General features: G+C 54.5%; 2 protein-coding genes across 2 annotated transcripts; one reads left to right on the top strand and one right to left on the bottom strand.

The window, feature by feature from the left end:
• Positions 1-356: 356 nt before the first annotated feature.
• On the bottom strand, positions 357-12645 carry MRPL21 (mitochondrial ribosomal protein L21). The gene is made up of 7 exons (XM_060103217.1): positions 12504-12645; positions 9154-9211; positions 6372-6457; positions 5065-5228; positions 3064-3116; positions 2588-2691; positions 357-472 (listed from the first exon to the last, which is right to left on the bottom strand). The coding sequence occupies exons 1-7, from the start codon at positions 12601-12603 to the stop codon at positions 408-410; spliced, it is 630 nt and encodes a 209-aa protein (XP_059959200.1). The 5' UTR covers positions 12604-12645; the 3' UTR covers positions 357-407.
• Positions 12646-12687: 42 nt separating this feature from the next.
• On the top strand, positions 12688-39770 carry IGHMBP2 (immunoglobulin mu DNA binding protein 2). Its single transcript, XM_060103216.1, has 16 exons — positions 12688-12841; positions 14550-14716; positions 17751-17934; positions 18144-18241; positions 19978-20141; positions 21635-21835; positions 23895-24042; positions 29284-29458; positions 32196-32378; positions 32640-32758; positions 33317-33411; positions 34386-34509; positions 35189-36019; positions 37577-37749; positions 38663-38913; positions 39487-39770. Exons 1-15 carry the CDS (start codon positions 12756-12758, stop codon positions 38858-38860), a joined length of 2946 nt encoding a protein of 981 aa, XP_059959199.1. The 5' UTR covers positions 12688-12755; the 3' UTR covers positions 38861-38913; positions 39487-39770.
• Positions 39771-60948: the final 21178 nt, after the last annotated feature.

Raw genomic sequence — 60948 nt, 5'->3', positions numbered from 1 at the left:
CCAAGGGATGGGAATTTGCTCATGTTTTTGTACATCTTGCCCAGGAGTGGAATCCAGATCGTGTCTCTCCTGGCGTCAGCTCCTGGGCCCCAGCCGTGTCCCCCACATCACGCCCCTGTGGTGCCCGGAGGAGGGCAGCCAGTAATATCAGTGTGTCTCTTACACAAGCATCCAGGCTCCAGCCCTGGGAGGGCCGCGCCTGTAACTCTCCCCGGATGCCTGTCTCTCCAGCTATAAGGGAGGCTATCCCTTACTGAGAGTGAGCTCCCAGTCAGGGTGCTCAGCCTCAAACAATCCACAACAGGACTGGGCTTTTTACAGCACAGCTATCTGCACCAGAACACAGAAACCCGGTCTCCTCGGAAAATGGATTTATTTTTATATTTCTAGAAACATTAGCTGGACGATCAGCACAGACATGGAGCAATCTTGATGGTGTTTATCCGGAGGACGGTCTGAGGACTCACGATAACTGCAAGACAGAGCAGGGCCCGGGCATGAACACAGATCTGGATGCTGTCAACCAGCTACCGCGAGACCCAGCCGCTGCCCGCTCTTTCCTCAAGGGTCTGCCTTGCACCAGCACCACCCCGCAGCTGGGCGGAACTGTCCACCCAGTGATGTCCCACAGGCCGTGGTTTTTGGTCATCGCTGACCACCTGCCTCACCACTCACTCCGTGAGCGCCGTCAGACCCCACGGGGGCTGCAACGCCCCGGGGCCTGGAGGCAAGGGGCGCCCTTGCTGCGGCCCCCAGCCTGGCCTCCCCACGTGCCCAGAGACCCCTGCCCTGCATGGGTAGGGGGGGAACCCCTTCTGGCTACGCTGAGGCTACTGGAGGTGGCGGAGGGTACAGGAGAGGCTCCCTACTGACCCAACTCTAGTAAAGCTGAAGCTACCACCTCTGGTACGTTTCACCGTTTGTAACCGAGGATTGTGGGAGACATACATCATCCCTTGTTATCTGCAGGGGAAGGGTTCCAGGACCCCCGAGGACACCGGCATCCAAGGATGCTCAAGCCCCTTAATAAGATGGCCTAGTGTCTGCATGTAACCTACACACACCCTCCCGTATACTCTAAACCATCTCTAGGTCACATGTGAGGCCTAAAACACTGTAAACGCCATATGAACAGGTGTAAATACAATGTATAATATAGATCCTATGTAAGTACTTGGTGAAGCAAATTCAAGTTTTGCTTTTTGGAACTCTCTGGAATTTTTTTTCCTGCAAATTTTCTTTTCTTTTTTTTTTTTTTTGGCCCTGCGGCATGCGGGCTCTTAGTTCCCTGGCACGTGGGATCTTAGTTCCCTGGCCAGGGATCAAACCTGTGCCCCCTGCATTGGAAGAGCGGAGTCAACCACTGGACCGCCGGGGAAGTCCCTCCTGCAAATGTTCAATCCGTGGCTGGCTGACTCTGCGAGTGTGGCAGATGGGGATACAGGGGGCCAACTGCACACTTCCTGAGACAAGATGCTGGCAGCCTGGGGGTCCCGCCCCAAGGGGCTGTGACCTCCAGTGGAGGCCTCTGCAGGGACCTTTCTGTTCCCGCTTGTGGGTTTACTGGGCAATGGCAGGGGGCTCTGGATGGGAACAAAAGGTTGCGTGGGGTCAGGGAGACGGGGGAGACAGAGCCCAGGCCACGGAAAGCGGGCAGCAACGGCTGGGTGAGGGCCGAGGGGGACCCCTCCGTGAACTCTCATCTCAGCCCTGCTCTGTGAGGCCGGGCAGGGAGAGGGGGTCTCCTGCCCCCACTCAGGGCACAGGCTCCCCTCCTGTCCCTACGCTGAGCCGCCAACTCCCACAAGTCACCACAAGGCCGCTGGGTGCGGCGGCCTCTCCACTCCCGCTCACCAGGCCCTGCCTGCGCCCCTGGGGGAGGCCCCTGCTGTGAAGTACCCCCCTCGGGTGCCGGCCCTTCCCGCCGCCGCTTCCTCCCTTCCTGCCGCCGCTTCCTCCCTTCCTGGCTGAGGTGCTGTCCACCCCAACACACGCTCACTCTGCATTTGTGACTCCTTCCTTCCCCGCCCCACGCCCCTCCGGAGGCAGCCACACCCGTGATTCTGCACATACCATTCTTCCTTTAAAAAGGTGCCATCGTTATGTGTGTGCATAACGTGTGCGGGCGCGAGCGTGTGCCCCGCAGCACGAGGCTGAGCTCTGCGCCCACCTCCGGGCTTCACAACTCGGCCTCACCCTCACATAGTCTAAGATCGTCCCTGCCGTGTGGAGGTGGGCCGTCCACTGCACTGGACAACATCCCACTGAGGGAATCTCCGTTTGCTCGTCCATTCCCCATGGTGGACACGTGACCTGCTTCTGGGTTTTCCGGCAGGAACCCAGCTGCCCCTGACGTCTCCCAGGGCCGCGCCCTCCACAAGGCCCGGAGTGGTTAGCGACTGCTACCCGCCCCTCCCCGCAGAGCCAGGATGCGGGCAGAGCTCTCACTGGTCTCACTGGTCTCTGGGCCACTGCACCCCTAAGAGCGCCCGGCAGAGGGCAGGGCCTCGTCCAACGTGGCCCAGTGCAGGACACGGGGCAACACCCAGAGGACGGGAACGCAGCAGCCACGCTTTCTCCAACTTACTTCTTTTCCTTTTGTAGTTTTTCCTTTTCTTGAATCTCATATTGATTTTTGGCCACGATTCTGTCTTTTCAATGACTGTGGCTTCTACTTGAACAAGATCCTTTCTGGAAGAGAGGAAAACAAACAGTAATGTCCCTTCCTGATTATTTTTCAGTTTTACTAGCGCTTTACATGAGAACATCTAAATAAAGTTTAACTTCCTTTTCTGCCAGTTATCAATGTCATACGCCCTCCCTGCAGGCACTGTGAAAACTACCAAAAAGCACAACAAAGAACAGTGTCGTCCCACAGCAAATCTTAAAAGGGCCAAACTGCAATGAATGAGTAACAGGTCAACGATTTGTCCTGGATGCTCTGTACGCGGGATGCTACACTCCCACGGTGACAAGCGTGCGCGTGTTGAGCTTGGTGGTTGCAGCGGGTGTGACGGGAGCCCCTCTGCCCAGCCTCCCCGCCGGCACCTGAGAGCACGTTACCCGAGGAGGGGTCTGCCGAGCAGCGTGAAGTCATCGGCCCCAACCAGCAGGACCTGGAATCAAACAGGCGTGTTACCAGCAAATAACACAAAGCCCCTAGAACAGGCAGTGACCCGAGCACGCTGGAAAGGAAGCAAGGTGTCGGTTCCCCGAAACCAAAACGTAGGCTTCCTCTGCTATCTAACTAGCGACTCCCTCAACCTGGGACAGAGGGGGCGCCAGCTGGTGCGTGGCTGTGTGTGCAGGGGCGCCGGGCTGCCTGCGGACATGCCCGCGCCGTCAGACCCGGACACGTGGAACTCGGTCATCCGGGTGAGCGGGTAACCTCCTATGGCAACAGTGGCTTTTAAAAAAATAACAACTTTTTATTGAAGTATAATACATACGGGGAAAAAATGCACAAACCAGACCGTGGTGTCTTTTATACAGTTCACAGTCCTGCTGATACTGCAAAGGTTGAGGTTCAAGGTATTCTTTTTTTTAATTTTTTTTTTTTGCGGTACGCGGGCCTCTCACTGTTGTGGCCTCTCCCGTTGCGGAACACAGGCTCCGGACGCACAGGCTCAGCGGCCATGGCTCACGGGCCCAGCCACTCCGCGGCATGTGGGATCTTCCTGGACTGGGGCACGAATCCGTGTCCCCTGCATCGGCAGGCGGACTCTCAACCACTGCGCCACCAGGGAAGCCCCAAGGTATTCTTTTAATGACTGCAAAATCCTGCACGGCCAGGCAGCCTCTCTCACTGGAGGGAAACTGTGACGCTAAGTGTGGCCTCAGATGAAGACAGTTCTGCGACCCAAGTGCAGTGGGGTTCTCATTAGACATTGGGAGACTGTCTGAAATTCTCCTGATAAGAAAAAACCTTGACCGCATTAAGCTTAAATGTCTAAAGACAAAGCCTATTTTACAATAACATCAGTGGGCTATGTATGTTAGGTGATGACAAATAATGAAACCTTGCTTGACTCACTCTCAGCCCGACACATTCTCTATTGCTGGGTTTCCTACGTTATGAAAAACCACCTGCATTAGGTGGAGCTTCCCATGTTTTTGTTAATGTGAAATGTTTCAAAATAATGGCTTTTTAGAAATCCTCACAAACACACTCCAGAAGTCTCTTGTTTTAGATGTGAAAGGTAAATGTACTCTTGTTCATGAGCTCATGACAGAGCCACGGGGGTGACCGAGGAGAAGGACTGTGCTGGCTGCTGGCGTCCACACAGCGCCCTGGTTCAGCCTGAGCCGTGGTCCTGCTCGCATCACAGGCTGTGGGAAGACTGTCTGAGAAAGGAGAGTTTAATGCTCCCCTGGGTGTAAATATGCAAAGAATCTACAATCACAAAGGAAGGCGGAGTTTTAAATTATAAAGAAAACCGTATTTTATATCACATCATACCAACAGTTAACCACGTCCTAAAAAAATGATCCGGGACAGAAATCTCATTTTTTATCTACAGTTTTATGAACAGAAGTAGAATAGGCAAAAACCAAATAGGCCCCCGAACACAGCAAACAGAATCATAAGCGGAGGGCCGAAGCACTTGGCTAAACATGCAGGACACACCACGCAGCAGTTCAGGACGGTCGGAAGATGACCAGCGCCCTGCGAGATGCCTCTAAACCAGTGCTCACTGTTCAGCACAGCGGCAGCTGTCATGCCTAACGTCAGGGGTGTGTTAGAGCCGAAACGGAACATTTTCTCTTTATAAATCTGGGCCTGAGAACTCTTTACATCCCTAACTGGGATTTTCACTGTACCTGTGATCAGATATTCTCCTCTAAGAATACACTAAGGAGACGTGAGACAAACCCTTCTCTGTCTGACGTGAGACAGACACACGCTTCTCCTTAGAGAAACGTGCTGATCGTCTCCCTGTAAGGAGGGGCCCTACCGAGTTGCGCCGTCCTCAGGGAGCAGCTCTGCTCACACTCCCCTGACCCCACCGTGCCCACCGGCCAGCCTGCCGCGTCCCCAGAGCTGAAGCTGACCCACAGTCTCACCTTCTCCAACCGGATCCTCTCTCCACACGCCACGTCTAACTTGTTTTCAATTAGAATCAGGTCTTCAGAGGTCACCTTCCACTGGTGGCTGGCAAAGTGCACCACGGCGAAGAGCCTGCCATAGTGGCCCCGGGCGATCAGCTCATTCACCTTCTCCACGACCTCTGTGGGGAGAAGGGCGCTCAGGGTCACAGCTTCACCCTCACCCGGGTGCCCGCCGCCCCGCCGCAGCCGCGACCCTGAGCACCCCTGGAGCGGCGGCGGCAGGGCGCGTGCCAGCAGCTCCTCTGTGCTCTCCCCACCGCGGGCCAGGGTGAGCCGCTGCTCCCAGGACCTGGCACTGGGGCGCACGGGGCACACGGGGCTCTTACAGACGATTGTGCCCTGACGGCACAGAAGCCCCCATCCCCCTGCCATCCTCCGGCCTGAGCGCTCGGCGCGCCTGGCTTGGTTTCTCTGACCCTGCGGTGGAGAAACCCTCACCTGGTTTCATTCCCAGTCGTTATTAACAACGAGCCAGCGGCCTCGCCAAGTGAGAAGAGAGGCCTTCTTGTGGACAAGGAAAACCTAGAATTATCCCTCATGGCGCTGGATGCTTCCTGCTCGCGTCCGCCCACACCCACTGCCCGCTCCCACGGTCACCACCTCGCCTTAGGCCCGGCCATTCTCTCCCGTCCCAACCCTCCCGGCCTCGCCTGGGGCTGGGCGCACAGCACGGTGTCTGCCCTGGAAACCGAGTCAAGCCCTCGGCTGCACCTGGCCAAGAGGCCGGAACCTCGCCTGCAGTTTTACTTTTCGGGCACAGCATCCGAAATAGTGTTTAAAAACTGGAAGATTCCACGCATTACTATGGACTTCCAGCTTTTGGAAACTGAGGATCTTGCACTCCCTCCCGGTGCTGGGCGTGGTGGCCACACTGCCCTCCTGGCGACACGCATTCTGTCTGACATGCCTCCCGACACCCTGATGGCCTCTCGAACACCTGGGCTGGGGCCGGCTTCCACCGATGACCGGGCACGTTGTTCCTCTTCCCTGAACTCCCGTTTCTACCAACAGCGGGGAGACAGAGCTGGGCCCCGGCCCTTGCGCCACCCGCATTACCTGCCTGCAACTCGGCTGGTGCCTTGGTGCCCTAGGAGGATTGGCTCAACGAATGAGGGTTTTGAACTCTGGTGTTGAGCGAACCTGAGCTTTCACGCTGCGCCGTGTCTCGGGCACCTGGAAACGTGAAGTCCTTGTTCCGTGGCCAGGAGGCCCCCTCTGTGGTGGAAGCAGGGGCGCCACCCCCTAGCTTCTGCCTCTCTTACCTGCGTGGTGTCTGGCCTCCTCGATGGGGTCTGGCACAACAACTTCTGGCCAAGGTGGTGAACTCAGTGACGTTTTAGGGACGTATCTGTAAAAATATTTTACAGACGTGGGTCACACACACGTGAAAAGACAGTTCAAGATGTGTGAGAAATGACTGCGCTCAGCACACGAGGAAGGGCAAGGATCCAGCACATCTCTGATGCTTGTGTGGCTGGCGGGACAGCTGACCCCGCAGCTGTAGGTGAGCAAAACCTGCCCGCCCCAAAATGTCTCTCAGGCGTGCAGATTACTTCAAGCCGAAAACAATCAAGGCCCAAAAGACGCAGGAAGAAACTTTGGCAGGAGGCAGGCAGGCCTGGGTCTGCGCGCAGCTTCCTGAAAGACTCGAGATGGAGGGCCTGTCCTGGGACGCAGCATCACCAGAGATGGCTGCGAGGAACACGGGGGCCCAGAGATCCGAGGCCGCTCCTGTCCCACTGTCTCTGCAGGCCCAGCAAACATTTATTCACCAAACATCTGCTTTTCCATCTCCACGTGAATTGCCTTCATCCCCTTTGAAGTCTCAAACCCCTGCCCTCAACATCGTCTTTTGTCTTTAGCTGAAGGTGCTACTTAAGGTGAGGGGTTCGGCCATCTGGGCGAATGGCTCATTTCTCCTGGGTCTCTCCTGTGTGTACAGGTTATTAAACTTTGGTTTGACTTTTCTCCCATTAACCTGTTTCATGTCAATTTAACTCTCAGACCAGCCGGAAGACCCCAGAAAACTGGGGACCCTGCCGCTTCCAGAGCAGGGCCCAGGGCCCCCGTCACTGTCACAGAAGGTGCTGAACAGACCTGTGAAGTGAGCGAACGCCCTCCCTGCCGGAGTCCACTGGCCCCCAAATGAAGCTGTGCACCCCAGTTGCGCATCGTGTCTGAGCTGCCCCGGGCGGCCCGGCAGCAGCCAGCCGAGGACCGAGGGACAAACCTGGGAAGGGACTGGGGGCAGCAGTGGCCAGTCACGGCGGTCACAGAAGTCAGCCGAGTTCACGCCCCTTAGAGTTTCTGCTTCCACCCTCACCCAGGGTGCCCACTGCTCCTTTAGGGAAACACCAGGTCCTGCGTCCCCCCTGCTGAGAAGCTCCGCTGCAGGAGCGCAGGCGGCTGCACTGAGAGCTTACTACGTGCCAGGCGCTCTTCTAAGCTCTTTTTTTTTCTAATTTTTGTATTGAAGTACAGTTGATTTACAAGGTTGTGTTAATTTCTGCTGTACAGCATAGTGATAGTTATACACATACAGACATTCTTTTTTATATTCTTTTCTGTCATGGTTTATCTCAGGAGATTGAATATAGTTCCCTATGCTCTACAGTAGGACCCTGTCGTTTATCCATTCTGTGTATAATACTTTGTATCTGTTAATCCCAAATTCCCAATCCATCCCTCCCCCACGGCAACCACAAGTCTTTCTAAGATTTTTTTTTTTTTTTTTGCGGTACACGGGCCTCTCACTGCTGTGGCCTCTCCCGTTGCGGAGCACAGGCTCTGGACGCGCAAGCTCAGCGGCCATGGCTCACGGGCCCAGCCGCTCCGCGGCATGTGGGATCTTCCCGGACTGGGACTGGGGCACAAACCCGTGTCCCCTGCATCAGCAGGCGGACTCTCAACCACTGCGCCACCAGGGAAGCCCTAAGCTCTTTTTTTTTTTTTTGCCGTACGCGGGCCTCTCACTGTTGTGGCCTCTCCCGTTGCGGAGCACAGGCTCCGGACGCGCAGGCCCAGCGGCCATGGCTCACGGGCCCAGCCGCTCCGCGGCATATGGGATCTTCCCAGACCGGGGCACGAACCCGTATCCCCTGCATCGGCAGGCGGACTCTCAACCACTGCGCCACCAGGGAGGCCCCCTAAGCTCTTTTTTTAAAAAAAATTTATTTTATTTTTGGCTGCATTGGGTCTTCGTTGCTATGCGTGGGCTTTCTCTAGTTGCGGCGAGCGGGGGCTACTCTTCGTTGCCGTGCACAGGCTTCTCATCGCGGGGGCTTCTCTTGTTGAGGAGCACGGGGTCTAGGAATGCGGGCTTCAGTAGTTATGGCTCGCGGGCTCTAGAGCACAGGTTCAGCAGTTGTGGCGCACGGGCTTAGTTGCTCCACGGCATGTGTGACCTTCCCGGACCAGGGATTGAACCCGTGTCCCCTACATTGGCAGGCGGATTCTTAACCACCGCGCCAGCAGGGAAGCTCCCTTCTAAGTTCTTTAAATGCATAAATTCACTCGACTCTCATGAAAACCCACTAAGACGGAGATTAATATTGCTTCCATTTTGCCGAAGAGGAATGAAGCTCAGAGTGCGTGACCCTGCTCAGCGACCCGGGCTGACAGGGCGGGGCAGGGACGGGACCCTGTGTATTCGTACCTGAGTATGATTTTGTCAAATTTACCTTCTGTAGTTTATATTAATTTTATGTTTTTTCTTTAACACTGAACATGCTCTTTCAAATTACGTAAGGTCCTCCTAGAGATTCTGATACAACCATCCTGTGATTCGACCTTCCCAGTTGGAAATAAATCCCCAATTAGGAGTTAAAAGCTTTTGCCTAGAAAGACACAGCTGTGCAAGGCCCAGAACACCTTTGTCTTTGGGTGCTTGAGGTTCTGTCTGTATTTCTTTATGTCAAGGGTCTGAGAAAAATACTGTCAAAAAAGGTAAAAGAAAACTAAATATTCTTGAAAACCCAAATGTTTGAAGTTTTGACTTTAGAAAGGAAAGGAAGAGAGTCACCAAAACCCACATTTTGATATTACCCTTGTGGAAATGAAGCGCTCTGCGAACTGAACCTTCGAGAAGCAGACCACAGGGAAGCTGAGGGAATAAGAGAAACACACGTAGTTACTAATACGAAACACAAACTGCCCTTTACGATGCTCAGTGTGCAAGTGCCGCTATTGTGACTGGCACCCGATTTAAACCACATCACGACATGTCTACAGAAAAATCTAGGCCAACAAAACTAAAAGAACATCACTTATGGTTATTGGTTATTACCATAAGCATCAGGATGTGTTTATCACACCATTGAAAAGGGCCTAAAACCAAATCACCTACCTGCTAACCTTGACCACAAGTGCCCACTAAGTTCAGGCCCTGTTCGGTGCCCCAGTGTGGGAGCGGCCTCCAGGACGCCCCGATGAGCCCACCTCCTGGCGTTCTCACCCGTGTGTTGTCCCCCGACAGGGCGCTGGTTTCTGTGACCAACAGCATGTGGCAGAAGTGACAGGACGGCACTTCCGAGACTAAGTTATAAAAGGGCAGCTGCTGTCCTGGGCGTCCTCTCTCATCTCTGCTGCGGGGCTGCTGTGCTGTGAGCAGTCCCTGGAGGGGCCTCCTGCCAGCAGCCCAGGGAGGGAGCTGGAAAGCAGATTCTGCAGCCCCAGCTGACAGCCTGACTTGAATCTAATGAGAAACTGGGAGCCAGAAGCACCTGCTAAGCTGCTGCTGGATCCTGACTGTCAGCGATGGTGTGACATCATACCATAATACACGTTAGGTGTCTTAAGCTGCTGGATTTGGGGGTAATCTGGGACACAGCAGTAGATAACTAATACACCGACAAAGGTACCCACAGCCTACTGAGAAGGACTCAGAAATAAAATGCCTGGTGCTTAAGTGCAAAAAGCAGAGGACAGGTTTCTCAATAACTACTGTTGGTTTTATTTTTTCAATTGAGCTATAATTTATAAACCATAAAATTCACACTTTTAAGGCTCACTCATTAGCGGTTGTTCCCAATTCTTGGTCTTCTGGGCTGGTTTCTCTTCCCCTCTGCCATCTTGGTGTGCTTGTGGTTTAGACATTGGATCTTACCTCTTCTTTACCTATGACCGTTCCTCTGGTGACTGTATGAATTTAAGTGTCACCTATACACTGGTGACTCCCAAGTTTACACCTGCAGCCTGGCGGACACGACAAACACCTGTCTCTTTGTCATCGTCACCTGCATGTCTAACAGGCGTCTCAGAACCTAACAAAGGCTCCTGATCTGCCCCTCATGCCTGCTTCTCCCGCACCCCTCCCCATCTCACGTAATGGCGACTCCATCTTTCTAGTTGCTAGGCCCCAAATCTCAGTCATTTATGACCCTTCTCTCTCACACCCCTCAGCCAACCTATCAGCAAATCCCCTTGCCTCTCTTTGAGAGATCCAGGCTCTGACCAGTTCAGTCACCCAAGCCTGGATTATTACTAACACCCTGCTCTCGCCCTAGCCTCCTTCTCTGCACAGCAGCTAGAGGGATCCTGTTAAAACTGAGGTCAGATCACGTCACTACTTTGCGAAACTCTACAAGAACACCCCATTTCACTCAGAGAAAAAGCTGAAGTCCTTATAGTGGCCGACAGGGCAGTGGGCAGTGCGATTCCATCTGTCTCTCTGAGCCCATGCCTCACGAGCTTCCCCTTGTTCACTGCACACCTGCCATTCTGGCCTCCTGGCTATTCCTGGAAGATGCCAAGTACAAGGGCCTATGCCTTGACTGCTCTTGCCCCGGACGCTCCCCCACCCCACGTGGCCCCCAGGCTAATTCCCTATTTCCTTTGGGTCTCCACTCAAATACCGTCTCAGTAGAGAGGACTTCCCCACCCATCCTATTTAAAATTGAACCCTTTCTTCCCAACTCGTGCTTTATTTTTCTCCATGAGTCTTAACAGCTTCGAACATACTATGTAATTTGCTTCTTCTTAAAAAATTGCCTCTCTGCACAACCCTTCCCCCTGCGTCAGAATGCTAGCTCCATAAAAGCAGGGATTATTGTTTTATGTTTATAACTGATGTATTCGCTATCCTGGACCAGTGTTTGACCTGTAATAGGTGCTCGATAAATGGTGAATATACAAATAAATGAATGAAATCTACTCTGCTAAGCCATCAAATGAAGCCCCTGTGGAATACTCCATGATTGGGAACTTGTGATTGGCCTCTCTTGAGAGCCATCCCACCGTTGAAAGCTCACAAAGTTTCTGCACCTGATCTGCTTCCCTTGCCTATGGTCTTAGCTTAGCAGTGACCCCACTGGGAACAAATGGTGCCCCAGGATCATCCTTTAGTTCCCTAAGGACCGTGCCAGTGTCCATCCTGTTTCCTTCACTCACGCTTCAAGGTCCTGCCTTACCATTTTGGTCACCCTCTCTTTACTCAGTTCACTTCATCTGTGCTTCTCTCTGAAAACAGTGGGTCTGGAATTGAACACAGCATTCTAGAGGTGGTTTTATGTTGGTAGAATGCAGTAAGTCCCACTGCTTTTGTAAAAACTTCCCTGCCTGCTTAAACCCAAGTTTTATTATGGAAAATGACAAGCATACAAAAGTAAAGAGAAGAGCGAGTCCTCCTGTATCTCTCCCTAGACTCAAAAGTTATCGACTCTTGGCCAAGCTTGATTCATTCACAGTGCCTCTGGCCCAACTCTGTGATTAAAGCAACTGTCAATATATTGCTATGAAAGATAAAGATTCTTTACAAAGACACAACCACAACATCATTATCACACCTAAAAAAGGGAACAATTATTTATTATCATCAAATAGACATTCAGACCCAATTCTAAAACACACATAAACATTCCCTCACACAGATACACACTCCAACCGTTTCAGACAGAGGTTTATAGTGTTTCTGACAAACATAATCTTTTTGAGCCTCATGACAACCCAGCGCCTAAAATACAGCTGTTGCTTTTGCTGGATTGGTTACCATTAGGCAAGGACATTCATCACCATTTTCCAGATGAGGAAAATGAGGCTCAAAGAGTGGCTCGCAGCCTGCGGGTGATGGTTAAAGCACAGGCCTTGGAGCCGGACCGAGTTGTCTGATTCAGTCCACTTCCCTGCTGTGTGACCATAAGCAAGTTACCTAACCACTCTGAGCCTCAGTTTGTTCCCCCAGTTAAATACAGCCTATATGGAAGTTGGGGAGCTTTCATCAGCATTTAAGCTACTAACTAAAGGAACCAGGATCTGAACCCAGGTTTCCCCAACTCTAAAGTCCGCGTTGTAATCACCGAATCAAAAAAAGCGATTAACATCGGTCGGACACAGATACACTTGTGGCGGGACGGCGGGGCGCCCCGCTTCCTCCCTTCACCCCGCGGCGAAGGTCTCACCCTCTCCGGACCCCGACGCTCTCAGGACACTGCGGCTGCATGCAGACACCAGCCGCCCGAAGGTGACCGGCAGTGCCGAGGCCACCACAGCCGCTGCCATCTTCCCGCGGCCTAGACCGACACCGGAAGCGGAAGTGGCGCGAACCTGGTGCGTCGACGCACCGGGCCCGGCAGAGAGCACCGCCCCTCGCGGCAGCCGGAACTCGGCGGCTCGGGACGTCGGGTGCTCCGGACCCAGGCCCGACTGCGGCCATGGCGTCGGCGGCTGTGGAGAGCTTCGTGACCAAGCAGTTGGACCTGCTGGAGCTCGAGAGGGACGCGGAGGTCGAGGAGCGCAGGTACGGCCGCCGGCCTGGGCCTCGGGGTCGGTCCGGCGGTTCCCCCAGGCCCCCCTACTCTCCCAGCTCAGACCTCGGGCGGACCTCCCTCCTGGGGGCTCGGCCTGACCAGCCTGGGGGTCGGGATTTGTTCTCCTGACTCCTCGAGTCCGGACCGCCGCTGTGAAGGGGCTCGGCCTCCCGCAGAGATGGAAGCCTCTTCACCTCCCGGGACAGCCCGTTCCGTTTGGGGGACCCTTAGGAAGGGTCTGTTCTCCCCCTGAAGTCCCCCTCTGAACTTTGCCTCGTAGGTCCTGCCTCTCTCCCCAGCTCCATCCCCAGAGTGTTCTCAGCCCTCTTCCGTCATCGTCCCCTCTGTCAGTATTTGCGCCTGTTCCGTGCCAGGCCCCGAGTGAGATAGAGTCACTGATGGTCCCCTGGCGGCTGGGTTTGAGCGGAAGGGGCAGGTGGGAGCGGAAACAGTTCCCTTCCAGCGTGATAGATGCTGCCCCGTGTGTGCAGGCAAAGTGCTGTGGGAGCAAGAGGGTGAACAGCTGACCCTGGGGAGCCTTAGGTTGAGGCTGGCTTCGTGGAGGAGGTGGTGCCTGAGCACAGCTTGCAGAAAAATAGGGGTTCAGGTGGATGCGGGGGAGGATATTCCTGGAAGAGATGTGGGGAGGAAGGGCATCCCTGCAGGCGAGGGTGTAGCCCTGAGAAAGCCAGGCTTGTTTCCCTAGGGCTGAAACTTTGAGGGATGACGCTGAGGGCTGTAAAAGCACCCCACATACATCAGTCCCTTTAAACCTCACGTCAACTCTGCGAAGTTGGTTACTGTCATTCTCGTTTTATGTCTAAGGAGGCTGAGACACAGGTTAAGTCACGCGCCCCAGGTAACACAGGTCGAGCCAGGATTTGAGTTCAGGCAGGCTGATCCCAGAGTTTGCACTCAACCGTTGTGCTACCCAAGCGGAGAGGGTTTGTTTTAGAGGTTTTCGATCGTGATGGTTAAGAGCGTTTGCAGTCCCGTCGACATCAGTGGGATCCCAGCTCCATGTTTTATGGCTGGGTGACTTTGCAGTCTTAGTTACCTCATCTGTAAAATGAGATCATTCTCACAGCAAACCAGTGAGGTGGGAACACAATGATCTCTTAAGTCAAGTGCTCAGCACGGTTCAGAGTAAGCACAGAGTAAGCACCCATGGGAAGATAGGCGGGGGCCAGATTGGGAAGGGCCTTGTGGAGAAGATTGTATTATATTCTTGTGCAGGGGATGGGCCTCGGCGCAGTTAAGCAGGTCAGGGAGGTGAATAGATTTGCATCTTAGGGGGATCTCTTGGATGTTGCTGCTGGGATTGGCTGGGGAGAACCCAGAGATAAGGAAGTTAGGAAGCTCAGTTTAGTCCAGAGATGGCCAGTGATGTGGGCTTGAACCAAAGCTGGGGCGGTGAGGATGAGGCAGGGGTGGGTTCTGGGTACAAATGGGAGGGGCCTGGTGGGACTCAGTGACACACAGGACCCAGGACAGAAGGTGAAGATGAGCGAAGGCTCTGTCTTAGGAAACTGGGAGGGGGGCACAGACCGTGCTGGGGCTATAGCGGGGGCAGGTTTGGAGTTTCCCTGGTTCACCCTTAGTGCCTGTGCAGAGATCTCCATCTGTTCTTCCTGCACGGTTGGAAGTAAAAACTGGTAAAATACAAATACTGAAGTCTCAGCATTGGGTGTCTCCCAGGTCCTGGCAGGAAAATGTCTCTCTGAAAGAACTCCAGAGCCGCGGCGTCTGCTTGCTGAAGCTGCAGTTATCCAGCCAGCGGACCGGGCTGTACGGACGGTTGCTGGTCACCTTTGAGCCCAGGAGATGCATGTCTGCAGTGCTTCCCAGTAACAGCTTTATTTCCGGTCTGTGCATTTTTGACATAGGTGGACGTTGAGTATTGCTGTCTTCAGATGTAGGTTGTAAAGACCAGGTCACACACGACCAGTTGGGGAATAAAGCATTGTAATGGAAAAGTCTCACTTAGAAATTCAGCAATTACGAGGCTTTTTGGTAGTTTAGATCAGCACTGTCCAGACTGGCAGCCACCAGCCACGTGGGGTTATTGAACAATCGAAATATGGCTAGTGATTGCTGCTTGTGTAAAATACACGAGATTTAGAAGATTTAGTACAAGAAATTTAGAATATCAAGAGTAATTTCTTTGAATACTGATTATGTCTTGAAATGATAATATTTTTCATATATTGGGTTAAGTAAAACATTAAATTTACCTGTTTCTTTTGATTTTTTAATATGGCTACTAGAAAATGTAAAATTACACATGACTCTCACATATCTCTTGAATAGCCCTGGTCCAGTTGGTTCAACGTGTGTAGTTGTGTATTCCCAGACCTTGCTTGTGCCAAGGATACTTTGGCTAAACTTGTGGCGGCTCTGCTGGAAAGGAGGGGCAGTTAGAAGAAGCTTCTTAAGCTCACACCTGGGATGCTTGTTTTATTAAGTTTTTATTTTTATTTTTTCCTTTGGCCACGCCGCACGGCATGCGGGATCTTAGTTCCCTGACCAGGGATCAAACCTGTGCCCCCTGCAGTGGAAGCGCGGAGTCCTAACCACTGGACCGCCAGGGAAATCCCTGGGACGCTTGTTTTTGATCAGACCCGGAAACTGGGAGAGAGCAACACTGCCGAGCACTGCACTTCCACTAGAAAAGTCTCTCTGCCTTGTTTTGGTGGTGACAGAGTTTGTTGGTTTCATATTTCGATTTTCTAGACTCTTGCCCCACAGTTGTTGGAATACGGGCTGGGTTTGGAGACAGATAGGAGGAGGGGAAGCTGCTGGTTTGGAGTCAGATCTTACACTTTGCTGTTAAGTGGCCGAGAGTCAGTCACGTGTCCTCTGAAGAACAGAACCAAGGGAATTATAGTTGAGCTTTTGGCCTCACCATCAGGATGAGTGGGTGGGACTGAATGTACATGCAGGGCGTTTGTAAACTCTGAAAACCAAAGGAATACTATGTGTTCAGTTAGTAAGTGTTGTGGAGTGACTGACCTGAGAGGTTGATGAATAGCTGATAAACAGGGAGTCGGCTGTTTATGTGAAAAAGTATGGAGCTGAAAATCTGATGTGTTGCTTCGGCTCCGGATCAAACGTACGTGGGGTTGTTAGGTTTTCGTCTCCTGAAGAGCAGTTTTAAGGCTCTGTAGCTGAGAGGTGTGAATTCTGCAACGTGGGGCCCTACTCAGGGCGGCCGGTGGGGAAGTCACAGTCGGGACGGGGTCACCTGCCCTCAGCCTCACGGAGGTCCCCGTGCGCAGAACCAGACCTCGGGCCCAGGGGCACTGGTGCAACCTGCTCTTTGTCTTTAAAAGTTGGGGCGGGAGACAGAAACAATGCAAGGTGCAGATGAAACTCATTGCCTAGAAGGAAAACAGCTACGACTAAGAATACGCCTCATGCTTGGTTGACGTGTGGCACGTACTCCGACTCGGAATAAATGGGGTGTGAGTATGTGGGTGGCCCTGGCTGCATCTCAGCGTGGATTCTTGTTTGGTCAGAACTGTCTGTGTTCAAGTGACAGAAACCCCGAGCCAGATGGCCTGGAACAGGAGGGGGACGCATGGGTGGTGAGAGCTGGAAGGTGGCTGCACGGCTCAGAGGAGGTCACCTGGGCTTAGTTCCGCTCCGTGTCTCGGCTCCATTCTCTCCTGGGTTGACTTCCTTCTCAGGTGCCAAGTGGTAGCAGCTCCAGCCCTCACGTCCTCTCCCATTTTCTGGTCCAGCTGGGAAGGGTGAGGGCATCCTTCCAGCTGTCCACCCAGAAGTCTCACCACATTTCAGGGGCTCTGATTTGGTCCCTTGTCCATCCCCAAGCCAGTCACTGGCCAGGGGGCACATGAAGCCCTGATTGGCTCGGGTGTGGGTTGTGTGCTCCGTCCCAGCATCAAGGGTAGCCTCTCAGACTCGCCTGGTGATGGGTGAATCACCAAATAGCTGTCGCAGGAGTGGGGAGGCCCAGCTGAGTGGGCAACAAACCACCCTGTCCCTCCTTCATCAGTGTTCCCTTTCCACCTGGAATGTTCTCCCCCAGGTGAGCTCATGGCCCCCACTCTTTCCAGGGCCCACCCTGCTTACGGGTCACCCCTCAGAGAGGCCCTTCCCACACATCCTGCAATGGCACCCTCGTCCCTCTCCACCCTCTGCTGCACTTCATCGTTTTTTTCTTTTTTAATACATTTATTTATTTTATTTGTTTTTGGCTGCATTGGGTCTTTGTTGCTGTGCATGGGCTTTCTCTAGTTGCGGCGAGTGGGAGCTACTCTTTGTTGCGGTACGCGGGCTTCTCGTTGCGGTGGCTTCTCTTGTGGAGCACGGGCTCTAGGCGTGCGGGCTTCAGTAGTTGTGGAACGCAGGCTCAGTAGTTGTGGCTCGTGGGCTCTAGAGCACAGGCTCAGTAGTTGTGGCACCCGGGCTTAGTTGCTCCGCGGCATGTGGCATCTTTCTGGACCAGGGCTTGAACCCGTGTCCCCTGCATTGGCAGGCGGATTCTTAACCACTGCGCCACCAGGTAGGTCCCTGCACTTCATTTTAACTAAAGCCCTTGGCTCTGACCCCTGAAAGGTTTTCGTATTTGTTCCTCTCCTCCCTAATGTGAGCTCAGGGACCGTGTTTTATTCCTAAGGTAGACCAGCACCCAGAATAGTGCCAGCCACAGAGGAAGACTTTAAATATTTTATTGACTGTCATGTTTGTTTTAAACAGTTCATTGAGCTCCAGTAAATTTTCACATATGATGTTAGTTAAAAGTATTTTTTTTACTGACTTCATTTCTAATGAAAGTAGCAGATACAATGTTTGAAATATGCTGGAATTTGTTATATGAAGTCATTCACATTTAACTTTGTTCAGAGTTTATGTAACTGGTCTTTGCTTCTGTAGGTGACATAGTGGGTCTGTATGAGGAAGACAGTCAGCTGGCCACTGGGATCCTGACCCGGATCACCCAGAAATTGGTCACCGTGGCCTTTGACGAGTCCCATGATTTCCAGTTGAGTTTGGACCGAGAGCATTCCTACAGGCTGTTAAAACTTGCCAACGACATCACTTATAAGCGACTGAAAAGGTAAGTGTATGTGACTGGAAGTCACATGTGACATTTTCCTTAAACACACCTCCCTCCTGCTGGGCAGAAGAGGGCAGGCACATCGAGTCTGGGGTCGGTCGTGTGTCCCTCGTGGGAGACGGCAGGCGGCAGCGTTGCGTGGAGCCTCGGGCGCTGGGTTAATTGCTGGTTTTCACTAAGCTCCTAATTTTCATTTTCTCCTTTGGTAGAACTCTGATTGCCCTAAAGAAGTATCATTCTGGCCCCGCGTGCTCACTCACAGAGGTCCTCTTCGGCGGATCAGACCCCAGCCCTGCCAGTGAGATATGTAAGAGCTTGTGGTTTTCCTTTCCTGGTTGAAATCACCATGGACAGGATCTCGAACAGTGAGACCCTGGGCCGTTTTAGCAAGAGTTTGAGAATGTACAGTGTGAAGAAATCTACCTTAGTGTCTTTTTATAAGTTTCTTTGTGTGACTTGCTCAACCTAAGTCTCTTTCCTGTACACGGTGTCAAAGAAGTAGTTCATTCCATTTTTTTTATGATGTTCTTTCTAATGTATCTAAATATTGAATATTTTTGTTTTGAAATGTGAGGGTATTTATTCTAGCCCAGTGCCCTGTGAGAACAGAGGATGACTGATAATGCTTCATGCTCAATAGCATTTTTTAATAGTTTGAAAAGTCTCAGTTCTAAGTGCATTTGATTATTTTCTCAGTATCCTTTAAATTGAAGACAGTTTATTTATAATTGTAAGAGTGCCGTGTATTAGTCATAGAACATTTGGAAGTAAAGAAGCATATAAACAAGGGAAAGAAATCACTTGAAAGCCTGCCACTTTGAGGGAGCCTCACTGAAACGTGTGTGTATTCTCCTAGTTGTTTTTCCACCTCCACATAGAACAGTCTGACTTAGATACAGACAAACGGATGTGTCCATGTACACCTCCCCCCACCGCCTACTGTTCTCACGGTGGTCTGTGCAATTCCTCATCTCCTTCAGTGTCTTGGAGAAGCTCATTTTGAGAGGAGTTTATCATCTCATCAAGCAGCTGCCCGTCACTGAACCACCCTGTAGATGTTGGACTTGGCCAGTTTTTACAGTGTAGCTTCAGTCATTCTCACACAAGGGCCACCCCACACCCTTTTCCTGTCAATCCGGTGCTCATACCCTGGCGGTGTGTTGGCTCTTAGCTCAGGGCTGCTTTGTACCTTCTCAGATTCCAAAAGCACTCCCATTTCAATAAGATTTTATTTCTGCCAACTATTTACCGAGAGGCTACTATGAACTGGGAAGGGAACTAGCATTGTATTTGCTGTGTTTCAAGGAACACGATGTGCCCTGGTTGTAGCCAGCGTCCAGGGGAGAAGGGAGCACGCAGGAGCTCTGGGTCTGATGCTCCGTTGCCCTCTCCGAGTCTGTTTCTGTCTTACCTCCGGGTCAGCACCCTATGCCCGTGGGGGTCAGCGCGCTTGTCTCTGCTGCGGGCACCGTGGGGCAGAGGCTGCGGGTGCGAGACTGGATGCAGCGGTACCTGCTCTCAGAGCACGGAGCTTACGAAGCAGGTCAATAGAATCGGCCATGGAAGATTCAGAACAGAAACATGGTCCTGGATCTACTCATAATTCTTTTTTGTTGTTTGTTTTCATCGTTTTATGGGCGCTTAAAAAGGGACACTATGGTAGAAATGAATCTGTTCCCAGAAACATTTACTTTACAAGAAGCTGTTATTCTGGAGCATGAGTTGGCAGACTTTTTCAATAAAGGGACAGATGGTAAACATTGTAGGCTGTGCGGCCAATGCGGCGGCGAGCTGCTGGAGACAGTGTCCTGGGAAACCTGACTCACCGAGCAGGCGGCCGGCTGGGCTTGGCCTGCGGGCCACAGTCTGCAGATTCCTGGTCCAGGAAAACAAAGCAGGTTGATTTTGCGTTGACTGGCTGACCCCTGGGGAGGGCCGGCTTTCTCCCCGTTACAGCCCGTATTTCTGCCGGCACACGCGGGGTCAGGGGTGGGGAGCGCCATGTGACGGGGAGCTGGGTCCTCACTGTCGCTTGTTCTGCAGCCCCCCTGACTTTCTACAACACCACTCTGGACGCCTCCCAGCAGGAAGCGGTCTGGTTCGCGCTGTCCCAGAAGGAACTCGCCATCATCCATGGGCCTCCTGGCACCGGGAAGACCACCACTGTGGTTGAAATCATTCTCCAAGCTGTGAAACAGGGCTCAAAGGTGGGCAGTGGGCACCGTGTCCCCACCGGCACCCCTCACTCCGGTCTGCCGTGCTTGCAGGTGCCCAGCAGGGCCCTAGCCTGGGCTCTGGGGCACTCGGTTGGCAATGTTCCTGAGTGTTTACTGACTGAGCACTGGGCTGGACCCTTTTCAGTCTCTGACAGCGCCTGGGGTGTGGGGTCGTGCTTGGGACTGTTGGTCTGGGGTGGTGAGGTCTGGGTTACTGTCGACCAGGCCACAGTCCAGGAGCCGTCTGCTCAGCACCCATGCTCTGTGCTCAGGCCCCTGCTGGGCATGCCGGGCATGCAGGTGCCCAGGGACTGTCTGTGCCATTCAGGAGAAGACCCTGCAGCCAGTTGCTAGAGACAGAAGTGTTTTGGTTGATCAGGTGGTCTGGTGAATTGTGCAGAGTGCAGGTTACCGGTTTCCGAGATGTGGAATGTGATACCGTGTATTATTGTTCACTTAGATTTTTAATGGTTGAGAAAGGATCTTTCATCCTCATCTGTATCAACACAAGTCATTGTGGATTCTGAGCACATGGAAAGCTTTTTAGAAAACCTTTCTGGGTCGTAAACATTGGATAAGGATAAGAATTAGAGCAATATGGTCCACATTTGTAGGTTGACATTTCCTGGGTGCTTCTTATGAACGAGGCACGTTTCTCAGTCTTTCCAGAGTTCGCCCCTTTAATCCTCACAGAAGCCCCGGGCGCGGGGACTCTGTGGTCTCGGGCCCCGTCCTTCCACAGTGGGTGGCAGAGCCAGGACTCAGACTCGGGCGACACTCTTCCCAGAGCTCCTGCTCCTGCAGGGAGATCCATGTTGGTTACAAGGCCATGTCCAGTGGTCTCCTGCAAATGACTGTCTTAGCAAGACGTTTACCAAGAAAAGCTGGTGAAAGATGACTTACTGGCAGGGAGCAGATTTGATGGTTTAATTGGGTGCCTCTGTTTCAGGAAACAGTGAAACAGGAGATACCTGTGTTCACGCTTTGGTGCAAACTGCCTTTGGCCACCTGGATGGGGTGGGGACTCTCCTCTCCGCCTCCCCTTCCCGGTCCACCCCCTCCTAAGAGCCAGACTGCAGTTCTGGAAGCAAGATTGAGCCCGTTCCAAAAGGTTTTTCCTCATTCCGCTTTGTCAGATGATAAAGTGACTTGATGGGTGATGAGACGGGTGTCCCAGCCCTGATTATCTCAGGGCACTTTGAGGCCTTTCCTTCCAGTTGCCGGGCATCCTTTCTGGTCCTTTGGAGCCTAACAGGTTCTTAAGACCCGAGGTCTAGTATCCAGATGTTGTGTCGGTTTCCAGTAACTCATGTCCTGCAGACTGTCTGCATCCGTCCTTACAGCCGGACGTTTACACTGTACGTTACTGGTTGCGCACGTTCCACCCTCTTTAACTTTCGGACTTTGCATTTGCTTAATATAAACTTAAGTGATTTCGTTAAAAAAGAAATTACCAAGCCTGAGTTTGCGCTGTGCTTCCCCAGGTTCTGTGCTGCGCCCCCTCGAACATCGCCGTGGACAACCTGGTCGAGCAGCTGGCCCAGTGGAAGCAGAGGATCCTGCGCCTCGGGCACCCCGCACGGCTCCTGGAGTCTGTCCAGCAGCATTCCCTGGATGCGGTCTTGGCGCGGGGTGACGGCACCCAGATTGTGGCTGACATCAGGAAGGACATCGACCAGGTCTTGGTGAGTAGCTCTCAGCCGGTGTCCGCTCTGCGTGTGGTTTCATGATCTGCAGTCTTTGCCGGGAGTGCACTGTATCCTCTTGCTTTTCTCTGGCCTTTGCTGATTCATGTACTTATCTCGAACGTTGGGACTGCCCACTTTTGGTAGAGATCTGTGCTCAGCACTGAACAGGGACTCACCTGTCTTCAAGATAGTTTCATGAAGAGGCGAGCAATTGTCTTGCAGAAAATATTCCTCTTAAGGGTTCCCTGTGTCTGGCATGTTGGTTGGATAATATCGACCAGCAGAAAAAAAGCAGCCTGAAAATAAAAATTCAGAAAATATGCATCCTCCCTAAATTTCTAGTCCATTAATATAAAACATGGTGTAATCCTTGTGAAAGAGAATTAGGTAGGTGATAGATCAATCTGAGATGAAGTCTTCTCATGCAGTTCAGAACTTTCGAGCTCTTTGGTTCTCTAGTTTACACATCCGCCCCCAGTTCCCTTAATTGCGTGTCCTGCCCTGTATTTGCTCACCGCCAGCCCATCTCACTGCCTCACATTTCTCTCCTCGTGTCCGGGGCTGGTGCAGAGACTCAGCCTTCCCCACGGACCTGTGGAATAGTGGGAACCCCAGGGGTGGAGACCAGGACACACGCATGTTACTCAAGGTTAAAGGCGCTGTAGGAATTTGCAGTGATGTGATTTGTGCCGTCACACATGTGGATGATTTCATTTTCCTTTTTTAATAAATTATTTTATTTATTTATTTATTTTTGGCTGCGTTGGGTTTTTGTTGGCTGTGCGTGGGCTTTCTCTAGTTGTGGTGAGTGAGGGCTGCTCTTCATTGCGGTGCGTAGGCTTCTCATAGCGGTGGCTTCTCTCGTTGCGGAGCACGGGCTCTAGGTGTGCGGGCTTCAGTAGTTATGGGTCGTGGGCTCAGTAGTTGTGGTGCGCGGGCTCTAGAGTGCAGGCTCAGTAGCTGTGGCGCACGGGCTTAGTTGCTCCACGGCATGTGGGGTCTTCCCGGACCAGGGCTCGAACCCGTGTCCCCCGCATTGGCAGGCGAATTCTTAACCACTGCGCCACCAGGGAAGCCCAATTTCATTTTCTTGTTCCTTTTTAAATCCATGCTTTTTGGGACCTCCCTGGTGGCGCAGTGGTTAAGAATTCGCCTGCCAATGCGGGGGACACGGGTTCGAGCCCTGGTCCGGGAAGACCCCACATGCCGCGGAGCAACTAAGCCCGTGGGCCACAGCTACTGAGCCCGCTCTCTAGAGCCCGCGAGCCACAACTCTTGAAGCCCGTGTGCCACAACTGCTGAAGCCTGCACACCTAGAGCCCGTGCTCCACAACGAGAGAAGCCACTGCAATGAGAAGCCCGCACACTGCAACAAAGAGTAGTCCCCTCTCGCCGCAACTAGAGAAAGCCCGAGTGCAGCAACGAAGACCCAATGCAGCCAAAAATAAATTAAGAAAAAAAAAATCCATGGTTTTCAGAGTTTTCTTCTCTGTAAGTTACACCTCCCTCCTGTCATTCCGGCTAAAACCCCTTCTCCAAAGCAGAAATCACAGATAAGGAAGGAGTTACATGTCTTTTGCGTATGGAAGTAAGTCAGGGTCTAGGTAGACATTTTGAGGGCTGAAGAAAATATTTTACTCTCTTGACAAATGTGGAATAGTGAGAGAAACTCAGCTTCTCTCTGTATAAACTACTAAAACCCAAATCCTGGCATGAGCAGGTGCTTTTTCTTTCCCAGGAGTATGTCTGATGACTGTGCAGGGCAGGGCTGGGCTCCCACCCCTGGGCTCAGCTGAGCTTATGGTTCTTGGAGGACCTACACTCTCCCTTCCTCCTCTCCCTGTGGAGGTGACAGTGGCTCTAAGGCCAGTCAGGATGTCACCTGTGTGGATCTGTTGCTCCTTCAAGAAAGACTTTGGACTTTTTAGCGCCTTTGAAGGAACTTACGGAAGTGGACCAATTGATGATAAATAAAAGCATTTTGTGAATTAAAAGGAGCTAAAATAAGTGCAAAGTCGAGCCAGAATTATGATGTCTTCTTTGCTTTTCTTTACAGGCAAAAAGCAAAAAGACCCAGGATAAAAGAGAGAAAAGAAATTTTCGAAATGAAGTCAAGCTGTTAAGGAAGGAACTGAAGGAGAAGGAGGAAGCAGCCATGCTGGAGAGCCTGGTGGCGGCCAATGTGGTCCTCGCGACAAACACAGGTGAGGGGACGGGCCTCCACCCCGTGGAGGCCACCCTGTGGCCTCGAAGAGGGCTGGGAGTGTACCCTCTTCTTTGGTTTTCTGGAAGAGTTTGGTAGAATTGTCTTTAAAGTTGGGTATAACACACCAATTCCAGCCCTTCTGGGCCTGCAGTTTTCTCTGTAGGGAGGTTTCTTCTTTTTCTTTTGGCCACACTGCATGCTGGTGGGATTTTAGTTCCCCAACCAGGGACTGAACCCGGGCCATGGCAGTGGAAGTGCTGAGTCCTAACCACTGAACTGCCAGGGAAGGGAACTCCCTGTAGGGAGGTTTTTAACTGCAAATTCAACTTCTTTAATGGATATAGGATATTCAGGGTGTCTCTTCTTGAGTGAGCTTGTGTCTTTCAAGGAATTTGCCCATTTAATCTAAGGTGTTCAATTCCTAGGCATAAAGTTGTTCGTAACAACCCCTTATCATTTAAAAAATGTCTGTAGCATCAGTGACAGTGTCACCTCTTTTGTCCCTGATGTTGGTAATTTGTATCCTCTCTTTTTTCCCTGATCTTGTGGCAGGAGGGTTATTAATTTATTGATCACCTCAAAGCGCCGGTTTTTGGTGTCACCAGTTTTCTCTGTTATTTTTCTGTTTCCTGTTTCATTGATCTTGGCATTGGTTCCTATTATTTCCCTCTTCCTGCTCACTCGGGTCTAGTTTGCTCTTCAGTTTCTGTTTTCTTCAGCTGGAAGCGGAGATCATTGATTTGTATTGATTTGAGTTGAGACCTGTTGTGTTTTATACTATAGGCATTTAGTGTTATAAATGTTTCCCCATGTTTTTCACGGCATCCCATAAATTCAGATGTATTTTGTTTTCATTTTCATTCATTGTGAAATATTGTCATTTCCCTTTTAATTTCTGTTTTTGACCCATGATGATTTAGAGGTGTGTCATTTTCTTCCCAAATATTTGGAGGTTTTCCAGATAGCTTCCTATCATTGATTTCTAATTTAATTCCATGTGGATAGAGGACATTCTATGTACGGCTTGGATCATTTCATTGAGACTTATCTTATGGTCCAGAATGCGGTCTCTGTGAATGTTCCACGTACACTGGAAAAGAATGGGCTGTCTGGTTTTGTTGAAGTGTTTTATAATGGTTGATGACTGTCGTTCAAGTCTGTATCTTACTGATTTTCTGTCTATGTGTCCTGTCACCAAGCGAGGGGTGTTGAAATCATCTGTAACTACACATTCGTTTATTTCTCCTTGGAGTTCTGTCAGTGTTTTCCCTGTGTCCTTTGTAGCTCTTTTACTTGGGGGGTAAATGTCATGTTTTCTTTATTAATTAACCAATATATCATTATGAAATGACCTTTATCCCTAGTACGTTTTTTTTTTTAAGATTTTTAAAATTTTTATTTATTTATTTATTTGTGCTGTGTTGGGTCTTCGTTTCTGTGCGAGGGCTTTCTCTAGTTGTGGCAAGTGGGGCCACTCTTCATCGCGGTGCGCGGGCCTCTCACTATCGCGGCCTCTCTTGTTGTGGAGCACAGGCTCCAGACGCGCAGGCTCAGTAGTTGTGGCTCACGGGCCTAGTTGCTCCGCGGCATGTGGGATCCTCTCAGACCAGGGCTCGAACCCGTGTGCCCTGCATTGGCAGGCAGATTCTCAACCACTGCGCCACCAGGGAAGCCCCCCTAGTGTGTTTTTTTTTTGAAATCTACTTTGGTATAAAGATAGCCACTTCAGCTGGAGACCACATTTAGCTGCTTTAAGCCTTTCTAATATGGCCACTTGGTTCTTAAAAGCCAGCAACTGAGAGATTCTTGTAGCAAGATGGGTTATAGTCTTCTGTAATGTTACTGTGACGTGACACCCCATCACCTTTGCTATATTCCTTTGGCTAGAAGCAAGGCCCGGGTCTGGCCCACACTTAAGGGGAGGGTATTACATGAAGTGTGAATACCGGGAGGCCAGGTTGCAGGAGGGGGTTGCCTTAGGGTCTGTCTGACACAGCCTGTCCTGGGGGCTACTCTAAGGAACAGAGTCCAGGTTCTGATTGACTTTGTAATTATTGTTTCACCCAGTTGCCTTTTAAATCAGATAGGACAGAAACAGAATTACAAAAATACTTTCATACTGTCTTTTGTACTTATCTATGTAGTTGCCTTTATTGGTGCTCTTTGCTTCTTTGTGTGAATTTGAGTTACTGGCTAGGGTTCTTCATGTCACCCTGAAGGACTCCCTTTAGTATTTCTTGAAGGGCAGGTCTCAGCTTTTCTTTACCTGGGAATATCTTTTCTCTCCTCTGTTTTTGAGTGACTCTGTTTTTAGGGGTAGAGTTCTTGGTTGACAGCCTTTTCCTTTTAGTTGTTTGAATGTGTCACCCCCTGCCTCTCGGCCTCTGTGGTTTCTGCTGAGAACGCAGAGTTAAGTCTTACTGAGGATCCCTTGTATGTGACAGGTTGCTTCTCTCCTGCTGTTCCTTCTTTGTCTTTCGGCAGCTTGACTGTGATAAAAGTCTCCGTTTGCTCCCTTCGGGTTAACCACGTGGAATTTGTTGAGTCCCCTGGACGTGTGCGTTGTTTTCCATCAGATTTGGGAGGTTTTCAGCCGTTATTTTCTCCATTATTCTTTTGGCCCCTTTCTTGCTCTCCTTTCCTTCTAGGGCTCCTATTACGCATACGTTGGTGTACTTGATGGTCTTCAGGGTGCTGGTCATGGAACTCATTCTTTATTCTTTCTGTTCCTCAGACTGAATAGTTCAGCTGGCCTGTTTCCTGATTCTTCTGTCTGTTCAGATCCGCTGTTCAGCCCTTCCAGTCAATAACAGTTATTGTACTTTTCAACTGCAGACTTCTTTGTTTTGGTAATAATTTCTGTCTTTATCTATCGTCTCTATGTGGTGGGACGTCATTCTCAGACGTCGCTCACCTTCACCTCCTGTGGGCGCAGAGCCCCAAGGTGAGCCAGCAGTGAACGCGTAGGGCCTCCTCTGCTCTTCCCCGAGTGTGCACACGGCCCTTACACGCGTGTGGCTTCTAGATTCTCGGCCATGTGTCGGAGCTTTCAAAGCCCGTGGACGCCTCACGCCCCAGGTCTTCCTTCAGAGCTCCTGGTCATCCTGCTTCGCGCCAGCTGCTGTCCATGGCCTCCGAGAGCACTCGTGTGCGACAGTGGCCTCTGGTTGTTTCCCACTGACACCCCCTGGGGAAGGGCTGTTTGCACAGGGCGAGCTCCAAGTCAGGTCAAATGAAGACAGTCTTGTGAGTGGGACCTTCCAGGGAACCAGCGGCAAGTCCGACAGTGACAGTTCTCTGGGGGCGGGGCTTCGGAGGAGTTCTGTCCCCGGTGGGGCAGGCTGCTTTTTTTGGAAGGTGTTGGGGGTAGGAGTTTATTAATTAATTAAGTTATTTTTGCTGTGTTGGGTCTTCGTTTCTGTGCGAGGACTTTCTCTAGTTGTGGCGAGCGGGGGCCACTCTTCATCGCGGTGCACGGGCCTCTCACTATCGCGGCCTCTCTTGTTGCAGAGCACAGGCTCCAGACACGCAGGCTCAGTAGCTGTGGCTCACGGGCCTAGTTGCTCTGCGGCATGTGGGATCCTCCCAGACCAGGGCTCGAACCCGTGTCTCCTGCATTAGCAGGCAGATTCTCAACCACTGCGCTACCAGGGAAGCCCAGGCTGCTGCTTTTCACTGCGACCGCAGGCCATTGGTTTCAGGGCCAGCACAGAGCTGGGAGCGGTGCCTGTGCACAGGAATGCCATGGAGCCTGCTCTTCTTGCCCAGAGTTAGTCAGTTTTCGGAGAAGACACTCCTGGATTGCTGTTAAGTTTTTGACTGATTTCTGGAGTTCTGAAATAGTTCTGACACTCTTGCCAGTGTTCTTGTTGCTTTAGCGGTGGAGGGAACTTTCAGAGGCCCTTATTCGGCCGATTCTGCTCACATTCTTCTCTGACTGACTTGAGTGCAGCACCCGCTGGAAATCACAGCTGCCCCTCTGTGCAAGGTCAGCATGTGGCCTTTTAGGTCCCTCCTGGTTAGACTGGGGAACTGGAATGAGATTCCTAGAAGCGCTTCCCTTTGCAATGTGAAATCACAGCCATAATCCAGGCACAGCTCTTAGCTATCCAAAGCCCTGTCCAAATTCTGCCTTCTCTGCAGACAGACTCCTTAACCGTCTCTGAAAAGTCAGGCTCAGGAAATTTATCAAGATGTAAGTCTTAATCATAAGATAATATACATCTTAGTGTAATTAATCTAGGGGAAAAGGGCAAGAACTCACATTTGTAGCGTTTGTTAAAGCCTATCATCTTGTGGCAGGCACTTGATATATATTATTTAATATGTGTGCTACTTTTTTTTTTTTTTTTTTTTGTGGTACACGGGCCTCTCACTGTAGTGGCCTCTCCCGTTGCGGAGCACAGGCTCCGGAAACGCAGGCTCACGGGCCCAGCCGCTCCGCGGCATGTGGGATCCTCCCGGACCAGGGCACGAACCCGCGTCCCCTGCATCGGCAGGCGGACTCTCATCCACTGCGCCACCAGGGAAGCCCTGTGCTACATTTTTATATATGTATTTGGATAACCAATATGTGTTATTTGACACATCCGTGCTCTACTAGTATGTGGTATGTGTAACAGTCTGTGAGATGCAGGTGTCGTCCATGTTTGTAGATGAGGTGCTGGGGTCGGGTGGCGTGCCCAGGGCCTCACCGCTGTTTGTGAGCGTGGGCGTGGGCCCCGGCTCTTGCCCACGCTGGACCTCGTTCCACTGTACGGCTCTGCATTCCACGGAGGAGGCACTGGTGTGGTGGGTCTGTGTTGCTGGTACGTAGGGGTTTTTCCCTGGGTGAACGCCTAGCAGTTCATTGTTCTGTGTGTTCAAGAGAACACCTAAGAAGAGAATTAACTAAATTCTAAATTCAGAAAATGATACAGAAATTACATTTAGAATTAAGACAGCCTTCCAAGGATTTGGGGTCCCAGCCCCAAAGCGGTGATTGATTTTGGTGAATGAAACGTTGGAGTGGCCATGGCCAGGGGCGCACTGCTTCACACTTACACGTGGAGTGGGCTGGAACCGTGAGCTCCGGAACGTTCTTCCCAGGTTTTATTCCAAGGTGCAAGCATATTACACGAGCCTTAATGCAAGACTAGATGATGAAACAGTGGCTTGTTGGTGACTCTTTTGGGGTGACTGCAGCTAGGATGACACAGCCGGTGCATCCTGTAAAGGCTTACGGTTCTGATTTGACCAGGTGCGTCGTCGGACGGCCCCCTGAAGCTGCTGCCAGATGGCCACTTTGACATGGTGGTCATTGATGAGTGTGCCCAGGCCCTGGAGGCCAGCTGCTGGATCCCCCTGCTGAAGGCCAGGAAATGCGTCCTGGCCGGAGACCACAAACAGCTGCCCCCCACCATCATCTCTCACAAGTAAGGCCCCTCCACCCCTCAGCTGCCACCCCTTTGTCTATCCCTCAAAGCCCAGCCCTGAAGCCCCGGGCTCACCCGGAGGTCCTGGAGGTGCTGGGAAGCCTGGCCGATGTGCTGACTTAAGGATGTGCGGTGGGCAGGTGGCTCCCTGGGCATCTGAGCCCCCACTTTGGCGGAGGGAAAAGCCTGGGGTCCCCCTGAGCGGAGGCGCGGTTTCAGTTACACTGCACAGAGGAAGTAGGGTCTCAAGATGTATGACTCACAGATCCCAGAAGAGGGGACCCCAGCGGGGGAGGGGCAGCCGTCCAGCCCAGGTCACTAGAGAACGGCTAGCAGAACTGTCATTTATAAGCTGGTTGGGGCCGAGGCCACTGGCTTTTCCCGGGCTTCACTCTCAGGGGTGGTTGTAAAAGGTGCCCCGGGCGAAGCAGAGCGGGAGTGGGAGTCCTGAGCTCGGGTCCTTCTCTGGACGTGCAGCTCTGGCGTGAGCAGGATGGTCACACTGTGAGGCCGCCCAGGCAGCAGCTCCGAGAACAGTGGTGTTTCTCATCCCGCCGGGGCTGCCGTCCTCTGTGTGCTCCTGTACGTGCTCGTTTAGACGGCAGCTCGGTCAGACGTGTGCTCCCTGAGGTCGGGGGTCGAGTGGTGTCCATCCTTGTGGCCCCAGAACTGGGCGCGTGCTCAGTCCCTGCCTGACGAGTTGACGTCCTCTAACGGGGCGGCAGGTGGAGGTGCGCATTTGCGCGGGGGTCCCGGGGGAGAGCTGGTCCCCTCAGTGGCTGTGTGACTGACTCTGGCTGATTGGCCCTCACCTGCAGGCACGTCCTTCCACTGAGGACACAAGGGGTGGCTCAGGGGAGGGGTGGCTCAGGGGACTGCGCTCCTGCCGCTGTAGAGACGCAGCCGTCAGTCCCTGGTGTTGTGACTGCTTCCTGGGTGCGGCCTGCTGCCGCCACCGGGCCTCAGACCCCGCCAGGGCCCCGGCCACGCTGGCCCCTCCGTCCCTCCTACCCGGCCGTCAGGTCCCGGCCGCCCTTCATTCACTTCTCTGTCATCCACGTCGACGGCTCGCTCGCCTGCCTTTCTCAGCACTCGGCACCCCTGGCGGTGGTGTGTGTCAGTCCATCGTTTACTTCCCAGCGGCAGTGTGAGGCCTGTGAGGCCTGGGGACAAGGCCTGGCACTTGGCGTCCCTGAGCAAACTGGTCTCTTCCGGGCCAGCTCCCACGCCCGGGTCCAGGGGCGGCTTCCAGAGGCTGAGGCCCCCGCGAGATCAGGAGACGAGCAGACCTCTCCCTGCTGCTGCTGTTGGAGACGAGGGTCTCCTCCAGTCCGTGTGAGGGAGGCCGTCAGTGGAGCTCGCAGGAGGGGAGTGGCGACCCCGGAGCTGAGGGGTGTGCAGGTCAGGGTCCCCCAGGAAGGGGCGTCTGGCCGGGGGCTTCAGAGTGAGGGCGCAGAGCGCGGGGTGAGTCGAGTGGGAGATGGGGGAACGTGGTTTGGAAGATCGTCCTGGTGGGAGCGGGCGTGCACGTGGGGATGGGCTCGGACGCTCTCCAGAAGCGGGGCCTTGGGGGCCTCGGGGGCGTCGATTCAGTGGCTGGTTCCGGAGGAGGCCCGGGGGGTCCTGGGAAGCGGGTCTCTGGGTGGACGGTGTGCCCTCGGGGAGGGGGCACCTTATGGTGTCTGTGGAGAAAGGGTGATTTTAGGGGCAATCTGTCTGTGGGGTCGTGCTGGGTGTTTCTGGGTTTGTGGTTGGGGCTGGTAGTCACCTCACCCCTCCTGTCCTTGGCGCTGCTTTTGGTTGGTACCTTTATTAAACAGCATTAACTGCAGAGGTCTGGTCAGTTACGGAGGAGGACGGATGCCTGGAGTAACACTGGGCACTTTCCCTCAGTGGTTAGAGGAGGCTCTGGAGCCCGGCGGCCTGGCTTGGTCCTGGCTCTGCGGCTTACTGGCTGGGCGGCCTCGGGCTGGTCTCACTCTCCTCGTGTGGAACATGGGAAGCGTACCAGCAACCGGCTCAGGTTGTGTGAGGATGAGGCAAGTTAATCGGTGTAAAGTGTCCAGAGCAGTGCCTGGTGCGTGGGAAGCATCCAGCAACCGTCAGCTGCTCCTGTTATAAGTAGTGGACTCCTTACGGCCGGAGTGTGTTGGAATTTTTAAAAACTTGTCTGTGTTAGCTCCCTTTAGCTGCTGTAACAAATTACCACGAACTCAAGCAACAGAGGTTTATTATCTTACCGTTCTGGAGGTCCAAAATCAGTCTCTGTGGCTTGAGATCAAGGTGTGGGTGGGGCTGGTTCCTTCTGGAGGCTCCGGCGGGGAGAATCCGGGCCTTTGCCTCTCCCAGCTTCTGGAGCCACCTGCCTTCCTTACCTGGGACCCCTCCTCCGTCTTCAAAGCAGGCTCTGCAGCATCTTCAGGGCTCTCTTGTCACATCGCCTTCTCTGAGGCTGACCCTTCTGCCTCCCTCTTAGGAGGCCCTTGTGATGACGTGGGCCCTCCCGGATGACCCGGGATCATCCCATCTCTGCTCGTCCCCTTTGTCACTGAGGTCACATGCTTGCAGGTCCCAGGATTAGGATGTGGGCACCTCTGAGGGGCCGCACCCTTAGTTCTAGGTCAGAAGTGGGGCGTGGGTTGCGTGCTGAGGTTTGAGGACTGCTTTCCTCCCTGGACCCTGGTTTAGGCTGGACTCAGGACTCAGGCCCTCCTTCCTTGTCCTCTCCTTGGGGTAGGGCCGCCCTGGCGGGGCTGTCGCTGAGCCTGATGGAGCGCCTGGCGGAAGGGTATGGCGCCAGGTCGGTACGGATGCTGAGCGTGCAGTACCGCATGCACCAGGCCATCGCGCGCTGGGCCTCGGAGGCCCTGTACCATGGACAGCTCACGACCCACCCTTCTGTGGCCGGGCACCTCCTGCGGTGAGTGACTCGGCTACACCTCCGTCCCCTGTGTCACTGGGATCACGTTCCATAAAGATCTGAGAGTGAAAGTCGCCTCTGAGACTGGATTTCTGCATTTTGCCCTGGAGAGCTGGGTCGGGCTCCTGCAGTCTGAGGTCCTTCGCCCTCTGCACCATCCGCTGTCCTGTCAGGGGAGGGGGGCAGCGGCGCTTCTGTTTCTGGGACCCCAGCGCCGCTCTGTCGCCGGGGCCTCGTGTGTTCATTCTCGCCTGTGTGCAGGGATCTCCCGGGAGTGGCTGCCACGGAGGAGACGGGCGTCCCCCTGCTGCTGCTGGACACGGCCGGCTGCGGGCTGTTTGAGCTGGAGGACGAGGATGAGCAGTCTAAAGGGAACCCCGGTGAGCCTGCCTGCAAAGGGCCTGTTGTTTGTTTAAAAAGGCCCTGAGCTGCTCTCTAAAAACAGAAGCCCCTCTCAGCTGCCCGCGTCAGAGAGGAGCGGGGCGAAGGGAGGGGAGGAGGCGAGGGCACGGCGCTCCTTGGGGGGTGGTCCTGAGCCAGACGCCCTGGGAGGTCGAGCTCTCGACGGGCGGGCGGCCCCGAGTCAAGGGAGCGGGTGGGCCCAGGCCGCGTCCTGCGTCCTTGTTCAGAACCGAGTGGCCCGGCACTGCCTGGCTTGGCCTTGGGACGCGACCCTGGCTCACTCACAGGGCTGCCAGTCAATGGGACGCAAGGCCGTTCTTCCACTAAAAGAGGAGACTCCCGTCAGCTGTGGGTCCTGTGCTTTGTTTGCCGGACCTGGCGGCCCCTCTGCCCCAGGTTGTTGGCTCGCAGGAGTCAGGCCCAGTGTGAGAGCAGCCTGTCGTCACAGACGGAAAAGTGCTTAAAAAACAGGCGTCGGTGACAGGTGTCCAAGGTGCGCCCCGCCTTGTGCTGAAGAGTCGTCCATTTCCCTCCAGGTGAAGTGCGCCTCGTCAGTCTGCATGTCCAGGCACTGGTGGACGCCGGTGTCCAGGCCGGCGACATTGCCATCATCACGCCGTACAACCTGCAGGTGTGGGGCTCCGCTATCTCTGTGTGTGTCGGGGCGACTCGCCGCCCCAGAGGGGCCAGAGGGAGAGGGCGATTTATGGGCTCTTGGGACGAGGGCTCCAGGGTGGAACTGACCACATCCTGACTGGATCCAGGGCTCAAATGACCTCAGCAACGGCCTCCGTCCACCTGTCCGTGTTTACCCCCTGCCATGCCATCCCCTGCCCCATCCTGAGCTCTCGCCTGGTTTGCTGTGTTGGCTGCGTTTTCAGGCCTGCCCTCGGGGGCCAGGCAGCCTCAGCCCGACGTCGTCCTTCCAAGGTGGTCCCGGGGGCGCCGCCTGTCTCTTTATGGCATTTCCCACGGGAGTCTCAGCTTTGAGTCTTATCGGTCCGGCTCAGGTTGTCCCGTCCCTGAGCCGCTGGGATGAGGGGTCCTCGCCCCTCCCGGGGTCGGCCTTCTGGCTCGTGGGACACCACGGGGCTGGTGCGGCTCCGCTGGCTGCCTGGAGGAAGGTCGGGGGCGCGGCTGTCGCCTGGAGAAGGCGGTGGGTGGGGACCAGCAGACACAGCAGACGTCTGCTGCCTTCTCGTGGGCTTTTCCGCCATTTCCCCTCTCAGTGCCTCTGTGCTCGTGAAGCAAAGCCTGCCTGCTGTGGTAGGAAAGACGTACCTGCTTCAGAGCATTCTGAGGCCCGCTGATCGGCTGCCATCTCGGCTTGGAGGCATCACACTTGGGCGTGTCTGAGCCAAGCGAGATGGTGACACGTGTCAGCACTGGGGTGTGGGTCACAGCTCCCACGTTTGTGTGCTATCTTGTCTGTCGTGTGCACGCCCGCGGGAAGAGCGGTTCTCGGAAGCCTTCTCCCCGAGGCTCCTGCGGGGCCTCCCTGGGGCCTGGCAGCTCTTCAGGGCCAGGCCTCTGCTGGGCTGAATGGCAGCGTGTCCAGGCCGCCCCGACCTGGGCTGTGATATGTGGCCTCGCTTGGTGTTGCAGGTGGACCTGCTCAGACAGAGCCTCACGCACAGGCACCCGGAGCTCGAGATTAAGTCTGTCGACGGCTTCCAGGGCCGAGAAAAGGAGGCTGTGATCCTGTCCTTTGTCAGATCCAACAGGAAAGGTGCAGAGCTGGGAATTCCCCGGTGGTCCAGTTAGGACTCGGCGCTTTCACTGCCCAGGGCCCAGGGTCTATCCCTGGTCGGGGAACTAGGGTCGCACAAGCCGAGCGGGGTGGCTGGGGAGGCCGGGACGCTGCTGCAGAGGGGGGCCCCAAGAGCCCAGAGCTTGTCTCCTGGCCTCCAGGCCAGTTTAGCCTCAGGGCACGGCTTCTGCGGCCAGGGCGTGTGGATGTTCCATCTGGTAAGAAAATTGTACCCAGAAACAGTTGTTAGTTAACGGGCTCTGTGAGTCGTTTCCAGTACGAGGTTGGCAGCAGATAAGAGGAGGGGGGATAAGCTGAGGCGGGGGAAGAACACACTGGAATGTCCCTGGCGCTTTCCCTCGTGTGTCGGCCGCAGCTGCAGCCCTGGGCTGTGTCCTGGGTCTGGGCTTAACGAGTTGACTTTGTACCGACTTGGGAATGAGCGGCAATCTGGTAGCTGCCAAAGCCCCAGGTGGGACCGCGGGACCGTCCTAGACGGCGGCTGGGGGCTGAGGGGTGGGTGCTGAGCGACGGGGCCCCTGGCTGCGGGGGTGGACGGAGCCTCTTGGTCCTTCTCGGGGGATGGTCGCTGATGGGGGAGGCCTGCCTTCCTAACCCTTAGTCTCTGTTCCCTGCGCCACCCCCGGTTCGTGTGCAGGTGAGGTTGGCTTCCTCGCCGAGAACCGGCGCATCAATGTGGCCGTCACCCGCGCCCGGCGGCACGTGGCTGTCGTCTGCGATTCCCGCACCGTCAACAACCATGCCTTCCTGAAGACCCTGGTGGACTACTTCACAGAGCACGGAGAAGTGCGCACAGCCTTTGAGTATCTCGACGACATTGTCCCTGAAAACTACTCCCGTGAGGGTGCCCAGGGCCCTGGCCAGGCCGGCATGAAGCCCCGCGGCTCTGCCGTGACGGCCAGGAGGGCTCCCGGGAGCAGGCAGCCCACGGGGGCCGCGCTGGGTCGGAAGAAGCCGGACACGGCGACTTTGTCCTCCGAGGCCCAGCCTCAGCCCAGCCTCCACGGAGGTGGCCGGGAGGGGGCCCGGAGCAGGGACGGCGCAGAGCAATTCAGGGCCGTGATAACGGAGTTCGTGGCGAGTGAGAAGACACAGCTAGAGTTCCCTGCCTCCCTGGATTCGCAAGACAGGATGTGGGTCCATCAGATCGCGGAGGAGTACGGGCTAAGGCACGAAAGTGCTGGGGAGGGGAAGCAACGGTTCATCACCGTGAGCAAGAGGCTCCCACCGGCCCCTGCGGCTCCAGCACCCCCGTCGGGGCCTGGCAGCAAAGCCCCTCTGTGTCCAGAGCCCCCCAGCCCTGCGCAGACAGAGCCCGCCATCAGGGAGCAGAGCCACCGGGACCAGCCGGACCTGAAGGCGCTGCACCTGGACAGACTGCAGAGGGCGGGGAGCCGGCAGGAGCAGCAGGCCATGGGCTCCGGGCCGCGGAAGTTCCCAGAAAAGAAAAAGAAGAAAGAAGCAGAAGGTAAGCTGGTCGGCTCGTGAAAACACAGGCGTGGTGTCCCCTTTACTGGGGAGTTTGCCCCACCGCAGACCCACCTGCCCCCCTCGAAAGAATCAGGACCCCTTCCCGGTGGTGCCCCTGCGCTAATCCTGCATTTTGTGCCCGGTTTCAGTCAGTGTGGTCTGAGTTCCCTGAGGGCCGTGCTAGTCACAGTGGCCTCTGTGTGCCCGGGGCCTCGCCCAGGGCCCGGCAGGTAGGGAGCCCTCAGAGCTTCTACTGCAGGTGAAGGGCCTGGAGGAGCAGCCAGGGTGGGCCCGGGGCCCCTGGGAACGGAGGGGCAGCCGCAGCACCCTGCTGCGGCAACGGCACTCCTTCCACGGGCTCGCGGGGTCCCCGTCAGGGCCGCGCACTCCGCTGTCGCGTCCCGGGCTGTGCTGGCCCTCTGCTGGGGCGCCCGGGGCCTGTTGGCTCTGCACCCCCGTCCCGTACTGAGATTGAAGGTCCAGGGTCTGGATTTTCTGTAGATGCCTAGGTGAGCTCTGTTACAGCCGCTTCCCTCTTGGCAAGACCGCGAAGGCGGTCCCGTTCCCCGTATCGCTTGATGCCTGTGCGCAAAGCTGCACGAGCATAGTTCTCAGCTTTCAAAGCTGCACGAGCGTAATTCTCAGCTTTCAAAGCTGCATGAGCATAATTCTCAGCTTTCAAAGCTGCATAAGTGTAATTCTCAGCTTTCAAGGGCAGCCTCCCTGCATCTGAGGGTCCATCTGAACTCACTCCACGATGTTTAGTGAGCGACCTGTGTGTGCCAAGCTTTGCGCTAGTGAGCAAGACGGATGCCACCTCTGCCCTGTGGGAGCTGACACTGTGATGGGGGCAAGAGGTGCTTCACTCCTGTTTAAAGCCCACTGAGAACACGTAACTGCCATGGAGGACGGGTGCAGGAAGGCATGACCAGAGGAACGGGCCTTCCTTCCAGAGGAGGGCGTGGGGCATGGCCTTTGAGGACCGAGCGCCCTGGGGAGACATCACCCCATTTCAGGGGTGCTGGCACTGCTCGGGGTTTGAAACGCTTCTTCAAGCAGCCAGAATAATGGTGTAATTACAGAATTACAACCATATTATAATTGTCATATAATTGAGCGTTTTCCTACAACTTTAAAAGATTTTCACACACCTGGTTACGAATGTTAAGGTTTCGTTAGCCCTGGCCGGTGAGTGTGCAGGAGTTCATCTGACCATTACCCTAGAGGCGTGGTAGTTTGGGTTTTTTTTATACTTAATGAGGTAAGGAACAGTCTCATATTTAAGTGCTTTTCTGGGTGTAAGAGGATGAACTTTGTGCAGGCCTGCTCCCTGCACTGCCAGCCCTTTCTGGAAACTCATGCCTTCGCTGTCTGGTGTGACTGGTCGTCGGTTCAGTGAGGGACCCAGCTCAATGGTGCATCCGCTCACTCACTGCGGCCCCGAAAGCAGGAGGCCGGGCGCAGCTGCTCGATGGGGCAGACGTGGGCCCAGCGGGAGAGTTCCGGTCCGACTTCTTTCTCCTTGCCTGTTGGGGTGACGCCTTTCTCCCCTCAGGACCCGTGGCCGTAGATCTGCCTGACGGGGAGGACTTTGACGCCCTGGTCTCGGCCGCCATCAAGGCTGACAATACTTGCAGCCTCGCCAAGTGCACAGCCAGCATCGTCACCCTGGGCCAGCTCTGTCTGCACTGCGGCCGCGGTTACTGCCTCAGCCACCACCTGCCCGAGGTGTGCGGGCCCTTGGGCTCGGGCAGTGGGGAGGGCGGCGGGGCTTTGTCTCCAGGACTCAGATCCTGGGTGTATGCACCCCATACAGACTGTGGGCCTGTGCGTGTGTGTGTCACCCACATACAGACTGTGGGCCTGTGCGTGTGTGTGTCACCCACATACAGACTGTGGGCCTGTGTGTGTGTGTGTGTGTGTCACCCACATACAGACTGTGGGCCTCTGCGTGTGTGTGTCACCCACATACAAACTGGGCCTGTGTGCATGTGCGTGTCACCCACGTACAAATTGTGGGCCTCTGTGTGTGTGTGTGACCCACATATAAACTTTGGGCCTGTGTGTGTATGTGTCACCCGCATACAAACTGTGGGCCTGTGCGTGTGTGTGTCACCCACATACAAATTGTGGGCCTGTGTGTGTGACCCACATATAAACTTTGGGCCTGTGTGTGTATGTGTCACCCACATACAAACTGTGGGCCTGTGCGTGTGTGTGTCACCCACATACAAATTGTGGGCCTGTGTGTGTGTGTGTGACCCACATATAAACTTTGGACATGTGCACGTGGGTGTGTCACCCACATACAAACTGTGGTCCTGTGCATGTGTCACCACCAAGCAAATTGACATCACCCTGCCAGGGAGGTGTGGGAGCCGCCCCTGCACTGGCATCTGCTTGGAGGAGGGTCTGGGCAGGGCTGCAGGAAGGGTTTGGGCTCTAGCTGCCAGCCCTGCAAGGGTGTGGACCCTGCCCGCCCCCCACCCCCCAGAGCCCGTAGGTGAGGGTCCACATGCGGGAAGGGTAGGGAGCCCCTCCGAGGTTGGTGCTGGGGCTTCCTGACCCCCGGGCTCTGCGATGGCAGAACTGGGGGCCTCTTCCCCCACCCCCGGCACAGCACTGCCTCTTGTGTCCCCAGATCCACGGCTGCGGGGAGAGGGCTCGCGCCCATGCACGGCAGAGGATTAGCCGGGAAGGGGTCCTCTATGCCGGCAGTGGGACCAAGGACAGGTCCCTGGACCCTGCCAAGAGGGCCCAGCTGCAGAGGAGGCTGGACAAGAAGCTGGACCAGCTGACCGGCCAGCGGAGGGGCAAGAGGAAGGAGAAGGGGAAGTGAGGCCGGGAACCCCACCACCTGCACCGCCTCTGTGTCTGAAGCTGTGGCTGCCGGTGAGCGGGGCTGCCCCTGGCATCTTTCTGTCCCCAGCGGCAGCTCCTGGAGACAGTGCTACAGGCAGACCCACGCCGTCTCCCCGGTGATGGGTGAGGTGGCTGCGGGAGCACCGGGCGGTGGGCTGCTCTCTCGTGGTGGGTCGCGGTGGAGAGGCCGGGGGCACAGCTAGGGCCAGTGGCCGCTTCTCAGGGCTGTTGTAGGGAAGGCCCTGGAGTGCTGCGTCCCTTTCCTCACTCCCGGCCCAGGCCGTTCCCCGAGATCCCACCCTCGGAGTCACGGGCTGCTGCTTCCGGCATCGGGAGGGTTCTGTTCCCTCGGACCCCTGCCTGGGCCTCAAACTCCATAAAAGTGAAGTCCCCGCCGTCCAGGGCTGGCCAGCCTTCAGCCCGTCAGGTGAGAGAGGGCGCACAGGTGACGTCTCGGAGCTGGTACTTCTCCTGTGTGCCCCCGTGCATGACTTGCCCCTCGTTGGGGCTGTGACTTCACTGAGGCCGTCTTCTCTCTGTCCCCTCGTGGCTGCGGTGGCCCCAACCTGACCTGACAGCTCCGGGCGTTCTGCTTCTGTGCAGGCCCTCGGTCAGGCCCGGGCGTGGTTTACGAAGGCACCTGGGCCGACGCCTGCCCATCCTCGGCGCTGTGCCCGGTGACGGTCTCGGGAAGGAGCTGCCCCAGAGCGCCGGCGCTGCTGTGACCCCTGCGGACCCAGAGCCCCCGGAGGTGTCCTCCCGGGTCCCTCGTTGAAGAGAACCCCAGGTGGATGTATTCTTTTATCCTCAGAGTTTTTTGTGTTTCAAAGGGTTATAAGTGATTTAAAAACTAAATAAAAATATGTGCACGCGGCCCACAGTACGTGTGTTATGTGTCTCCGATGGTGGTTCTTCCCCTCTTTGCTCAAAGCGTCACTTTCCGAAGTGGTTGCGAACTGGTGAGCGCAGGACACTCGGGGCCTTACCGGGGAGGTGGGCGCCGGCCACGCGGGGCAGCTCTTGTCCTGGGGACAAACGACAAGGGGGAGAAAACGTACCTGTTCTGCTTGATTTTCTACCAACTGGAGCGAAAGTTTCAGGTTGGCAGGTGTAGCACTGTGAACTGGAGAGGAAAACACAGGGTCCGTCTCGAAGGAAGGACAGCGCTGAGGACGGCGCTTTGCCTAGAGCCGCCGCTGGAGAAGAGGCCAGGCCTGCACGGGGCCTCTGGGCACCGGTCTGGCTCCTTCCCTGTCACCAGCTGCACCCTCCCTCCCCCATCGTCATTCTCATCCCCGGGGCCCTCAGAGCCACTGGTGTTCAGGTGTCTGGGTTTTGGGCCTCAGTCTCCCTCAGGAGCACCCCCCACCCCAGATGCCATTTATCCAGCATCTTGATGGAGCCTGTCCTTCCTGCCAGGCCCACACGCTTGACCACCCTGCGTTTGCCAGTGCCAGGCCCCGCCCCCCGCCTGGTGGCCCTCTCTGTGCCCCCTCCCGTGGGGACGCCCCACCCCTGCCCAGGCCCGACAGCCACTCTGCACCACGGCCCCTCCTCTCCCCCTTCCGTGGGCGTCCTCCTCACTTGCTCCCGTGAAGTGGCTGTAGGACTGAATTTTTCAGGAAGAGTAAGGAGTGGGGACCCGGGTGCATTGTGTCTTTTAAGTGCCCCACACGGTCTGGTGATGATTCATGTCAGCACAGAAGGCACTGCCTCATGTAGAGCCGCAGTTCCCGCTGCCCTTGAGGGCCCAGGCTGGTGGGAAACGTGGACGTGGCTACAAGGTCACAAGGTGTCTGCGTCTGAAGCATCGTTTCATGGTTGCTGAGCGGCACGGTGGCAGCTCTTGTGCTCATCTCTCTGCCTCTGTGGTAACAAGCCCCGATGCCCTGGCCACAGGGAGGCTCTGGGTCCTCAGCTGGATCAGAGAACCTACCCTAACAGCCACAGGAGGGCCAGGTGCAGGGATGGGCCAGAATCCAAACAGGGCCCATCAGGGACCTACCCAGGGGTCCGCAGACAGATACTAAAAGAAAGGTGTTGGTTCTTCTTCCACCAGGGCTGACCCACAGCCACCCCTCCTGCCATCTAGAGGAAGCCTGTCTGTAGGAGAGAAGGAGGCCAACACAGAAGCAGTGCCAAAACTGGGTGTGGGGGAATAACCTGATTACATGGAGCACCTGGGTCCAGCCACACCTGATCCCCAGCCCATTCTTCTCAGTGTCCCAGACTAATTAATCCCCTTTTCTAGCTGAGGAAAGTCTGCCTTGGGTTTCCGTTGCTAGCAGCTAAAAGGATCTTCGCTGACCCTGTTGTGCCCACATCTGTGTATCTTATTGGGTCTATCCAGTCCCGGCACAGAGGCGGTGCCGAGTCAGGGCACCGGAACCTTCATCCCGTGGGCCATCCCACCAGGAAGAGCTCGCAGTAGAGGAAGGAAGTTGGCGCGGGGGTGGCGGAAGACCTCCCGAGTTGGGGGGCCCTGCGTGTGGATGCCAGCTCTACTGAATGTGGCTTCTGTCACAGGGACGGGAATGAGCCACCTCTCCAGCTATGCTGAGAAGTCCGCAGCAGGGCAGTGGGCAGCGGGCAGTGAGCAGTGTGTGTTGGCAAGGCCTGGGCCGGGCTACTGGGCTCTTGGCAGTACCCCGTGTGGTTTGCTGTGGTTACCACACACCCCTGCCCCGCATGGAGCCTTCACCCCTCCACCACTGCCCTCCACTCAAGCCGGCTTTGACCCATGGTTAAAATGTCATGAGTTGATGGTTACAACACAAAAGTTTTCTGTTTCTCATCCCAGAGAGACTTTGTTAGGAAAATATTTGTAGCTGGTTGCTCAAAAAAATGTCCTAGAGTTCAGCCTGGGCAGGGTAGCCCCCAAAAAGGAGAAAACATCCCAGGCCAAAGGAGCATGAGCTGCCGGCACCTGCTTCCTGAAGGAGCAGCTGGCGTTGGGTTCCCTTCCGGGTGGTCGTGCTTCCTTGCCTCTGTGGAGGCACCAACGAGGGGACCTGCCGTTTTCTTCTTTTGGGGTAGGAGCGATACGGCCCAGGACGGAGCCTCGGCTTCAGAGCATGTCAGCCCTGGGGTGCATGCCCAGATCTACCTTGTATGGGCTGCATGGCCCTGGGCCTCAGTTTCCTCATCTGTAAAATGGGGAGGTAACAGGACCCATCTCACAGGGTTGCTGTGAAGATGAAAAGCTTTAAACTCACAAGGCCCTTGAAAGAGTGCTTCAGTGCTCAGGAAGTGTCCGCTGTCCTTGTCATCTTGTTGCAGAGCTGCCGTGAAGATGAAACAAGACAGCACGTGTGGCTCCTCGTCTGGGTTCAGCAAATGGTGTTTCCCGCACTCAGCCACGGCCAGGGTGCCCGGAGCCCCAGGAGCTGGTCTGCTGCCAGCCGATGTTGCTGATTTGGCGAGCCCTGCACCTGGGCTGGCACCCCGGGTTCCTTCCATGCAGCAGGGCGCACCCTCACCCCCTGCCGGTGGGCCAGCCCTGCCCTGCCCTGTGTTTACCTGGGTTTGTTTGGAGCGTTACCAGGTGATCAGAGTGGGCTGATGGGCACCAGGCTGTTTTGGGGATGGTTTAGGCCTGAGTTACAACCTGGTATTAAAAAGGAACTGTGTTCTGTGCCAGGAGCATTTCAAAAGCTGAAGCCTTATTTGGTCTGGAAACTTCTTTGCTTGGAGGAAAAGTGGAGCGAGTGAGCCGACCTGGGCTCACTCTAGGCGGGCAGATTCTTAGTTATGCCAGCTTGGGTTGTCCAGTTTGTGAATTATTTTGATCTCTGACTTCTCTCTTTGTTTTGGGCTGCCTGGCTGTTTCAGCAACGATTCCCCCCTTTTCTACTGGAACCATCACTCGGCTCTCTCTCCCCTGCTCTCAGCTGCCAATGAGTTACTTTGTTGTGCAGCTTTATTGAGGTGTGAGTATCATACCATAAAATCCACCCATGGCCAGTGTACAACGCAAGAAATTTCAGTTAACGTGTAGGGTTGGGCCGTCCTTCACCTGCACCACGTTCCCTAATGCCCATTTGCAGTATCAGGGGAGGACGTTCCCTTCCATCCTTAGTTTGCTGAGAGTTTTTGTTTATTTATTTATGAATTTTTATTAGCTTTTTAAATTTTTTTCATCACGGATAGGTTTTGGACTTTGTCACAGGTTTTTCTGTGCCTGTGGGGATGGCCATGTGGGGTTTTCCTTTACGCATATGGCAGACTGCATGAATTGAATTTTGAATGTTAAACCAACCTTGAATTCCTGGGATAATCCCACTTGGTCATGGTGTATAATTTTGTATATGTTGTTGATGGGCGTAGATGATCAGAAACACTTGGAAATCCCTGTTTTGGGGTCTGCCACAAATCAGAAGTGAGCCTCCTTAGGGGGAAGCCATACTTGGATTCTTTCAATGCAATGAGTTAGAGATTCCAGGACCCAGAGAAACAGAAACCCAGCAGAGGACTTCTCACGCCCCTCTCTTCCCTGTTAAACACAGTGTCCACACCATTCTGAGACTGTAATGCCACTCGTTTTAGCCTTTAGCCCCACGTGGAAAATTTCAGCAGTCAGTGGGGTCCTGCGCCCGAGGTGGACCTGCTCACCTTTCTCGGGAGTAGACAGAAGTGGCTTTTGGGGGTGATTTGGGGCTGAAACCCAACTGTGCCCAGCCTATCAAGTCTTGCGAAACTGGCTGTGGCCACTCAGGAGAAGGGCTTTCAGTTTCTATTTTTTTTTTTGTCTGTGCCGCGCGGCTTGCGGGATCTTAGTTCCCCGACCAGGGATTGAACCCAGGCCCTCGGCAGTGGAAGCGCAGAGTCCTAACCACTGGACCACCAGGGAAGTCCCTTTTTTGGTGGGGGGGAGGGGGCTTCCGGTTTCTAATTTGCCCAGAGATGCTACGGAGGCTGCTAGTGGGCCCCGGACAGACAGAGGCTGTGGACAGGCATGGGTTGCCCAGGTCTGGATGACACAGCCAGCCGGGGCAGGGAATTTCTGGTTGATCCTCTGCAGTGAATGCAGAAGCGTCCTGGTGTCTTTCACACCCTTTCCTGGAGTGAGAGGCCAGAGGTTACCCTTGCCTGTGGATCTCCCTGCTGGCTTCAGCACTTAGATCCACGCAGCCAAGCCCTAGCAAACCCTGTACGGACTGCTGGCCCTGTCTCTGAATGTACGGGGAAGACACCAGCAGGCCATTGATCTGGGGCCTCAGCTGGGGATAAACCTGCCTCTCTTCTGCAGCACAGAGACAGCCGTCTCCAGGCCAAGGCGGGACCCTCCGCCTCGGCAAGCCTGAGAACCGGGGTTGTGCCATCCCATTCTTTATTCTCCCCTGGTGAGGCAGGGGAGGGGCAGGCCCCACAGGGGTCTCCCGGGCCCCCATCACTGAGGGCAGGAGGCGTAGAACTCAGGCTTCCAGTCAAGATGACATTGCAAGTTTATGCTTCGGGGCACAGCCCTCACCCCTGTCTCTGACCCCACCCCCAGCCGTCCTAATAAAATGGAAAAGAGGTTTAAAAACATGAAGCCACACCCCACCCAAAGATAAACATCCCTGTGTTCCAGAAAGCAGACTTCTAGAACTCGGGCTGTCAGAGGCGGGAAGCAGTGGGCCTGCTAGGCTCCTGGTCCGGGAGGTGTTCAGGGGGTGTTCACCTGTGGGTGGTGGGGGCAAAAAGGGCCAGTTCCGAGGTGGGGTGAGGCCAGGGCCACACTCGTACGAGATGCCAGCTGGGGCTTTCCCATTCAGCAGAGGGAAAAAAAGGCTGTTCCCGTTGCTATGGCCGCATAACAAATTTACTCAAACCTCTGTGGTATAAAACAACCGTTTATCAAACTCCTGGGTTCTGGGCTCAGGAATTTGGACAGAACTCAGCAGGACACAGAGATTCAAGATGCTGGCCCTGGGCTCAAGGCGGGAGGACTCTGGTGGGATCTGTCCCCCAGCACTTTGGGATCAGGCCGATGCCTGTCTCCAGCGAAGACCTCCTCTTCGCTCAGCTTCCCCCGAGCCCACCTGCTTCCTCACTCTCTTCCCTCGAGTGGCTGCTCCCCATAAGCCAGACACCTGGATCCTGGATCCCCCCTCTGCGTCTGGGAGACTGAGGCCTGAGCCACTCGGAGCTTTAAGGTCAATTATATGCTGCTGGTTCCCCGATGACTGTCTTCTCGGCCCTCTTCCCCCAGCTCCCAATGAAGGCCTGCTCCCATCTGCACCTGGGTATTTAAGAGGCATCTTAAACTCAGCACGTCCCAGTTTGAGCACCTGACTGGCTCCTCGGCAGTGGGCTGAAGGGTGGCCCCCAAAAGATAGGCCCTCGTCCTACTACCCAGGACCTACGAATAAGACTTCTTGGTCTATGCAGACGTAATTAAGGATCTCAAGATGGGATCATCCTGGCGGCCCGTGGGCCCTCAAGCCCATGACAGGTGTCCTTATAAGAGACAGAAGAGGACAGACATGAGAAGACGAGGAGGCCGTGTGACCACAGAGGCAGAGATTGGAGGGACGCGGCCCCAATCCCGGGACCACCTGGAGCCCCAGAAGCTGAGAGAAGCGAGCAGGCTCCTCCCCTAGAGCCTTGGGAAGGAGCGGGGCCCTGTTGACACCCTGATTTTGGACTTGCGGCCTCCAGAACCAGGAGTGAACAAGTTTCTGTGGTTTTAAGCCGCCCAGTTTGTGGTCACTTGTTGCAGCTGCCCCAGGACACTGACACGCCGTCTACACCTGCAGCTCGGTCTGTAAGGTCGCTCACCCGTGAACTCTCACGCTCATCCTGTGCACCTTTCTCTTATACCCCACAGTGACCTGCCAGCAAGTCCTCTGTTCTCTGCCTTCAAACCACACTCGGAATCTCCCCGTGTCTTCCCGTCGCACGGCTGCCGCCCTGGGCCGGACGCCCGCCCGCAGCCCGCCTCCCCGGATCCCAGCACAGCCTCCTCCCATCCGCCTCGGGGTCGCTGGCTGCTACACAGCACCTTTCTCCTCCAAGTCCCCCTTTCTCTGCTTTGCTCTGTGATGCTGGGCTGGCGCTCAGCAGACCACACCCTGGTCCTCCGGTTCTGCCAGCAGCCGGCTCCAGAGGGAGACTGGGAGATGGTAGAAGGGACCTGGGCCCTTTTTTTCCTGTCCCTCTCAGTGTCACTCCAGCAGGGCAGCTGCCTTTGGTGCTTCCAGAATCAGCCTCTCGCCTGTCCTCAGAGGCTGCACAGCGCCCACTCCTCAGAGAGCTGCGGGGCCCGCCCTTTGAGCTCGCGGCCTTTCTGTCCTCTCAGCACTGAGGGTGATTGGTAGCTGCTTATTTTCTCTGTGCAGCCAGCGTCCTTGGTGAGATCCTTGGACTGAAGTGCCCACCGTGGCTTCCCTGTTTCCTGACTCCACTGGTGCTCTGGTCTCCCAGCTTCCAGCCTTGCACCTACGAGCTGTTCTCAACAAAGCAGTCGGAGGTGGGGGTCCTGCCACACACGGACAAGGGGGCCGGGAGTTTGCTGTCAGAGGGAGGGCTCTGGGGTTTGGGGTGAAGTTTCAAAGCTTAGCAAAGTGGAACACATGAGACTTTATTACTACACCAGTATAGTATCTGCCATCCCCTCTAGCTTAGTGTTTTGTTTTTCTTTTATCAGTATTATTAATTTTTTTTACAGTAGGTCCTTGTCGGTTATCTTTTTTTTTTTTTTTTTTTTTTTTTGCTGCGCTGCACAGCTTGTGGGATCTTAGTTCTCTGACCAGGGATGGAACCCGTGCCCCATGCAGTGCGAGTGCGGAGTCCTAACCACTGGACCACCAGGGAAGTCCTGCTGGTTATCTATTTTAAATACAGCGGTGTGTACATGTGGATCCCAAACTCCCAATCTATCCCTCCCCTCCACCCTTCCCCCGGGTAACCATAAGTTCATTCTCTAAATCTGTGAGTCTGTTTCTGTTCTGTAAATAAATTCATTTGTATCATTTTTTTAGATTTCGCATATAAGCGATATCATATATTTGTCTTTCTCCGTCTGACTTACTTGACTTTGTATGATAATCACCAGGCCCATCCATGTTGCTGCAAATGGCATTATTTCATTCTTTTCAATGGTTGAGTAATATTCCATTGTATATATGTACCAAATGTTTTGTTTTTCTTATTAACTGCTGGTCATATCCCAGTGGTGGACTGTGAAATCAATATGGTGAGTTGTGACGAGGGTTTTAACAAAATTGAAACGAAATAGAATAGAATAAGCGAGAGGGGAGTGATCAGAGTGTGACAGGTGCCGTCCAAGGAAGCATTGTTTGATGAAACTTTTGTTCAGGGGTTTGTGTGTACAGAGCTGTGACGTAAATGCATTTCTTTCTGTGGGTCTTGGTTTGAAATGTTTGTAAGCTCCGTGGGGGTGGGTCTGCACCTGTCTCAACCCCCGGTCCACCTCCTGGAACTTCTTTTTTTTTTTTTTGCGGTACGCGGGCCTCTCACTGTTGTGGCCTCTCCTGTTGCGGAGCACAGGCTCCGGACGCGCAGGCTCAGCGGCCATGGCTCACGGGCCCAGCTGCTCCGCGGCATGTGGGATCCTCCCGGACTGGGGCACGGACCCGCGTCCCCTGCATCAGCAGGCGGACTCTCAACCACTGCGCCACCAGGGAAGCCCCACCTGCTGGAACTTCTGATCATCTGTCGAGCGCGTGACTCGGGCCCGTCCCTCTGTAGCCAGGACGGTGCTCTTTGGTGATTCTGCTCAGCGAGATTTTCTGAGGTCATTTTGCTGAGTATTTTCTTCTTTGTGATGTCTCTCTGCCCTTTCCCTGGAGTTCCTCTCGTGTGTATGGCAACTCTGGACCCATTTTCTAATTATTTTTACCTCTTCCGTTTTCTGTCTCTCGGCCTTTTGCTTTCTTTTTATGAGCTGTTCCTCAGCCTTATTTGCCCAACCGTTCTATTTGTTTTGAAAATTCATACGATCACATCTTTCACGGTTTAAGAATCCTCCAGTTTTTACCGCTCTCTCCCCCTTCCTCTCCTGGGGTGTTGTTGGTGTACCGCTCCCTGAGTTCCTCTTCCCGAAGCGCTTTTTCTCCCCCATGTTGCTTTTGTCTGCCTTTGCAGGATGGCTCTCTTCAGACACCTGTTGGTTCTCCACTTGTATCTACTGAGGCCTGGACCCTCAGATGCACACGGGCTCGTTGACCGAGGACCCTGCTGTGGAGTCAGCTGCCTGGCCCTGGAGCTGGGGGCCGGAGGTCAGTGCCTGTCTTTCCCTTTGGACTTGTTGGAGCCCCAGCGGCAAGGGGTGGCGTGGGGAGGGGGGCGCTCAGCCTTGCTGTTCATCTCCCCGATGGATGCTCTTTCCTCTGTGTGGGATCCCTGCCGCCACTGTGCCTCAGGCCCCAGGGCAGAGGTGCGCGTTTTACCCACAGCAGAGACTAGGCTTGCGGTGAGTCTTCTCCCAGGTTGGGGAGGAGGCTGGCTGGGTAGCAGATGGGATTTGAGGATCTGATTGCATCTTTAAAAAAAAAATTGAGGCAAAATACACATAACATTTACCATCTTAACCATTCTGAAGGGTACATCTCAGTGGCATTAAGTTCTGTCACAATATTGTACAACCATCACCACTGTCCACTTCCAGAGCTTTCTCATATTCCCAAATGGAAACCCTGTCCCCATTAAACACTAAGTTCTTCCCCCAGCCCCTGGTAACCTCTGTTCTACTGTCTGTCTCTATGAGTGATTGTTTCTCTGAAAGGCTTTCCTCCATCCTGGTTATTTTATCACCCAAGGCCCCTACTTCCTGAGCCTTTGGTGATTCTGTGGCATCAGTCTGCTTGACTTCTGGGTGACCTTCAGTTGATGTATGTGTTTAGTCCGCCATCTTTACCCCAGAGTTCCTCTATAATATTTAGGAATTCATCTTTTTGCAGATACTTTGTAAAAATAGAATGGTAGAATCTTTTTTTTGTTTTTTTGGCCACACCATCCAGCATACAGAATCTTAGTTCCCCGACCAGGGATTGAACCCGTGCCCCCTGCAGAGGAAGCGCAGAGTTTTAACCAGTGCGCCACCAGGGAAGTCCCTAGAATCATCTTATAATTACACTGTGTAATCATTTAATGTTCATGTTTAATGATAAAAATGGGATACAAGGGCTTCCCTGGTGGTGCAGTGGTTGAGAGTCTGCCTGCCGATGCAGGGGACACGGGTTCATGCCCCGGTCCGGGAAGATCCCACATGCCACGGAGCGGCTGGGCCCGTGAGCCATGGCCGCTGAGCCTGCACGTCTGGAGACTGTGCTCCGCAACGGGAGAGGCCACAACAGTGAGAGGCCCGCGTACCGCAAAAAAAAAAAAAAAAAAAAAAGGGATACAAAGCTATATATTCAGTACTCTCTAATTTACGTAAAACACACTGATATGCGTAAGAAAGATGGAAAGCCTTAAGGCCAAATTGTAAACGTCTCTGAGCTCTGGGATTTGGTGTGGCGCTTGTTATTTCACTTACACTGCTTTTTACCTCTTAAAAGTTTTCCCTAACAGTGAGTGTTGGTCTTGTAATCAGAACAAAACGATCCCTGCTAGGTCTGGGGTCCTCCACGAGCTTCTCCATCTTGGGCCTCGTGTGGTCCTGGTTGGCTGTGGGGTGAGCCTGGGTCTCACACGGGTGGGAGGAGGGGGAGATCGGCTCAGTTTGTGCTCTAGAAAAATCCCTCTGGTGATGACCATGAGGAGGTGTCAGAGGTGGACAGGAGTCATGCGGGAAAGTCTAGCCAGAGTCTGGAGAGGTGACCAGGTGGAGGGGGTGAGGGGCACAACTGCTGAATATTCATGGGTTAAATCATTGGAATTTGTTGCCTGACCCACAGCGGGGTGAGAGGCTGGGAAGATGTCCATGTTTCTGGCTTGGGTGACGGGTGACTTCACGGTTCAGGAAGTCCCATCCAAATGTTCTTAATAATAATTGGATTTGTCTCATCTCTTTAAAAAATTTTTTTGGCTGCTCTGGGTCTCCGTTGCTGCGTGTGGGCTTTCTGTAGTTATGGTGGCTTCTCTTGCTGCAGAGCATGGGATTTGGACGCGCGGGCTTCAGTAGTTGTGGCTCACAGGCTCTAGAGGGCAGGCTCAGTAGTTGTGGCGCGCGGGCTTAGCTGCTCCGCGGCATGTGGGATCTTCCCGGACCAGGGCTCGAACCCGTGTCCTCTGCATCGGCAGGCGGATTCTTAACCACTGCGTCACCAGGGAAGCCCCCCGGTGGCATTCTTAATGTTGTACAACTATCACCTCTATCTAGCTCCAAAACATTTTCATCCCCCAGATGGAAACCCCACTCCCACCAGCAGTCCTCCCCATCCCCCACTTCCCAGCCCCTGGCAACCACAAATCTCCGTTATGCCTCTGTGGATTCACTTGCTCTGGACATTCCATATCAGTGGGACCATACAGTCTATGACCTTGGGTGTCTGGTTTCTTTCACTGAGCAGAATGTTTCCAGGGTTCTTCCGTGTGTCATGTGTAAATTCCTTCTTACGCCTGAACACTATTTTCTGGCATGGCCAGACCACATGTTGTTACCGGTTCATAATTATCCATTTGGCTGATGGACATTTGGACTTTTCCACTTTTTCGCCGTTGTGCATAGTGCTGCTGGGGACGTTTGCATATGAGTTTTTACGCGTACCTGTTTTCACTTCTCTCAGAGTGGAAGTGCTGGGTCAGTTGGTCATTCCGTGTCCCCTGGACTTCTTTTTTTTTTTTTTTTTTACATCTTTATTGGAGTATAATTGCTTTACAATGGTGTGTTAGTTTCTGCTTTATAACAAAGTGAATCAGTTCTTCATATACATATGTGCAATAACAGTTATAAAGAGCCTGCCCTTGAGCCAGGCTCTTTATAACTGTTATTGCCTTTGGTCCTTACTCACCCCTGTGAGGAAGGGATGATTGTTATCTCCATGGCTGGCCTGGCCTCCGAGCCTCTGGTCCTCCCTCTGAAGGAGGAGCTGGCTTAGTGCTGGCACAGTCTGGGTGGGGCCCCCGATGACCAGGGCTGCCTAAGAGCCTCCTGCAGAGAGCTGGCTGACCACTGAGACACAGGGAACCGTCGTGAGGGAGGTGGCGGAGGCCGAGGAGGCCGCCAGGGGAGGGAGGCTCCATGCAGGGCGGCGTCTCTATCTGGACTCACCCCTCACTCCCCGCTTGCACATTCCTAGAAGAGGGAGGGGACTGGGGTTCAGGACCTCTTCTCTTGACCCCAAATGAGTGGGGACCAGAGCTGAGGACCAGTGAGGACCAGTGAGGACCAGAGCTGGGTTCAAGTCCCAAACGTGGTCCAAAGTTATGTATGACTTTAATCCAGCCTCTGGAATTTCACTTTACAACAGGAGCCAAGAATTATACTGAATCTTCTTGAAGAAAAACGGGAAGAACTAATGATAAAACTACTCCTACCCTGCTTACCCAGCACGGCCCTTTCAATATTTTACAGATTATCCTCCCTGTGTCTGCACACTTTTATAGAGTGACCATCAATCAGGCTGTTCATATCTCTTGTGGGTTCTGCTATTTTGCACTTTATGTGTCTTAAACATTTTCCCATGTTTTAAAAATACTTGTCGCAATTGTCATTTAAAATCGCCTTGTGAGTATTACATCATGTATTACATCATGGAGCTCTCTGTAATTCAGTAAACCATTTTCCTAATGTTATTTGGATCAGGGGTTGGCAAACTGTAGTCCTCAGGCCAAATCTGGCCCTCTTCCCTTTTTTGTACAGCCCTGAAGCTAAGAATGAGTTGTACATTTTGTCATGGTTGAAAAAAATCAAAAGGAGACACATGTTTTGTGACATATGACACTGGCATAAAATGCAGATTTCAGTGTCTATTAGTAAGGTTTTATCGGAACACAGCCCTGCCCATTTGGTTCCTGTCTGTCCCTACAATGGCAGAGTCCAGTGGCTGTGCAGGGACCGTGTGGCCACAAGGACTAAAATATTTCCTACCAGTCCCTTGACAGAAAAAAGTGTGCCTACCCCTGATTAAGGTTATTTACTTTGGGGGGCGGGTTTTGATTTCTTCAAAAGCTTTTAAGTGGCAGGTGCTGTACGAGGGCTCTGGGGTACAGTGGGGCATGGAATGAACAGAGCGTGCAGGGTTCCTGAGCTCTGGGGACTGGTATGTTCTGGAAGTGACATCGAGTGGGATGGGAAGAGGGACAGTGAAATACGATCATCTCAGAGAGTGGCCAGTGGAAGGTCCTGGGGTCTGGGAAGGCCTATCTGAGGAGCTGACACCAAGAGGTCATGTTAGAACTGGAATCTCAGTGTTGAGAAGGAGAAGCCGTGCAAAGACCACGAGGAAGGACATTTGGGGTCAAGAGAAGAGTGGGTGCAACTGTCCTGAGACGGGAATGAGATGGACACTGTTGAGGAGCCAGTGGAAGGTGAGTGTGAGTGGGGCAGAGAGTGATGGGGGGGTGGTGGCCAGGTGGGGCAGGACCTCAGAGGCTGTGGAAGGGAGCTTGCATTTTACCCTGAGACCCACTGAGACCCAAGACTGGTAAAGGATGGATTGCAGGGTCAGAGGCAGAGGCAAGGAGAAAGTGAGGGGTTGATGGAGAGACCTGGATATGTTTTGGGTTTAAACTTACAGGATTGCTGAAAGGATGTGGGAGATGAGGGGTTGGAAAGAGAGGTTAAGACACCTGGGTTTTTGGCTTAGGCAGCTGGTGGATGGGGTTAGAATTCCTGAGATGGAGCAGACTGGGAGAAGAGCCCAGGACTGAGGGCTCTGCTGGGTCCCAGGACTGCAAGGACTCTGCTGTTGATGTGCTAAGTTTGTAGAGCCTATTAGACACCCAAGGGGAGGTGTTACGAAGACAGGTTGATATGGAAGTTTGACTCTCAAGAGGGAGGTCGGTAATGGGATACAATGGGAGAGAAGGGTTTCACTGGTTTATGATGTATTTAAGACCGTGGGACTAAATGGGCTCATCTAGGAGGACAAATCAGAATAGAGGAGAGAAGTATGATGTGCTCTGATTTCATTTCCTTTCTCATACAACCCTTTGCTCTTCATAGAGTTATTAATTGCCTTGGTATTTTTTTCGTTTGCTTAATTTTCTATGAGCTTTTATGAATTCATCCCCAAATACTCTGACAAAACTGAAACACCCCTCTTTCTTGGTTTGTGCTATTAGTGACTTTCTGAGAAAGAGTGAATGATAGGCAGATTTTTTTTTTTTTTTTCCGCGACATGCGGGCCTCTCACTGTTGTGGCCTCTCCCGTTGCGGAGCACAGGCTCTGGACGTGCAGGCTCAGTGGCCATGGCTCACGGGCCTAGCCGCTCCGCGGCATGTGGGATCTTCCTGGACCGGGGCATGAACCCGCGTCCCCTGCATCGGTAGGCGGACTCTCAACCACTGTGCCACCAGGGAAGCCCAGATTTTTTTTTTTTTGAGTACTTTTCTTTATCTAGCCTCACATTTGAATTGATGGTCTTCATTGCTGCGTGTGGGCTTTCTCTAGTTGCGGCGAGTGGGGGCTACTCTTCCGTGCGGTGTGCAGACTTCTCATTGCGGTGGCTTCTCTTGTTGCAGAGCACAGGCTCTAGGCACATGGGCTTCATTAATTGTGGCTCGTGGGCTCTAGAAGGCAGGCTCATTAGTTGCGGTGCACGGGCTTATTTGCTCTGCGGCATGTGGGATCTTCCTGGACCAGGGCTCGAACCTGTGTCCCCTGCGTTGGCAGGTGGATTCTCAACCCCTGTGCCACCAGGGAAGTCCCAGTCTTGACTCTTGGACAGGCCATTTTCCACTGTGCAGTAGACAGAATAATGGTCCCCCAAACATGTTCATGTCCTAATGTCCTGGACTTGTGCATATGTGAACTTATATGGCAAAAAGGGCTTTGTAGATGTGACTAAGTTAAGGGTCTTGAGATGGGGAGATTATTCTGGATTGTCTGGGTGAGCCCAGTAAGTCCTTGGAAGATCTGGGAGGCAGGCATGTGAGAGACAGAAAAGGTGATGTGGTGATGGAAGCTGAGAGAGAGTGATTTGAAGATGTTATGCTTCTGGCTTTGAAGATGGAGGAAGTGGCCACCAGCCAAGGAAAGCAGGCAGCCTCTAGAAACTGGAAGGCAAGGAAAACAGATTCTCCTCTAGAGCCTCCAGCAGGAATGCAGCCCTGCTGACCCATTTTAGACTTCAGACTTCCCAAACTGTGGGATGATGAATCTGTATTTTATTTATTTATTTCAAGTGGAAATTTGTTTTCTTTTCTTCTTTCTTTTTTTCTTTTGGACCGTGCTGCACAGCCTTCGGGATCTTAGTTCCCTGACCAGGGATTGAACCCGTGCCCCCTGCAGTGGAAGCACAGAGTCTTAACTAGTGGACTGCCAGGGAAGTCCCTATATTTCATTTTTTATTCAGTTTTTAGAACCAATAGCTTAAAGTGGTTACTCAAATGATCTCTAACTAAAGGAATATTTCATTTTTATACCATTGTAGGGATTGCATTCCACTTTCATTTTTTAGCATATGTAAATGTGTCACCAAGTTTAAAATACTGAAGATCTGATTCTGATACAACTAAGAGAGAAACATGGAAAATAGGACCCTAAGACCCTGAGAAAATGTTATTTGCTGAACAAGGTTAAGAAGTGAAGCATCGGCTGTGATTTAGCTAATAAGTCTCATTTCATTCAGAATGCATGCTTCACCGGCCAGAAGCTCTCTGTAGCATCACGCTTTAGCGACCTTTCAGGCAACAACAGACTAAAGTACCCCTACAAAGAGCTGTGTTTTCCTAATTATAAAAAAAAAAAAGTAGCTCCAAGTCCATCCGCTCAGAGATATTAGTCCAAATTTGTGTGTGTTGTTTTAAAATGCTAAATTTGTGGTCATTTGTTACAGCTGCAACAGGAAACTAACACACCCAGTAAAGCATTCTCCAGCCTTCTGCCCAGGGAGCTGGTGGGGGGGGGAGGCTCTCCCTGACCAGTGTGTAGCTTCACTTTTTCTCCAGAATGAGCCTCGTCCCTGCTCTCGGTCTTGTCTGGTGTCACTGGATGCAACCCTGAGGTTGGTTTGTTTTAGGACGGAGAGCACTAAGGGTACATCCAGTTGTCTGTTTACCAATGCAACTTCGTGCTGGGCTCTGGGTTGGCTGAAGAGTACGAAGAGTGCTGACCTTCAAAAGGCACGTGGGTTGAGCTCACAGACTCGAGCTGAACGCCTGGCCTCAGAGTCCATTTCTGCTGCCTCCTGGCTTGGTGACAAGCCCCTCAGTGTTTCACCACCTCAGCTACCTCAGCTGTAGAAGGAGGTGCTAACGGGACGCCCTGCCAGTGCTGCGGGGGACTGAAGGGGCTCGTCTGCACGGTGCCTGGAACTGTGCACGGCCCCCAGTGAGGGCTGCCTGCACGCAAGTGCTGACAGGTTAATAATCACATTTTGAATGGGTCTTAATGCAGGGGGGCCTCACCGGCACACGGCCTCCCCTGGCCAGGCTGGGGCAGGAGGAGGCTGGTCTCAGGCGCCCCTGGGACTAGAGGCTCAGGGTCCACGGGAGCCAAGGTGGGGCTGTGACTGCTGGAAGCGGTTTGCGTGAGGGGGCTCCTCGGTTTGGGCAGGGGCTCTAGTGGGAGGCTTCTGAGCTCCAGGGCCCCCTACTACATGCCCCCTTCCGCCCCAGCCAGGCCCAGCCCTTCCTCACCAGTGTGGGACCCTTGCTAGGGGGCTCTTTACAGGGGGTGGAAGGCGGAGCTTGAGGCTGGGAGGGGCCTGGAGGCGGGGTTTGTCCGGGGAAAGGGCAGGACTTGGGAGGAACTTATTTAGGTGGGACCTGGTGGGGCGGGGCTTATCTGGGTGGGGCTTGTTTGGAAGGGGCCTGGTCCTGGGGCCTAGGGCAGGGCTTGCAGGGGCCAAGGCGGGGCTTGGGGAGAAGTTTATCCCGGGGACCTGGCGGAGCGGGGCTTGGCGGGGCAGGGCCTGGTGGGCGGGCCTGGGGCAGGGCTTGCTCAGGGTGCTGATTCGGCTCCCTCCCTGGTTACCGCGTTTTGTTTCCGGGCGGAATAGCCTGGCCAGGTGGAGAGGCTGCCTTGGGTCACTCTTGGAGGTCCGGGCGCTCTGCGAGGGGGTCACTGTGAGGGGGCCCGTGCACCTCTTTGGAGGCGTGGGAGATGCCGCATCGGGCGTATACATCCCCATTGCGGGTGTTTTGGGGCTCTCTGAAGTGGGCTTCCCTCCCTGCACCCTGGTAATTGCTGCTTGAAAGGGCAGGAGTCTGGGGAGGGAGGAAGGCTTGGGGAGGTGACTGGCCGTTTCTCTTCTTCCCTCTGCGTTTCCCTCTTCCGCATCTTCCCTGAGTCAGACTGCAGTGAGCCACGTCTGGAAAAGGCAAATGTTCCCCTTGGCAAAAGGGAGCTGAGAGAAGCCTCTGGGGGCAGGGGGCCTCGGCCACAGAGCGGCCTGGAGCAGACTGGAGTGGAGGCTGCCTGGCCAGGACGGAGAGCGTCACCCTGATGGCCCCCTGTCATCCTGGCCTCCCCGGTCACCCTGGCTTCCCTGTTCATCTTGCCCCCACCCCCCACCCCCGGTTATCCTGGCCTTTCCTGGTCACCACTGCCTTTGTCCTTTGTCATCCAGCCCCCTTGGTCATCCTCACTGCCGTGTTTACTGCCCCTGGCTGTCTCTGGAGTGAGTGTGCCCTGGGCTCTGCAAGTCTGAAGTGGAGCTCCTGAGTCAAGGACAGGGTACAGCCCTGCCCCGGAAAATAAGGCATAGGTGATGTAAGAGCCAAAGAAGTCCTGGCTTTATTTGGGATGAAAACTCGTCCTCCGAGATCCTGTGAGTCCCCTCGGGGGTTGACGTCTTTTACCTGACCCTTGGCGGACCCGGGGACAGGATGGAGGGGGACTGGGATGGGTCAGGCAGGGCTGGGCTGTGTCCATACAGCTCTAATGCTGCACAGCCCACCTCACCAGAAGGCCCAGGGTTCCACCTTAGGGATAACACTTCTCAGTGTCCACTGATAGATGGGTGCAGGACATCCCTTCTGTACAGCAGCCTGGTAGCGGAGGGAGGTGGTTGTCCCCATTTTACAGATGAGAACACAGCTCAGAGAGGACAAAAAGCACCCAGGGAGGTAGTGGTGGAGCCGAGGCTCAAAGCCAGAGCCAGTCCTCCCCCGCCGCCTTCCCCGATCGCTGTGGTCCCTCAGTGAGGGCGGGGCCTTCCCACCTGCTCACCTGTACGACTCCTCAGGACTGACTCTGGGGTGGGGGGTGGGAATCGGGACACACAGGCCCACTCACTGCCATGGTAGGTTTAATTTTCAAAGTTGCAACTCACTCCGACTCTGAATTGTTTACAAGTGATACATCTAACAGATAAGGATACAGAAAGGTTGAAAGTTAAAGAAGGAGAGAAGATGCACCATGCAAGCACCAACCAAAAGAAAGCTGGTGGAGCTTTGTTAATATCAGACAAATAGACTGTAAAGAAATAACACGACTAGGATTCATGAGGGTAACTTCATAATTTATCACCAAAGCTCCAATTCCCCGGGATATAACACCCCTAAATTTGTATGCTCCTAATAACATAGCCTCAAAATAGATAAAGCAAAGCAGCAGCTCATGCGTGGGCTTGCTTGTTCATTCTGAAAGTCAGGTTTTGGTGCTGGACTGCAGTCTTGGCCATCAGCCTTGGGCAAGGTTGAAAAGAGTCAGGCTTTCCTCTCAGGGAGTTTGCCCTACAGAGGGGAGAAAAAAATATTACAGATGCATGAAACAGCTGGAGACCAGTGGCCAGCACCAGATGAGGATGGTGTGGGTCATGTACTTTGGATACACAACATAGATGTACACCAGCAGGCAGACACACTCATTTCTCACTTTCGTTCACACAGTCACACACGTGTGTCCACACAAACACCAATGGTCCCACCTGGGTATGGGCGAGGACCCCCATGGGGTGTGTCATTTGAGGGAGGTCCTCTTGGAGATGAGTGTGGACTTGAGCCACCTGGGTTCCCCCCACCCCCACTATCATGGCTGCTGTCCCCTTGGCCCTCAGGCCTGCATGCCAAATGAGACATTCCACAAACATGTCCTGGGCCTCTCTCTGTACCAGGCATTGTCCTAGGTCTGGAGCACAGCAGTAACTGAAAGAGACACAGCCCCTGCTCTCATAGTGAACGTGTATCACACAGTGGTGAGCACACAGGGGAAATGAATTGAGGTTGGAAGATTGAGGAGTGTGTATGTGTTGCATTATTTTATGTAAGGTGGTCGGGAAAGGCCTCTCTGAAGAGGTGACATTTGAGCAGTGACCTGAAGGAGGTGAGGGAGAGAGCTCTGCACGCAGGTAGGAGAGGAGCATTCCAGGCAGAGGGAACAGCAGGTGCAAAGGTCCTGAGGCAGCCTGGAGCTAGTGGGCGCAGTTGTAGAAGGTGAGGGCAGAGGTCAGCAGACTGGGGCAGGGAGACCATTGCTGTCCAGGAGTCTGTGCAGAGGAGGCAGGAAACTGCCTCAAAGGAGAGGCTGAAAGAAGCCAGGGTGCACCTGTGGGCCCCTGTGAGCACCGGGCCCAGCACAAGGTGGAGTTACTCGCACTTGACCAAAGACATATTAAATGTCTGCTGTATGCATGGTCCATGCAGGGTGCCAACCGGCCTAGGGTGTGGCTGAGCAGAAACCACGTGCCCCTTGTGTCTCCTGGGGGCACTGAGCCAGCGGGGTGGCAGGCACTTGGGGGTGAGCCTACCCCTGGTCTCTGTTCCTGGTCTGCAGGCCTCTGGGTGAACAGGGCCAGCACAGAGACCCAGGGCCCTGATGGATCACGTGGCCCCCGGCGCCCCCTCCCCTGGTAGCCACCGCTCCGCCCTGGCCGGGTCTAGGAACCTGGGGATCCAGGCCAGGCTCCCACCTGCACTCCTACCCTGCCCTGCTCCGTCCGCCTGGTCACTTGCCCACTGCCCACGGCCCACCACAGGCCCCGTCGGCGCCATCTGTGCTGCTCATGTGGCTGTGTAGGGGCTGCCCCCTCTGGTCCTGTCACCCACGCTGGCATTCAGCCACTGCCTGTACAGTCAGGCCTCGAGGCTGTTGACATACAGAACCATCTTGGTACAGTTGATAACTTGCTCTTACCGCGAGCCCCATGACCCCTCATTGCCCTAATTGCCCAGCCTGGGACCCCCTGGACCTCTCTCTCTGATGATCCAGCAACTGAAGGGTCGGCACCTGACAGTGGGAGGTCCGTACCGGCCAAGGCTGCGGGGTGTCTGATAGCTCCGTGCCCATGCCTGACTGCTGTCAAGAGTTTTTACGTTCCCAGGCCTGGGAGCATCCCTGGCCTCCTCGCTGCCTCCCACTCTCACCCCCAGGACCTGGCTCACATCCGCTGTTTGCCTATGAAGTGATGCCTGGACGCTGGGATCAGGAAAGGGAGGGAGCCGGGCAGGGAGACGTGACGCAGGGCTGTGCAAGAGTGGGCAGCCCCAGGGAGGGGCCGGGAGCCTCTCAGACCCCCGCCTCGTCGTTGGTGCCAGTGGAGAGCGTCTGCCCCTCTTCCAGCTTGGGCTCCTTCCGCAGCGCCCTGCACAGCACGGCCCCCAGGGGCTCCTGCAGGCTCGGCCGCCCCGACTGCCCACCAGGAGGTAGATGACGGGGTTGGCGCTACTGCTCACGGCCGAGGAGAGGCGGGCAAAGTGGCTGGACAGTCTTCATCCGCTGGGGCAGGTCCAGCCAGTAGAGGAGGAACCGGAGATGCCGAGGGGTGGGACGCAGACGAACACCAGGACGGAGGCCAGGATGGCCACGTACAGCCGCGTGCACTGCCACTGCCGTGGCCGGGAGATTCTCTGTGCCTGGAGGCAGAGGGCCATGCCGGACAGGGCCATGCCGGGCGTGAAGCTGGCCGGCGTGAAGAAGTGGAAGACGGTGTCCACCGTGGAGCCCGGCTGCAGGTGGGGACGGCTGGCCTCTTCGTGGAAGTACAGGGCCAGCGTGGTCAGCAGGAGGGCCAGCAGCCAGAGCGCGGTGCACACCGGGCCCCAAAGGCGCGGCCGCCAGCAGGCCCGGCACCAGGCAGGGACGAGGCCGCAGAGGCAGCGCTGGGCGCTGGTGGCCGTCAGCAGGCTCAGGCCCGCCGTGTGGGCGAGGTGCTTGGTGCTCGTCGCAGCCAGGCAGCCCAGTGGTGCACGCGGGCCGCCCAGGAGCTGGTGCTCAGGACGATCAGGGACGCCGAGCAGAGGAGGAAGGGGAGGTCGGCCGCGGCCAGGTGTAGATGCCCACGGCACCCCTCCGCCAGCGGGAGCCCAGCAGCCGGACCACCAGGTCGTTGCCCGCAATGCCGCCCACGCAGGTGAACAGGACCAGCGCATCCAACACCTCCCACGCCGTATGGGTGGGCGCCTCCCTGGGGCTGGCAGCGTCCGGGCTGCTGTTCCTGGAGCTGCTGCCATTGAGTAGGGCGTCCGCCATCCCTGCAAACGAGGAGGACAGAGGTGCGCCCTCTGCCCCCGGAGCTGGGGCCCCCGGGCCACAGGGTCCCGCCTACTCCCCTGCTGCCTGTGTCCGAGCCCCACCGCTCAGGGCTCCCATGCAGGGAAGAGGCCAGGGTGGGGGACCTCCAGCTTGGCCATGCGGTGACCGGATGTCCTCTCGTTATACCACCTGCCCTTCTTTGGAGCTGTCGCTGGCCACGCTAGGTCACTTTCCCTCACGCCTATTTCAGATTACGTGCTCCCGGCTTTGGGGCAGGCCAGGGCTCGTTTCTGTTGCTGGATGTGAGGGTGGCCAAGCTCGGGGCAAGGTCCCCAGCCCCCGGGCTTGGCCGTCAGTGCCCAGAGCAGGCCTGGCCTCCACCCTGCAGGGTGCTGCTCCTTTGGAGCCCCTGAGTGCCCAGCTCCGGGCCCTGCAGCAGCCAGCATGGATGGGCAGAGTGGCTGCACGTGACTGGTCACTACAATGTGCCCCCGGCGGACGTGATGGGCACTGCCCCTCCCCAGCTGGGATTCCTGGGCCTGGCACCTTGCACCCTATCATGGATACACAGCACACTCAGTGATGACCCAGTGAG

The sequence above is a fragment of the Mesoplodon densirostris genome, chromosome 7 (genome assembly GCF_025265405.1).
Source record: "Mesoplodon densirostris isolate mMesDen1 chromosome 7, mMesDen1 primary haplotype, whole genome shotgun sequence".
In the NCBI taxonomy this organism is placed as follows: domain Eukaryota; kingdom Metazoa; phylum Chordata; class Mammalia; order Artiodactyla; family Ziphiidae; genus Mesoplodon; species Mesoplodon densirostris.
Note: the sequence above shows the minus strand (reverse complement) of the source record. Positions and strands in the feature narration are given on the sequence as shown.

Bases quoted from the DNA above. Each gene is read 5' to 3' on its own strand.
- IGHMBP2 (XM_060103216.1), top strand. From the start codon at position 12,756: ATGGCGTCGGCGGCTGTGGAGAGCTTCGTGACCAAGCAGTTGGACCTG. The intron at 14,717-17,750 runs GTCTGTGCATTT...TTGCTTCTGTAG, and splicing joins CAGTAACAGCTTTATTTCCG to GTGACATAGTGGGTCTGTAT. The intron at 17,935-18,143 runs GTAAGTGTATGT...CTCCTTTGGTAG, and splicing joins ACTTATAAGCGACTGAAAAG to AACTCTGATTGCCCTAAAGA.
- MRPL21 (XM_060103217.1), bottom strand. From the start codon at position 12,603: ATGGCAGCGGCTGTGGTGGCCTCGGCACTGCCGGTCACCTTCGGGCGG. The intron at 9,212-12,503 runs GTGAGACCTTCG...TTATTCCCTCAG, and splicing joins AGCGTCGGGGTCCGGAGAGG to CTTCCCTGTGGTCTGCTTCT. The intron at 3,117-5,064 runs GTGAGACTGTGG...GTTTGATTCCAG, and splicing joins AGAGGATCCGGTTGGAGAAG to GTCCTGCTGGTTGGGGCCGA.